Source organism: Carettochelys insculpta, chromosome 7, assembly GCF_033958435.1.
Source record: "Carettochelys insculpta isolate YL-2023 chromosome 7, ASM3395843v1, whole genome shotgun sequence".
In the NCBI taxonomy this organism is placed as follows: Eukaryota; Metazoa; Chordata; order Testudines; family Carettochelyidae; genus Carettochelys; species Carettochelys insculpta.
This window is the reverse complement of record NC_134143.1, coordinates 47,137,485-47,209,573: the sequence shown is the minus strand read 5'-3', so window position 1 is coordinate 47,209,573 and position 72,089 is coordinate 47,137,485. Positions and strand designations below refer to the sequence as shown.

The 72,089-nt window shown below is 41.9% G+C and overlaps 1 protein-coding gene across 2 annotated transcripts; it reads left to right on the top strand.

Annotated features, from left to right (window-relative positions):
- The first annotated feature begins 22,105 nt into the window (after nt 1–22,105).
- On the top strand, nt 22,106–68,735 carry PPP2R2D (protein phosphatase 2 regulatory subunit Bdelta). Of its 2 annotated transcripts, XM_075000442.1 has the most exons (10): nt 22,106–22,265; nt 22,577–22,669; nt 37,348–37,445; nt 44,153–44,318; nt 57,434–57,546; nt 61,144–61,321; nt 62,331–62,495; nt 64,064–64,233; nt 64,311–64,402; nt 66,595–68,735. In XM_075000442.1, the coding sequence occupies exons 1-10, from the start codon at nt 22,259–22,261 to the stop codon at nt 66,872–66,874; spliced, it is 1,362 nt and encodes a 453-aa protein (XP_074856543.1). In that variant the 5' UTR covers nt 22,106–22,258; the 3' UTR covers nt 66,875–68,735. The 2 variants fall into 2 exon arrangements, with proteins under 2 accessions (XP_074856543.1, XP_074856544.1); XM_075000443.1 differs by lacking the exons at nt 22,106–22,265; nt 22,577–22,669; nt 37,348–37,445 and adding an exon at nt 43,235–43,384.
- Nucleotides 68,736–72,089: the final 3,354 nt, after the last annotated feature.

Genomic DNA, 72,089 nt, shown 5'->3' with positions numbered 1-72,089 from the left:
ATGTGTGCCAAAAACATGGTTCACTGGGAAAAGAAAATGGACCCTTTACAACAGCTTCTGAAAGTGTGGGGCACGTCTCCTACAGAGGGAAAGGATGGATTTGTAAAAATTAAAATCCTTAACCACATAAAATGGTATTGAAGTGTAGGGGAGATATAATTAGCAGGAAGTGGGGGCTCAGTTTTGAAAGATTGACAATTAAATGCTTTAGAGCAAGAATTTAAAAGTAAACACTCCGAATCAAGGCCAAGCATGGGGAATTAGATCTAGTTAAATCACAGGCTGGGGCCAGCCATATGAGTGGATGATGTGGGCAACCACCTAGAGCAGGGGTCAGCAGCCTATCTGAGGTGGAGTGCCAGAATGAGACCTTTTGACTTCTGCGTACAGTTCGATTGCCGCTGACACTTTTAAAAGTGAATAGTAGTCCTATTTTCAACAACTTAATTAATAGATAAATTGAGACTCAGAGCTTTACCTTTTAGATGGTATCTGGTAGCATTAGCTGGTCTTTTGTAAATCTACAGGCAGCATGACTTTGAGCAAGTTCCCAGATGCATGGAGGAGGAGAGGTGTGCTCAGACCCCACACACCTCTTCTGCACCATTCTTTTCCACATTCCCCACCCACACTCTGCTCCTGCCCTCTCCTTCCCAGGTCCCTCACCTCCAAGACTCCTCACCCTAAAACCGCCCTTCCAGACCCCACACTCCAAACACTCCTACACCCTTCCTCCCACCTAGAGCCACACCCCCAGGCTGCTCTTGCACTCCACTCCTGCACAGATTGATCATCTCCAGCTAGCTTCTGCACCCTTCCTCCCACCCAGACCCATAGCCCTGGCTCCCCTACAGTCACGGACCATCAGTGAGGGTTTTGTCTCTGCGTCAGTGGCCCTCAACCCTTTTCCACACCTGCCTTAAACAGCCAAAGAAACAGTCTACCACCATTCTGCACTTGCTCAGCCTGTTGTTGAACATCTTCTTACTGCTGTCTGGGCTGCCTGTGCATGTCTTCATAAGCCATATGAACCAGGGATACGCTGGGTCTCAAAGGATAATTACTGGCATTTCAAAGTCTCCAATGGCAATTTTTTGGTCTGGGAAGAATATTCCATCTTGCAGCTGCAAGCTGCAGACTGGAGTTCCTAAAGATGCATGCATCATGCGTCTTTCCTGACAACCCTGTGTTGATGTCGGTGAAATGGCCCTTGTGATCCAGCAGAACTTGCAATACCATTCAGAAGCGCTCTTTGCAGTTTATATACTCTTTGACAAGATGGCCTGGTGCCAAGATGGGGCATGCATTCCATCTATTGCCCTACTTTAGTTAGAGAACCCCATTGTGCCAAAGCCATCCGCTATGCCCTGCACATTTCCTAGAGTCATTATTCTTCTTTGCAGAAATATATTGATTGCCCAGGGCCCAACCTGTAGGTTTTCCTACTCCAAATTAATTCCCAACAACTGCCTGGTAGCAGTCGGGAAGCGCAAGCTTCCCCAGATCTATTGCTGCTCGCTTCTCCACAGTCAGAACAGGTCTTACTCTGATACTGCTGCATTTCAGGGTCAGGGAAAGCAATTCACAAAGGCCCATGAAAGGGGCAGTAAGTCAGACTGTGTTTCCTTATTTATCTCTGTAATGGAGAAAATAACATTTAACAAACCTGAGATGAGAGATTATCTCTCATAAAGCTGTGTGACCTGCTGAGTATTTGTCCAGTTTTTACAAACAAAGGAAGTTTTAAATACCAAAGGGCAACTTCGCCATGAATAGTCATGAGATGGGTAGCACAAAATATAGAAAACCCTAATCTGTTTCAATGACAGTGTGACGTATTACAACATCAGAAAGGAACTATGTTTTAGCTCAGGGGTGGGAAGTCAGGGAGCCACTGACCTGTAGACAAATCAGTCATGGCCACAGAAGTGAAAGCATAAAGGAAAAAACAAATAAACAAAAACAAAGCTTCACTGATGTGGTACCCAACTGATTTGTTTACAGGGGGGTCTGATTGGGAGGGAAGGTGCTGAAGCAGGGAGGGGATGTGTGATCTGGGTGGAAGGGGAGTATAAGAGAGGGGTGGGATCTGGGTGGGACGGGATGTAGGAGCAGGCTGGCAGTGTGGGTGTAGGTGATAGGAAGGGTGCAAGAGTGTTTGGGGGGTGAGGTCTGGAAGGGAGGGGTCGGGGAGGATTCTGGAAGGAAGAGGCGGAAACGGTGCAGGTGGGGAGTCTGGGTAGGAGGGGGTGCAGTAGCAAGGTGATGGGTCTGGATGGGAGGGGTCAGGATGTGTCGGGAGGAAAGGGGTGATGGGGTCTGGTTGGGAGGGGGTGCAGAAACTGTCTGGAGGTGCGTGGTGTGGGTAATAGTGGTGCACTTACCTTTGCAGAACCCCCAGACACCCATGGTTCTGCACCCTATCTCTGCCACTCCCAGACACAGCCCTTTGCTGCTCTCATTGGCTAGAATTCCAGTCACTCAGCGCATCATTAGGAAACCTGTGGGCAGGCTCCCAAGCCTGCTGGTGCTTCCTCTCCTTTCTCCTGGCTAGAAGAACAGCAACTGGCAGAGGAGCCTGGAGCTGCTTCCTGCTCCTCAGCCCCTGACCCTCGGCAGAGCCTGCAATCTGGATCTTGCTCATGGCTTGCCTGATCCAGCCCACAAGCTCAGGACTCTGCACCCTCCACATGCCGTGGGTCGGATGCCATGGAGGGGAGCCCCGAGCCTCAGGATCCAGATCCAGACAAGCTTCTGTCCGGATCCTAACCACAAGCTGGGGGGCAGGGGGGGTTGAGCAGGTTTCAAAGTGTGAAATTCATATACAGGTTGAAATTATAACTCACAGACAGCTGAGGGCGCTATTTCTCCATAAATTAATTTTAGAAGCCAGCCAGCTTCTAAAAGACAGCCAGCCTAAATCTCCTACACCTTGTTAGAGATATAATTGTAGTGAATACAAGCTATTTTCTTCCATAACTATAAAAGAGCAGGTAACAGGTATGAAAGCTGATGGAACTCAGCAGAGGTGTGAGGTCCTGCCACCAAGAAGGCCTTTAAAAACCGGATGAGTCATTGCAGAACCAGAAAAAACTTTGTATTTCTCTCCACTCATGAAGAGGAGAGCTGCATGTCAACTAATCCTATCAGCTTGAACTCAAGGAGGAACAGAATAAAAATCCCTGACAAGAAGAAACTATCTCTGTGCTGCTTGGAGTTTGGGAGGGTAAAATTTCAAAGCCTGAAAGGGATCCCAAAGCCTCAAAGGGATCCCAAGCTGTTTAGTTTGGCTTAGCCCTAGAGGACATATAAGGAGCCCTGTCTGGACCAGTCATGCAGCTGCGTGCCATGTCAGTTTCGAAGTGCCAAGGCTGCCAGCATTCTAATGAGGCGCTGAATATGTATTTCAGCTCTTCATTAGTAAACTTCAAAATGGACCTTTGCATGGCCATTTCGAAGTTTTGGGCTAGTGTAGACGTAGCCATAGAGGTTACATATTACTGCAGTTACCACCATTTCTAGGCACCTAAGACTGCAACTGTGTGTGTATGTTTACCTTCTTTAATCTTGTAAATTACTTCCTTTTCTTAGTTAAAATATCTTTAGATAATTTATTACAGGTTTGGCTACAAGAGTTCTCTTTGGAGTGAGAGCTAAGGTGCAACTAACCAAGAGTAAGTGACCAATGCTTTGAGATTGGGAGTACTCTGAATATATTGGAAATGTTTGTGTAAGTAACCATCCATCACATATGCAAGCTTATCTGGCTCATAAGAAAGACAGAGTGCTCAAGGGGACTGTCTCAACTAACTTGGGGCTTGTGTCCTGTTTCCTAATAGTCTTCCCTGAGGCTGATATGCATACTCTCACCACCAGACAGATTGACAACAACATAATTTTAAAATGAAAAGGAAGCTCTCTGATTTGGGAAAGATTACCAGTATAGATTTTGCCTATGTCTACATTAGACATAGAAGTTGACTGCTGATATGCAATTTTAGCTATGGCAATTGTGTAGCTAAAATCAATTTATCCACAGTTGACGTCCATGTCTGTCCATTTGGCGGAAGGCCAACAGGAGCATTTCTCCCATTGCCCTTCCTTATTCCACGCCTTTCACAAGGAGTACAGAGGTTGATGTTGGCCCCTGGCAGCGTCATTTTGCATACGTGCAAAATGAAACCCCAGAAGGTTGACCCTAAGAGCGTCTATCTTCCGCTGTAGTGTGGCTCCAGCCTTTATGTAATAAAACTACATGGAGACCCTAAGAATAACACTATGTTGAATATTATTTCTGAAATGTAGTATTCATTATGTATGTATATGTATAAATATTTTCTTTAATGAATTTGAATTTTAACTTCTTTACAAATCAGAATGCAACATTTAACCAACTCCTCTATTAAAAACAAGACTTTCAATAAATTGTTCATAAAATAATCTAACAGGTTCTTTTGAGAGGGTGTAAAAAGTCAATTAGAGCTAGAGAGAGTTCTATTAAGGTAGCCCGCTGTACCTGGTGAGTGAGCCAACCCCCATTACTGATGAAACCCGGCTGGAGGCAAGAGGTTGGGTTAATTTAAAGATATGAAATTTCTGTTAGAAAGGGCTTTGGCTGGGCAGGCAGTTAGTTAAAGCTAGGAGTGAGGGAGCTGTTGATGAAAAGAATGCTGGTTGGCTGAGACAGAGATATGCTTTGCAGGGAGATGGAAGATACATGCTTCAAAGAAACATGGTTAATAGGAAAACTAGATTTCAGAATCCCAGGATATGAGATCTATAAGCAAGAAAATAAGTAGGAAGGAGTTTGTATAATTATTAAGAAAAACCTAAATTATCCTGAAATCGAGGTGAAAAAAATAAATGTATATAACTGAATGCTACTGAAATTCAATGCAAAATAAATCTGCATGTTTGTGAACATATACAATCCCTAGTGAAAACTGGAGATTAAGGATTTAACAGAGTTAAGTGAAGATACAAAAGGCTCATATAGTACAGTAAACTCTTTCATATCCATCAGATCTCTCAAACAACCAGCATTTTAATCATAAATAAATTTTAGTTAAGTTTTCCTGAAGTACAGTATAGTGAAAATAAATACAAATAAACATAGCAAATGCAGTGTAAGTTTACAGTGTACAATACTACTGTTGTTGGTAAATAAAGTATTCTGCATACATTTTTGTTTGTTTCTTAATATCTAATCTTGTTTTTCTTGTGTTATGCATTGCTAGGTATACCTCTCTGTATTTGAATACCCAGCAACCTCCCAGTCCTGGGGCTGCCAGATATGAAAGAGTTTACAGTATATGTGGAGACATAAACATCCATAAGTGTCTAGAACAACTAACTGGTGAAAGCAATTTTGTAATACTAAATGATTGTATACCCATCTAGGTTTAATGCTACTGATGGAAATCTTTCCTGTCCAGACCTGGGAATTGTGTCAATTAGTATAGCAAGCAAATGAATTAGCAAGTCAATAAAGAGGGGAGAATGGGAAGTGATCACTTAATAATATGTATAGTTAAGGCTATGATTTAGTTATGGAGGTTTTGGAAGTCACGGAATACAGGACTTCCAGAGACCTCTCTTACTTCCAGAGACCCCCATGACCAGGGACATCCTTAGGATTTTTAGGCCCCTCTGCAGTATTATTAAACTGGTGCCGCTATGTCCAACAGCAGCCTGGGGTGGGGAGGATGAATGATGATATTTTACAGATGTGATTTTACAATCTTCAGCAACACATCAATGAACTCTTTGAAAAGCAAATTTGAAATTAAGGTCCTTTAGACTAACACAGTAAATTCAGAAACAGACTATGTATCTGGGGTTGGCAAATGCTTCTTAAGTGACTTGATTACCACTTGAATGGCTGTTTTACAGGATAAATGTTCACTGATACCCACCTTCCCTGCCCTCTGGGGCACTCTGCCACTCTCTCCTGCTAAGCCAGAAGCTCTGGTCTCCCTCCAGCCAAGACAGAGTTGGGGTTACTGCCTCCTGGCAAAGCAACATAGACAGTGAACCAGCCCAGGTCTGGGAAGGCTCATCTATAAGGGTTCAGCAAACATACACCAGCTCCCAAAAGGGTCCAAAACCCTAAATAAAATCCAGCTTGCTCTGTGTAAAAGTTTTACACAGAGAAAGCTCATAAGGCCAGCCCTCTTTGTCAATGGTAGAAAGATATGGACAATAGTTGCTCCCCCCACTCCCAAGGGAATGCTTATTTACACTGGGTTTGATAATGAACAAAAGTATTTTATTGAGGATAAAAATTAAGATTTAAATGGTTGTAAGTGAAAAAAGTCATATCAAAATAAGTTACTTAATTACAATAAACAAAAAAGACAGCTAATCCTAATCCACTAAGAAACTCATTACAGGCAAATTCTTACCCCCAAGTAGTTGTTCAAAGTATCTCTTTCATGAGCTAAGCCACCTCCAAGCTTGGGCCTGATCCTTCCCCTGTTCAATCTTAGATGTTTCCAGCAGGCATTTTAGTTGCTAAATCAGGGGGGCTCCTGGCATCTCGTGACAGCGCATATGTTTTGCCCACATATCTTTCTAGGAACAACCACAGTTTGGGCTTACAGGACAAACAAGGCTATTCACAGGTCCTTGACTTGATCACCAGGCCATTAAGTTTACAGAGCATCAGTAATGGCCCCATTAGCACATTTAGAATTATAAACAGAGCCACACTTCATATTTCTATATTCACAGACAAGAATGATACATACACAGAAGTAGGATTCTGCAGATTGTAATTTTAAAATTGATACGTTACATTAAATATTTTGTTTAAAATGCCTTCGAAGGGCAGGTTAAGGGAGGGTTAAAGGCTGGGAGCAGTTTGGGGCCATGAGAGGGAGGGAGGGTTAAAACCTGGTGACGAGTTGGATCCATGGGGCAGGCGGGGAGGTTAAGGCTGTGGTGGGTTGGGCCCACAGGGGGGGTGGGTTCAGGCTGCTATGGGTTGGGGCCATGGAGCAGGCAGCGGGGTTCAGGCTGCAGCGAGTTGGGGCCGCAGGGAAGGCGGGGGATTCAGACTGCTGTGGGTTGGGCCCACAGGGGGGTTCAGGCTGAGGTGGGTTGGGTCTGCAGGGAGCAGGATAAGGCTCGTATTAGCGGGCGGACTTCACTCGTCTAGTGAACAAAGGTAGGTATAGGTGTCCCTCATTTTAACAAGTACTCATAAATAAAGTACTCATTTAATGAGGCATGAGTGTATTTATAGCCATAAGCCAATTTTCAGAAAGCATAGGGGTGGCCCTGTGACACTCCTGAGCTCACAGCCACCATGGGGGCTCCCAGAGCTGCAAATGGTGGGAGAACCCCTAAGCTCACAGCTGGAACAATGGGGCCTCACAAAACTCCCAGGTGTAGCAAGCAATGTGTATGGCAGGGGTACTCTGCAGATGTTAGGCCCCGCCACAGCTACCAGCAGGGGATCCTGAGCTCCAACACCTGACCCACAGTGGGGGCTCCCAGTGCTCCTGTCCACCATGCAGCTGCCCTGCTGCAGGCAGTGTGATGATCCAAAGATCCCCAGGTTAGCACAGATATGTTTAATAGAAGTTGTGGGCAGGTCATAGCTTCTGAGAATTTTCCTTTATTACTTACCATCTGTCCTGACTTTTAGTGAAAATATCTGTGACAAAATCTTAGCTCTGTGTATATCAAGGTAAAGGCAACATTGAGGAAGGGTCCCTCCCTCTCTTGGAAAATAACAAATGCAAACCAGGAACTATTTAGAAGCAAAGACAATTAAAATATTAGGTGAAGAATGTATAAGTGATTACTTGGAGGAATTTAGTAGCAATATAACTAATGGCACCATAGTTAACTATACCTATGCTATCAAGAAACCAAGTACCCTGACAGAATGAAGAGTGTATGAAAGTAATTAAGGAAAGGAACAACACATATGAGACCCAAAAAATATAATGAATAGTGTGGACTTCACAAAATATAAAATAAACAAGGCAAATATGTCAAAGGGCTATTTAAAAAGAAAACTGGAGACAGTATTACATGAAAATAAAAAAAAAAAAGATACTAAAACATGAACAGTATTTATGCCATTTAGGACAGTGATTCCCAACCTGGGGTCCGTGAAGATATTGCACAGGGTCTGTGGGAAAAAAAAAAGATAAATAAAATGATCATAGAAACCGGACTGGCTTTGATGGGGGTCCACAACCGATTTGTGGGGGGGTGATTAGGAGTCAGCACTAGTGATGAGGTTTGGAACCACTGGTTTAGGACAATGAATGAAATTCAGAGAATGAGCAGATCTATACCAGGCCTCACTGCAGAATGCCATTAAAGCTTTTACTCCTTTGAAGAAAAAGAAGAAGCCCTAGCAGAAATATTCCATGTAATTAATAATGGTGAAACTCAAAGTACAGAAACTCACATGAAGACAAAAAATAAAATAAACCAAAATGCTAAGGGGAATCATGAGACCTGGAAAAAGGTGGGAGGAAGATGGGGATATGATATCAAATGAAAATTTCTGTTTGAGAAAACTTCAAAAAGCCACATTTAAAAACAGAAATCCTGCCTGGGGAGATCAAATAGGGAGTGTGAAAAATCGGGATAGGGTATGGGGACTAATAGGTGCTTATATAAGAAAAAACCCTGAATGTTATGTCTTTCTCTATAAAAGTGGGACATCTGGTCACCATGATTCTGCAACAAGTGAGAACATCATATGTAACAAAATGCTAAAAAACCTGCATTAAGTGCATCTGACAGTACCGCTAGAACTGTATAATAGTACATGGGGAAAAGGTCCGCCACCAACACAGTGAAAACATACAGTTGGTAGTTCCAGTGTGGAAACCAGGTAAGCTGCAAACCAGCCCTGATGCATAGGGCAAAGCCATGGACAGAATGATTAGTGACAGGTTAACCATATATCTAGAGAGAATTTGTGTGCAAAATGGGTTAAGGAGAAGAAGGAATACAGATGAACACAGAATAAGGCTGCACCACTGTAGTATTTCAATGTAGACATTCAGTACAGTAATAAGAAAAATTCTCCTTTCACTGTAGTTAATCTACCAATGAGAGATGCAGTAATTTGGTTGATTTTTCACACTTCTCAAGCCGTGTCTACACGTGCACGCTACTTCGAAGTAGCGGCACTAACTTCGAAATAGCGCCCGTCACGGCTACATGTGCCGGGCGCTATTTCGAAGTTAACTTCGACGTTAGGCGGCGAGATGTCGAAGTCGCTAACCCCATGAGGGGATAGGAATAGCACCCTAGTTCGACGTTCAACGTCGAAGTAGGGACCGTGTAGTCGTTGCGCATTCCGCAACTTTGAAATAGCGGGGTCCGCCATGGCGGCAATCAGCTGAGGGGTTGAGAGATGCTCTCTCTCCAGCCCCTGCAGGGCTCTATGGTCACCGTGGGCAGCAGCCCTTAGCCCAGGACTTCTGGCTGCTGCTGTGGCAGCTGGGGATCCATGCTGCAGGCACAGGGTTTGCAACCAGTTGTCGGCTCTGTGTATCTTGTGTTGTTTAGTGCAACTGTGTCTGGGAGGGGCCCTTTAAGGGAGCGGTTTGCTGTTGAGTCTGCCCTGTGACCCTGTCTGCAGCTGTGCCTGGCACCCTTATTTCGATGTATGCTACTTTGGCGTGTAGACGTTCCCTCGCAGCGCCTATTTCGATGTGGTGCCGTGCAACGTCAAAGTTGAACATCGACGTTGCCAGCCCTGGAGGACGTGTAGACGTTACTCATCGAAATAGCCTATTTCGATGTTGCTACATCAAAATAAGCTGTTTCGATGTTGGCTTCACGTGTAGACGTAGCCTCAGTGACTTATCTGGAGCAGCCTCACTTTTTAGTGTAGACCTAGCCTGTGTGTACAATTAGAACCAGAAAAAATATTACAAATAAACTTTCCTAAATATTGAAAAAATATATGATAGAATCAGAGAGGTAGCTGTGTTAGTCTGTATCGTTGAGAAGAACAAGAAGTTCTGTGGCACACAAAGCGGGTCTTTACCCATGAAAGCTTATGCTCCAAAATACCTGTTAGTCTATAAGGTGCCACGGGACTTCTTGTTGTTCTATGTGATAAAATAGGTTTCATGGGCATAAAAAGGAGACTGTACTGGTGGAGAAAGATTTCTTAAGTAAGAGAACTATGCAGACTAGAGGAGGAAAAGCCTACTCTAATACATGTACAACCATAAATGGTACTCTACAGGGAAGTGGCATTAGCTTTTCCTTAATCAGTGCAATGATAAATGATCTCCTGAAAAGGATGAGTGCAGGAATAAGAATTTCCTTGTTTGCAGATCACTCTGCCGTATGGGCTAAACAGAAACCAGGCAACAGCTGCCAAGTAAATTAATGAACCACTTAGAAAAAGTGAGGAAGGGGGGAAAATGGGGTTCTAAATTTTCAAGTCTCAAAACTAAAGGGAAATTTAAAAAAGATGGTTTCACGATCTCTGTATAGACTGCAAATAGGAATCGATAAATGCTATAAATTTCTGTCTGTGACATTTGATTCCAAGCTAACATGGAGAATTGTGTAGATGACTATAAAGGCAAAATCAACCAACCTGCCTGAACCACCTGGGGCATAGATAAGTACGCAATGGCAATACTTTAGTGTCACTAACACTAAATCTGGAGTATAGATGGCATGTAGTTGGGTCAACATCAAAAATGAGCCTAAGGAAGCCAGACTCAATCCAAGTTTAGGCATAGTGCATTCCATGTGGTATCTTCATCATGACCCCTTTGAGTGTAATACAGATAGCTGCTGATGTAAAGCAAGTACTGCTAAGAATGAAATTACTGGACTTAACCTTTTGGGCAAATTGGGAAAATGCTGGGAATTTGGTGGGAGGCGGGGGCAGGGACAAAAATGCTTCATGTTAATAGGATTAAGGTATAGACAAAGGAACTAAGAGAAAGGAAAGACCTAAAAGAAATTAGCATATAAAGCTACAGAAAATGCATTATAGGTGGCAAATCACACACACACACACACACACACTGATGTAAATGTGAAACTACATAACAAAATTAAAATGGGAGCAGGAGACCAGAATGTATTAAATATGGCAAATTAATATGTGATAAGACAAACATTGCCAAATATTTACAGATGGCGCTACACACAAGAAAAGCAAGTGACAAGGGACAGCATTCTTCATCCCAACACTTCAGAATACAGAAACTCAGTAGACTATCAAATTTTATACCAAGCACTTCACATAGTCAAATTTTGTGAAGACAGACAAATGCTGTTTTGTGATATGATAAGTGGACAAGGCAAGAAAAAGTGGTGAATCTCTTAGCCATACAACCCAGTGTCAGCATTCATTCATTTTACATTCAGAGTGTTCTGTCAGCTCTCCCAGGTCTGAAGGAGGCAATCCAGACTGCCAGTTTCCTATGTTCTGGCCCTTTTGGCACTCAGCTAGTGATTCTGTACCTGGATATTTTCTCTTCGCTCCCTTTCCAAGTGTCTGTCTCCTGACACCCTGCCAAGCAACCCCTAGCCACTGAAAGTTCAATCTACCTCTTTACTCATTCATTCACCTTCTCATTCTCATATTTATTGGTGGTTAGGCCAGAAGCCACTGATGATATTATACTGCTCCATTCTCCTACCTTTTTCTGAAAAATATTATGAAACTTACTGGCAAATGGTTTCAAAAGCAGTATATAATATGGACACTTTTTCCTGTTCCTCATCACCAGCAGGAGATTCTTACCATGGCAGGGATTTACAGCTTTTTTATGCGGATGGTCCACAGCTCCCCCTCAGCCCTTTCCAGCACAGGCCAAACACAGACAGGAGGAAGAGCAGTCTTTGAAGAGCTACTTCCTTAACCTTGCCCCTTGGCACACTTCATAAAAGCTGTTGGTCTTTATCTTCATCAGTCAAACAAGTCATTTTCAAAAGGGTGTGCTGGTAAACTCTGAAATTTCTCCTAGATGATGATGCATCTCAAAACTTTGTCTTAAGAGTTTGTCCCAAGGTAGCACAGGAAGCCTGTTACTATAATACAATGCAGTGCCAGAAAAATCTGGCACACAATGCCTTTTATAAACAATGGGCCTTATTTATGCCTATTAATTTGATACTCAAAACTGGAGGTGCAGATGCACCTCAAAATATGTAATGAATAAATTGGCACAATTATATCAGTATTTGATTCAGTAGAGCCAAACCAAGCCCTGGCATAAAATGATTCCTGCTCACTTCATAGCTGAATTGGACCCATTATTTCTTCATTAGAATGTAAGACTTTACATGTTTAAGTATCTTTCTGCATAGTATCTTTTCTGTGTAATTTGAGAACATAATTTTTGTTGAAAGAGCAAACGTTTTCAAAGTGACTGAAGGGTGATTTTCTGTACACTAATAAGCTGACATCATACTGTAGGACAAGGAACATTAGCCAGCATGCCTGCTTCTGGCTCTGAGTGAATCCGGAGTTTCATTCATTTTGTCTCACGTGGCCAGTTTGCCAGACTCATCTTTTTTGAAATACAATTGCTTCTCACCTTCACTAAATGATTTCACTTTTTTTTTTCTGAGTCTGAATTCCAGAGTAGATTTACATCCATACAGCCACTTCTGCTGCTTTTAAATGTTCATTTCGGGAGCAGTGGCTAAAGGAAAAGTAGCAGGGGAAGAAATTTTGCATCCCTGTCATAGGATGTTCTGGGAAGTCAAGAATTAACCTGTTCCTGCACTTGAACCAACTGTAGCATTATGTAAAGCATTTCTTTCCTGCAACAGGAAAATGTGGATGTCATCCAAAAATTTATTCCCTACAGCTGAAATCATCATATAAATGTGCACACTGAATATAAAAAATTACATTGCCTTGAAATGCAGTCACAGGATTAAAATAAAGGATGTTGACTTCACTTTGTGGTCAACTAAAAATTTACTCCAGGAGGCTGTTGCTCAAAATTTAAGGCTGAATTTTTTTCAGGGATTTTAGCTAGTGATCCCTGTAAGCTGAGCACTTGGGAGGCCACCCAGGAGAGAGTCAGGTGCCACCAAGATGACTGGCAGAGCATCCACAGCCACCCACAGTGGGTAGCATGTGTTTCTATTGGGGGTGCACATAACAAAATTTATTCTACCCAGGGATGGGAAATATTACAAGGAAATCTGTTTTAACCCTTTCAAGTGGAAGCTTAGCTCAGACAAAAAACAAGGAAAATGAAAAAAATGAACATATCTGTTTAGAGGCCAAGGTAAACTTATTATTTCATGAGGTAGCCCTTGTTTACTGCACGCAAACCATAAAAGTTCCGGCAAACAAGAGAAATAATTAGGCTGCAGTCTGTCTTTCTGTCATTAAAAAAATTCCCTTCACTAAAGGCCTTTTGCAGACTTCTCTTGTGTCCTATTTAAAAAGTGTTTATATTCAAGCACACAAATATTTTGTTTACATAGACGGCAGAATGCTGCAACAGTTTCTGAAACAAAAAAACTTCAGATTTTGAAGAATTCCTCCCTCCCCCAAAAAAAAAAACTTGTTTCACTGTTGTTTTTAAACATCCATTTTAGTGTCATATACAGGTAAAAAAGCCCTGAAATATGAGTGGTATCATGCTATATTTTCCTAAGTTATAAATCACAGATAGTAACAGTCTTCTTGGTTTTAGAGTACGAGTAAATTATCAGGAACCACACCTAAGTAAAAAAATGACTCACAACTTAGCTGTGACAAGTTTATAACATTTCTTCTGCCCTGGAAAAGACACAAGTTGCATTTAGAACATAGGTAGGGCCGGGCAAACCCAGAAATGTTTGCAATTTTTCCAACATTACAATTAGACTTCGCAGAATGAAGCAGCTGTAAGCTGGGTGGGGATGTAACAGTGACATTTAGCAAAGTATCACAAATCTTATTACAATAATTATGAGTAATTCACTATTATGTCTCTCATCTGTCTTGTAAGAGAATTGTGAAATCAAGCTCATTTTTACGTCAATCATGAAAGCATCAAGGGTATGAGCAATTCACTTCAAACTAAAGACTACCCTTCTGTGGCATCCTTATGATGAAATGTCATAGACAGATGCTCTTCAGATACCAACTGCATGTTAAAATTACATCACAGACATTCTTGCTCCTGTAGGTCTTAAAATGGCATGATGGGTAATCCCTTTCAATATGGTGAATTACAGATGGGGACATGTCCAGGGTCCTACCCCCAAACACAAAGGAAAGTTTTCTTTAGGAATCAGAACTTTAAATTCAGGGAGTCTGGATTTTATAGCATTAATTATAAGACTTAAGTGCCAAAATGGAAAAATGACTTTCTATTAAAAAGTTAATGAATGTTTTCTCTCTACTTCAAGAGGAAAGGTAATACTGTGTAAGTCTACACTTCTAAAAAAACAAATCCACCTGCGGAAGCAAATCTCGGATCCTGGGTCACCTCACTGCAGTTCACGCTGTAAGTCTAAATATAGCAGCATAGACATTCGTGCTTGGGCTGGAGGCTGGGCTCTAACACCCATCACCCTTGCATAGCACCAGAGATCAGACTCCAGCATGAGAGCAGGAATAGCTAGTGTTATTTTTAACTTCATAGTGTGAGCCTTGCAAGCCCAAAACAATTCTTAGACACTCTGCAGCAGGTGCTTTTTGTTTTCTTTGAAGTGAAGACATACGCTATGTTCACTGGGGAATTCTTGCTTGCTGTTCCCACTAAATATAAAAAGTATGTAGTACCTTTACACTAGTGACTGATTAGAACAGTGCTGTATACTGCCTCTGTAGCACACTGACAGAGGTTAATTATGGCTGGAGCAAAGCAAAGAACCACTTAACAATAAATGAAGTAAGTTTCAGTGAACCAAGGGAAATTTAACTTGATTTGAGAATTGATGTGATATATGTCTGAAATTCTAGTTATGATGCAATCAGTATGCCTCATCTGAACTGGATCTGTGCGTGTCCTGGATGATGAAACTGGGACATTTATTAGAAGACAAGTCAGAGCAAATAGCTGGCAAACCCTCAACAAGGTGTGGTCAATTCTCTGCTAAAGAAAACAACCTTGGGTTCCAGAATCTTTCCCGCCTGCCTTACAGTCTCAAACTTTGCCCATCTCGAAAAGAGTTGAGAAGATGTTAGGACAACTTTCAACAAGTCATATCGAGAAGTTTCAAGGATATCATTACGAGGAAAATAACCATATCTGAGGACTAATATATAAACTATAAACTAATATATAAACTATAGTTCTCTTCAGTTTAAGTGGAACTTCTAAGAACAGGAGCCCATTTGTCTCCTTTGCAGAGAGGTAAGGCTTATCTGACGCAGTTACAAATTATTGCCTCAGTTGTCAGTAAAAACCCCAGAATACTTTAAGAAATGCAGAAAGAAATATTGAAAAGTGTGAGGTACTGTACCCAAATAGGTCTCATTGGCCATGTCTACAGTAGCCCCAAACTTTGAAATGGCCATGCAAATGGCCATTTTGAAGTTTACTAATGAAGCACTGAAATACATATTCAGCGTCTCATTAGCATGCAGGCGGCTGCGGCACTTTGAAATTGACGTGGCTCGCCGCCGCGGGGCTCATCCAGACGGGGCTCCTTTTCGAAAGGACCCCGCCTACTTCAAAGTCCCCTTATTCCCATCTGCTCACAGGAATAAGGGGACTTCGAAGTAGGCGGGGTCCTTTCGAAAAGGAGCCCCGTCGGGACGAGCCGTGAGGCAGCGAGGCGCATCAATTTCGAAGTGCCGTGGCCGCCTGCATGCTAATGAGGAGCTGAATATGTATTTCAGCGCTTCATTAGTAAACTTCAAAATGGCCATTTACATAGCCATTTCGAAGTTTGGGGCTAGTATAGACACGGCCATTAGGTCATTGATCACATCCAGCGCATGTAAGATGCTTGAGGAACTTGGAACCACCTGCCCCCACCACCTGAAGTCAGAATAGATAGGAACAGGGGAGAAGAGGGCCTGGAATCATGTCTGTGAAGTCATCTACCATTAATCTCATGCTTTTAATACTTTTTGGAAGGACATCTAGTTTGCAGTATGGTGACAGACACTGTCAAAGGACAGCCTGTAGAAGGAGAGGACTTTCCAAGCTGATAGAAATTCAAGCTTGACCCCATTAATCTTGAGGCAAACACATTGGGCTTGTCTACACTACCTCCCTACTTCCAAGGGAGGATGGTGAGTAGGGTGTTAGGGGATTATTAATGAAGTGCTGTGCTGCATATGCAGCACTTCATTAAGCCAAATCTCTCCTGTGGCAACTCTGAAGTGTTAAACTTCCAAATGCCGGCTCGCATGTAGCCATGGCTATCCCCCCAGTACTTCGAAGTGCCTGAGCAAGTATCGGCAGGTTAGCTGCGGCTTCACGTGAGCTGGCACTTCAAAGTTTAACACTTCAGAGTTGCCATGGGGGAGAATTAGCTTAATGAAGTGCTGCACATGCAGCGCAGCACTTCATTAATATTCTCCCGACACCCTACTTAGCATCTTCCCTTCGAAGTACGGAGGTCGTGTAGACAAGCCCATTATTGCAGTGAGATCTGTGATCTTCTAATTTACTACAATCTCCAGGAAGGTGCCATGAAAATGGAGCAAGAATTGCAACCTTTAATCACCAATTAAATATAGAAGTTGGTATGATCCTCCTGAGCTATTGCATCACCAAGAAAAGCCAATGCCTCTGCTCTCCAAAGGAAGTACAAAGGAAAGAGGATGCCCAGATTCTACAGGCCACGCCAGCCCAACCAGCATGAGATACTAAACAGCACCATATCCCCTGAACTCATTCTGACTTTCATGCTCCAAAGACTATGAAAGCTAGAGAATCTTTTCACCTAACAACCGTTTTTCTTGTATTTTGTGATTATGAGAATTTTTAATCACTGCATTCCTGATTTTCCCTCTAACATTTTTAAGATGTGTAGAAATGAATGTTAAGTAATCGAAAGACTGAGGGGACCCGTCCAAACTGGCAATGCATGATTCGAAACCAGCATTTTTGAATGGCTGAGGCTGCCATTATGCTAATGAGGCATTGCATATTAATGGCAGCACCTCATTAGTATCTGCCGACCTCACTCATTATCATAACCCTTCCAAAAGGAAGGGGATAGTGTAGACACAGCTACTTAGTTTAGTGAAAGGTATAATAATTAGTCTTTTGCTGGAAGTTTAATTTTAATGAAAAAATAACATACATAACTCTTTTGTTTTCTTTACTTTTAAAATTATAACTAAGTTCATGAATATGGAGGGCAAAGGCAATTTAAATGAGAAATTTCTGAGCTATGGTTCTGCCCTTAAATTAATACTTATGTACCATATATCACCCAATTAGACTTCAGACAGGATATGGTACTACCTTTGGTGGTTGAGAATCTCCCTAGCATATTAGAAAAGGAAAGATACACTGTGTGACACTTGCAGACATTTCAGTGGCCTTTGACATTACTGATCACAGGGTGTTACTCAGATCATGACAGGACCTGGCATAGGTAGACAGAAAAATCTGCTCATTCTCTTCAGAGCAATCCCACACTATTTTTTGGGGCAACTACTCTCAGCTAGGATTGAGCCTGGGGCCTGCACTATATCTTTTCTGTTCAGCATCTACAGTAAGCACCTTCTCCAGTATTCGTTAAACTGAAACTCTCAGTTAATTGGCACTAGCCCCTGCCGGCTCCGCCCCAGGTTCACCCTATGCTGCTGGGGTTCCCTGGCCCAGCCAAGTCCAGGCCTGGACCTGCTGGCAGGTCTCCATCACCTGCTGGTTCCTGGTGTTGTCTTAACCACAGGTAACTTAATCGCTCTCCTCTAAGTGTACAAAGGCCACACTCTCTAAAGGTTAGTGTTAAGACACCTCCAACCCTGTGCCCTCTGGTTTTCGCCCTGTGGTGCCTAGCCCCTTATACTGGACATTCACAGTAGTCACGCATTCGCTGCTTCCAAAGGAAGAATATACCACAACTATCCAGTCACACTGCAAATCACCACTCCACTTAACATACAGCAGGGAGATAGGTTTATTCTGAAAACAAGTAAAAGTTTATTTGATAAAGTACAGCACTTGAGTACAAGAAACAAATAGTTATACATAAAATAAAACCATACCATCCATTACAGAACCCAGAGTTCGATATTAAAGTACCTTATTAAGTAAGAGAGCACCAAACCCTTCTAGCATTTTACAGCCACACTGGACTGTGACCCTCCATTCCTTTTTAGTTCACCCTGGGATACACCCCAACAACCTCTGACTTTACAGGATCCTTATTGCTGTGTGTTACCTCCTGTGTACGCCTGCTCTTGAAGATTTCTGAATTTCTTGATTAACACTTGGCTCAGTATGTAACTAGGCATCCATTGCGAGACATACAATGTTCAATATATGTTGAATAGTGACAGAGAGATAGCTGTGTTAGTCTGTGATCTATCAAAACAAAAAAAGCAGTCACGCAGCACTTTAAAGACAAACAACATAATTTATTATTCTTCAGATCTGAAGAAGTGGGTCTGTTCCACGAAAGCTCATCACCTCATAAATTATTTTGTTAAAGTGCTACAAGACTGCTTTTTTGTTTTAATGTCCAATACATACATGGCCAAACAGACAGGAAAGTGTCTGTTACCACCTTCTTGAAAGGAACCCATCCAAAACATGTCTGCTATAAATGGATGAGACTTACCGGTTACAATTACCTCATATGGGGTAGAGCAGCCCCCAGCTTGCTGTGGGCAGGGGGTTGCTGTAGCCCTACAGTGCCACTGCATGTGGGGGAGCTCCAGCCATGCCAGAGTAGTGGCATGCAGTAGTGGCATGTAGTGGCCCAAGAGGGCTGAGGGGCAGCTGGGGAGGCCACTCCAGCCCAGCGGTCTTGCTGGAATCAGAGCTACTTCACCCATACAGAGAATTCTTGTCCACAGAGGCCCAGGACACACTGCAGAGCAGGGGCGCTGTGGCTCTGCTGGAGTAGTCCCCATCCACAGCTGCCATGGGTGCACTGTGGAGCAGGGGCACTCCAGCTGGGCCAGAGCAGTCCCTGTCTGCAGTGTGCCCATAGCAGTCTCTGGCATGCCAGGAGCAGGGGTGCCTCTGTCCTCCCCAGCTAGTTAACTGGTTAATCCTCAAATTTAACCAGTTAACCAATTAAATGGGATAGTACATTGGTAACATGCACATCCTGCTCCTAAGAAGTATTTGCTAGTTTCATACTTGTTTAAAAACATGTTAATATAAATGTGTATTGAAATATAAATGTGAATTGAAATGATAGTACATCAGTTTCACATTTATAATGTCAGTATGACTGTCAGAACAAAATGGAGATTTGGGACCCTAGAAGATAAATCTAAGGCCCACATTCTGCAGGAAGATATGCTTGGGTTGACTCCTGCATTCATGCAAAACCCACAGTAGCACCTCTAAAGATTAGCTTTCAAGATTGGGGTCCACATTATTACTTCATATTGTATCATTCGAGGATGAACTTTTAAAAAATAACTTTTTAGAACATGAAATTGTACTGTTAGAAATAAATAATATGCAAATTCTGGATTTATTAATGACTAAAAGATTTTGATGGGGTGCTAATACATACTGACATCATTATTCTTTTTAAATGAATGATTTAGGGCATTTTCCCATGAAAGTACCATTTGTGTATAAAGTTGTATAAAATAAACTCTTTGTATGACTCACACTATAGATTAGTTGTGCAAAGCATGAGCTAGAAAAACTTAAAAGTGTACTTTTCACAGAGTCAGGTTTTGAATGGATGTGGAAACTGAATTGTCCTAATTGACAGAACAGAAGTTTGCAGATGGCATGGTATATAATGTGCATACACGTAAACAAATGACTTTGGGTCATACATTTTGTGAGCATTAAATTTATCAAGGGAAAAAATTACCTGTGAAGAAAAGTGAACAGAAAACTATTGTATATTAAAGGGAATCCTATTCCAAGTAGGAAATGAGAGCAATACATACTCCAAATATGGGAGGCTTGAAGAATAGATTGGACAAACAGCTATTAGGGATGGTACAGGTTTGCTTGGTCCTACTACAGAGCAGTGGGGCTGAACTTGATGACTCTATAATCCTTCCAATCCTGCATTTCTATACTATTTACTTCCATCCCCAAAATGGCACAGTTTAACAAAGGATTGTAAATTAACTCTGAATTCTCCTTCCTTTTTTGGATTTAAATCAGGGTCTTAGACTATAAACATATAAGGTTGTTTAAAGAAAGGAAAAAGTGCAAGGGTAAGGAATGAAGACAATGGTATAACTGGTTAACATGTCAATGGTATTAGCTCAGATGACTAAAATAAAAAGGCTCAAGAAAGAGATGCCTACTATGAAAGGAAGCAGGGGGGATTTAAAAGCAAAAATATGTCTGGCATAACAAGTGGAAGTCGGTTTAAAAATATACTCAGAATCCATATATCTTACCAACATTGTCACAACATTTGATGGGCTTTGATTTTGTTGATTATGGTTTTGTTTAACATAACTGCATAAGCTGGTATGGGGAAAGGAAACACCAGCACGTATCTGCTCATTCTGTCCTGATTTATCTCCCAGGATAACGTTGGGCAACTATTCTCAGCTGTGCAACCACCAGGGCTCAGTGTTGTCAATGCTGGCTCAGAGTACCCAAATATGTGCAGATGATGTTGGCATAACCTTCCCAGCTCTAATCCTTTTGCCTCTCATCTGCATAACAAGTTGGGCGTCTCTCTCTTTCAATGCCTCTGAATTTGGCCTTCATTAGCTTATCAAGCATGAGCTGACCTGCGAAACTGCGAAACAGGGTTAGTGAATGTCATGTAATAAAAAATACATCAACCTTTTCAACCCACCTGCTCCTCTCTTGTTTTGGGGTACAACTTCTCTGCCTTTTTGGTTTCAACCAGAAAGGCGTGTTCTCCCGACCTGGAGTCGGGGTGCTTAATTTTTAATGCAAGTGGTATGGGGATCAAGCAACAAACATTCTTACATTCATAACCCGCACGTGCTTGGAGTGACAAGAATTATGCACTGGCTGTTACCTCCTCCCCTAATATCTCCCCATTAGACTCTGACAAAGGCTCACATCCCTGTCTGATCTGACTTGTTTTTTCCTCTTTTGATAAGTGCTGTTGATACTGTACCATTTCCACCTTGCTGAATAGACCCTGTCAGCTCTGGCCCTCCCTCTTCCTGGGACCCCACTCCTTAAATACCCCTCCTGAAACCACCCCCCCCACTCATGCATCTGATGAAGCGGGTCTTTGCCCATGAAAGCTTATGCTCCAAAACATCTGTTAGTCTATAGGTGCCACAAGACTTCTTGTTGTTCTCGAAGCTACAGACTAAGACAGCTACCTCTCTGACTCCTCCCCTCCCATCACTCCAGCCCCAGAGTGAAATATGGAGATATACCTGGCTCATAGAACTAGAACAGACCTTCACAGGTCATTGAGTCTAGTCCCCGGCACTCACAGCAGGACCCACCACCAAACCTGACAGATTTTTTTTAAATGTATTTGTGTCCTAGATCCATAAATGGCCCCCTCAAGGTTTGGGCTCACAACCCTGAGTTTTGCAGGCTATTGCTCAAACCACCGAACTATCCCTCCCCTAAGGGAAGCTACTAGTCTGTCTTCTCTCTGGTTCAAGACCGCCTCTCAACCATCTGCTTGTCCAAGTTCAGCTGTATCGTTGAGCCAAGCTGCCCCCCACCCCGCTGGGTCCCTGCGAGCCAGCAGCAGCAGGCCACCCCTCTGGGCGCACCCACTTCAGCCTGGCCCCGCCCCGCCGCTGCGCCAAGGTGGCCAGATAGAAAGCCCAGAGAACGGGTCGGGGTGTGGTGGAGGGGAGCAATGGGCCCTTATTTCAGAAAGTCCCGGCCACTGTCCATGGGGACATGTGGTCACTCTGGGCCTGCGCCCTCTGAGTCCAGCCACACCCCCGCGAGCGCCTCGCGCAGCCCACACCGTCACTGCTCAGGCCTGGCCCCGCCTCCCTCCTTCACCGCCCGGCGCTCCCAGCGCCCCCGCACGCAGGGAGGCAGACGGATGACGTCACCGGATCAGGCCGACCGGCAATGGGCGCCATTTTGAAACCCCCAAACCTCCAGCGGCTGCAGCTGTGTGCGGCTGCGGCTGCTCTGACCCGGTCCCGGCTGGCGCCTCCCCGTCGTGGGCACCGTAGCCCGCCACCCCCGCCCCACACACCGCGCGCGACATGGCAGGTGAGAGAGACGCAGGCGGTGTCGTGGCCGTCAGCCGGGCAGGCCCGCGCCTGGGGCCGGCCTAGGGTAGGGGCCGGGCGGAGGGCGCTGTGTCTGCCGAACCGGGGCGGGTAGCGAGGGAGGCCTAACAGCGCATGGGAGGCCGAGCTTGGCCGCATGTGAGTCTGCGAGAGGGGGCCGGAAAGGTTGGGTGGGGGTCGAGACGGGCCGACCACTGAGGAGCGTAGCCGGCGCTGGGCTGTGGGTCACGCCGGCCTCTTGAGGGTTAGGCGCCCAGTGCCTCCCGTCCTTATCGCGCTCTGTCTCCGCAGGGGTGGCCGGAGGTGGCGGAGGAGCAGGTGGGAACGACTTCCAGTGGTGCTTCTCCCAGGTGAAGGGAGCTATCGATGAGGACGTAGCAGAAGGTAAGCGAGAGGTCGGGCGCTGCGGCTCTCGCTTGAGGAGGAATCGCCCTGTCATAAGGGGGTCCCCGTGGCTCCCAGTCCCGCATTCCCGTTAATCCACCCCTGCCCACGATTTAGACCCGTACGCCCACACCTCTTTTTGTCTAGAGTGCCCGCCTCGAGCAGAGAGGTGCTTGCTGCAGTTCTCCTGCCCCGCTGTGAATCCCAGAGGATGGGGTGTGTGTAGGGGGGTACGATGACTAAGCTACTGCCTGTGCTTTTCAGAACTGCTTCCTCTGAACAGATAGCGTGACAGAGAAGGTAGCCGCCTCCTCTTCTCATTTATAATCGCCAGGGAGATGGGATATTGACAGGCTTTTTTTTTTTTTTTTTTTTAAAAAAAGTAGTCAGGTATGTCAACCCTCTGTCTTACTCAGAGACGCCTCGTTAGGCATTAATTTCAGAAGCCACGTTCAAAATTTCCCTGGTGAAAGATTTTATTTATTCCTGCTGGCATTTGAAAGCTATAAATGAAGACATTTAGATTGGAAATCCGTACTTTTTTAAGCACCATTTGAGTACGTTAGGCTTGTCTCCTTTTGGGTTGCGTGTGTTTAAAATGAAAAACATTTTTAATTTAGTCCATCCCTTATAAATAGGCAAGTTTGATGTATATAGTGTTAGTACATGTGTATCAAAGGTTATAGTCTGTTTTTTAAATGATTGCCATGTTCAGATTGTCCCAGTTTTAAACATATGCTTCTAAAGAGGATGTCATAGGGCTGCATACCTTTTGTTTGTGTTGTTTTGGTTTCTGGTGTGATGCTGTTTAATTTAAAATTTTGTGCTGAGTGGTGTGAGATATAATAAGGTTATTATGTGTAATACTCACATATTTGAATTTCTACATGAACTGTAAAACAAACCCACAAGCTTTAGCTACTTACATGCATTATTTTTGGTTCTAGAGTTACTTTTGAATGTATTTTGCTTGTGCCTCGTTTGTTTCTTCCATGTTGTTTTCCACTGGAAAAAATGAGGAAGTTTTAGTTTTCATGTTTTGTTTTGGAGTTACAGCGTGGTATCTAAAATATCTTGAATGGGAAGAGACGCAGTTTATTAGAACAGATAACATTCAGAAAAGAGATGGGAGTATATGTTGGCTGGTTTTCTATCCTTGTAACACACTCTAAAGTTTTTAATTTTTTAGTATTTTTGTATAAACTAATTAATAGTTTTGCATGCATTCCTGAAACAGTCTTTATTTCTTTAAACCTGTTGTCAGTGTAGAAGCTTAAAATGCCATCCATGCTTCTATTTTAAGAAACAGGTTACTTTTGGCAAAATTTTACTATGGTAAAATTACCTTCTAGTTCCCGATGGTTGCCAACATATTTGTATATCTCTCTCTGAATAGCCAGTAAGTTTTACTATCTTAGTCAGTGATTTTGTAACATCAGAATTCAGTGTCGAAGAAACATGTATTATTAGAGATCCAGGAAGCACTTGCAAGTTGGAAAGTCTTATGCTCCATTCTTTGGTATAGTTGGGAATAGGAAAAACTATATAGCTATAACTTACGAAACTTTAACAACATATTTTCCAATGATAAGCATAATTTTTTTTTAAAGTGCAGTAGCAATTAAATCAGCAAGACTTATGCCTAAGTGAAAACAAAAACACCTGCTATGGCCTCATTCATGTTAATATAAAATAATACATTAAATCTGGTGGAGATTGTGGGCAGAAAGTCCACCTAAAGAACAGCCTCTAGTAGTGCAGGGTTCATGTAACTGCTGGCCCATGCAATCTGAAAGTAGACTATACTTTCATTAAAGAGGATGCAGCCATGGTTACTAGACAATATGCTGATTCAGGTTATTTCTAAACAAGCCACAAGTAGGTCCTCCTATTTAACTCATCATCTCCATACTAAAATTGGACTTCCATGGTGGATTTTACAGAGGAGGGTGGTGGTGGTTGCTGCCATATGAGTGAATCCATTGGCCTGGGAAGTGACATCCATGCTCTCTACTCAGTCCCATTCTTTCCAGTGTGCTTTTTTGCCCGATATTTGGAAAAGTTTCCCAGTGTGACATTTTGGCCCTTAGTGTTCCTTTTCACCCTTTTAAGCAATTTGTTTGTACTTTGTTTTCATGATAAAATTTGAGTAAACTGAAGACATTAGTTGTATATTTCATTTCTAAGTGTTTTGGATAATGTCATAAATAACTTGTATACGAAAAGCATGGACTTCAGATGAGGGCTTTTGGTAGTTCAGTATCATTCATTTTAAAATTCAGTTTTAAAATGAGATATGCCAATGTGTCAAAAGATAAATATTGATTTTTCTCTGAGATGTGAAAATATTTTGTGAAATGAGGTGGAGAGGCTGTAAATAAAATACCATAATAGTATGAAAGTTGGAGCATGAACATATTGCATAAAAAGGAGTTCTGTACAATTGGAATTTGTGAAATCACAATAAACTGCTACTTCATTTTTATATTGCATGTTTATCTGAATGTTTTACCTTATTCCAATGGTACCATGCTTTTAATTTTCCTTAAATAGCTAATGTACAAATAATATTCTAAAATCTTAATATTGTTGCTAGTAAAAATGAGAAACCAGTGTTTTCTCTCATTTACAACAAGAATTTTATGAGTAACTTTATTTTTTTCTAGTACAAATCAAAATCCTGTGGATTAATGTGCTTCTGATGCTGCTTAATGCTTTACCTTATACTGGACCAGCAAATAGTCCCATTCATATTAAAGCACATGTGTTTTTCAGGATTGAGACTTAAGTTATATTTTTCATTTGCTACACTTGAAATAACATTTGTCGGGGTTCTTTCTCTCACCATATGTCTTTAAACAGGAATATTTATAAACCAATTAAAACAAAAATTGGTCTTCCTAGGCCTTCATTGAGTTCTGCTAGTGTGCATGTCTTTGTCCTGGAAGTCTGCATCTTTAGGGTGTGTCTACACAGCAAAGTTATTGCGGAGTAACGGTCGTTGTTCCAAAATAACTTTGGATGCCTTTACAGAGCAAAAATGCTGTTTTAAAATTTTCAAAATATTCAATGGTTTATTTCAAGTTATATAAACCTCATTCTGTGAGGAATAGCGCCCATTTCAGACTAGGGGATGTATAGTCAGGAAATAGGGGCTGTTTTAAAATAAGCTTTAGTGCTTCCAGGGGCTCTAATCCAAAATAGGCTCTGTTGTATGTGTGGAAGCTCTGTTTGAAAATAGTTGAGTGCTATTTCGATACACTTAGTGTGTACATGCGCTATTTCAAAATAAACATTTCTGGAAAATCTCTTCCAAATAGCTCATTTCGAAAAAATGCTGATGTGTAGACAGTCACTGAGCATTGCAGTTCTTGTTCCTAGGGATTAGGTCTTGATTACCAGATGATTGTGTCTAATATCAGTCTTTTCTAACCTGTCCATACAAACTGATTTGATGGGCATTATCAACTTGAAATATAGTTATGTTACAGATATTATACAAAACGGCTCTCTTGTGGTTTTTGTGGTCTTACATGTACATTATTTAAAATATCTTAATCTTCTTTAGGGGTGGGAGAGAGGAGATGACTGGGTGGAGAAAGCTCAGTCTACAAAGAAATCTGCAAATGACAGTACACAAAGTGCTGTCAAATACATAAATGCAGATTTTTTTATGTAAACTTATTACTCATGTTGAGTTTGGAACCATTGAGGGAGTTGAAAGTATGCTGTTGGTTTTAAAGTTAGGGATATTTCTTTAATGTGCAAGATCATGTTTGGCATCGGTTTCTGGTGTGATGCTGTTTAATTTAAAATTTTATGCTGAGTTGTGTGAGAGAGAATATATTAAGATTATTATGTGTAATAAGATAAGTTGTACCTGTAACATCCATTTTCATAATTTAACTGTGCTGAAACAGGTTTTATAAATTTACAGTAAATCACTTTTGCTGAGATTGATGGAATTTGTTTTAATACATATGACTTTAAACAAATGGAAGTGCATTCTTTCAAGATATCATTGATGGCTCAAAACTGGTCATATAAAATGATCTATATGCCATAAATTTACTGTTTGAGGTTGCAGTTTTCAAAATAAGACTATTTGAGAACAGCTGATGATTGGTAGTGGATATAGTAGTTGAATAGTAACTGAAACATTTCGTATTAAGTATAACAAAGATATACTTCTTAAGTAGATTACTTAAATTTCAGTTGTTGTTTCTTTATTTGCAGGGAAATGTTTTGCCTACAGTGTCCATATTGATAAACCTAAATTTCAGACACACAGAGTTTTCTTCTTCATCAGCCACCATGGTTCGGTGCCCATTGGTGTCTAGTGCCTCTCTGTTTCCTTTCATCTTTCCCTGACCAGTGTGAAGCAGCTTAATTTCTGTAGACTAGCTCTGCAGCAGTCTACTATATAGCTAACTTATCGACCCAACCCCGATTGCTCAGTTGGTTTTGCGGTCCTTGTTTATCTGGGCGACATCCGAGCTGGCATCTTTTGTCAGTTAGTCATACTGGCATGAGATTTCATTCATATTGTTGTTTTATGATCAGCACATCATCATTCATCTGATCAGCCCTCCCCCTTTATCCCAGGCTTGGGACTGGCATGGAACCCCTAGAGGCTTCATGGCAGATTTCAAAGAGAAAATAGTCAGATCAATTAATTGCAGATCTAACCCGTGCTCTAGGCTTCCCTTCCCATCCAGCCTCTTACTGTGTGGTCGCAAGGTTTGGAGAGGTTGGCATGGAGCTGCAGGGAGAACTGGGGGGAGGCTGAAAGTATACACTAACCTATCAGCACAAGGAGGCAGGGGAAGGAAAGAGCACACAGTCAGAACCAACTGCCACTGTAAGGAATGCAGTGTCTACACAAATGCTAGGTTGCTCTAACTACATTGACATAAGCAATCTGCCTCTCATGGAGATTGAATTACTGTGTTGGTATAATGCACTGATTGCTTCAGAGGAAGCAACATTGTAGTGTGGATGCTGACATAATTAGGTTGACAAAGGCAGTTTACGTCAACCAAATTCTGCCATATGCACCAAGCATTAGTTAATTTCAAATTTGGTTGTGGAGTACTATGGATAACTTTAAAATCGGTCTGGCTGTCATTACAGACCTTCCTGTTTTAATTTTGGGGTGACAAGTCAGGGAGCTGCCTAAATGTTATGAGGAACCTAAGATCCTTATCAGACTTATATCTTGAGGGTTTTTTTAGGCTTCTCAAGATTAACATAAATTGTAAATGTTTCTCCCATGTTGGTATTTGAACCTATGCTAAAACTGCTGACTTCTGTAATCAGGTACTCACTAGATATTTTGCTAGTTGTACTCAAAATGTTTTTCTAACAGTGTGACTACTATATTTCAGAAGTACTATTTTTAAGATTTTATATAGCCTGATATTCTAAATTTTAAGCCTTATTTGGATTTTGATGCATCTTGATCCTTACTTGAAATAAAGGAATGAGTTTTTAGCCTGGTCCCACAACTGACTGTGTGTTGGTGTCATGAATTCTAGCAAGTGCTCCATTTTAGCCACTTAGGAGGATAGTTCTGAGGGAAATCCAACCCCTTGTGTGCTGGATCTCTGGGGGGTATCTAGTTCCTGCAGGCTGAGTGGAATCTAGCCATTGCCTTAATCTTGGGGTCCCTGCATAAACTTTCTGTCTGTCATATACTCCTCTTTCCTTTTGAGTTTTGTAACTCAATGCCTAGTCACTTAGTCCCTCTCAGCATGGCAGTGACCCTTCAGACTTCCTGTTATTTAAACTCATATCTTTCCCAGAACTCCACCCATAAAAAGGTTTTGGTTTATGTCTAACGCTGTGGCACACAAGTCATGAAGTGTACCCACATACCAGAATTCCCTCTTAATTTTTTCCTTTTGTCATGAATGAGTGCAGGGAAGGAGTTAATCTTTCCTCATTAAGTTGAGTACAGGTGAGCCACTGGAAGTGAAATAGCTTTGTTTAAACTGAGAACAATTGCAGCTTTTTTCGGGGGTGGGTTCTGTGGACCTGCAGAGAGGAGGACTGGCGGGGGAGGAGAGAAGATGTCTCCCAGGCATTCAGAAATATGCTGTCACAAAATGAGCCATAGAGGTGTGAGTAAAAGGGACATATTTAGTTGTGATCAGGTTATGGTTATTTTGAATTCAGTTGGACTGAATGCTGTGTTTTTTCTCTCATGTTCCTGTTTGGCTTGATGTGTTTTTCACCTGTAACTTTGAAGTTGAATCCCAGAGAGATAGTTTTTCTCTGTGTGCAACCTCATGATTTATTTTCTCTTGTTTTTGTGAATAAATCATTTTTTAAGCAGTCTGATACCTGAGCTTGAGAAAGATCTGTGTATGTGCCTTCAGCCACATAGCTATCAAATTACAGCTTGCTGGTCTCAAGCCCTCTGTGGAGGGGAGAATGGGATTAGAGTTTGCCCCACAGGGGGCATTCCCCAGTGTGCCTGCCTGTGTTAAAGAGGTCTCCAAGGACTGGGATGGTGGCAGCTCTACCTTCTTGAGTGCAGGGGATCTGTGGCTTTGGAAAGCTTTCAAGTAAAGCCTGTGTATAGGCAAAGGGTTTTTTAAAGATTTTACAGGACTCCACTTCTTGTATTGAGAGTGGCGAACGATCCCTGACACCATCCCTGGGTGGAATAAATATTGTTGTGTGCTAAGGCATGTGTGGATGCACACCACCGATAAAAATACATGCTGCCCAATGGATGGCTTTGGGTGCTCTGATAATCAGCTGGGTGGTACCTGAATTTCTCCTGGGTGGCCATCCAAGTGTTCAGTTTACAGGGAACACATACACTTTGTATAGCATAACATTTTTATTTTCTTTTATCCTTAATCGTGCGAGTACAGGGTAGTACAAAATAAACATCCTAAATTCAGTGTTCCTCAATAGCTCACCTTTCCCTTGGGAGTTCTTGGGATATCATCTGTATTCCTTCAAGACAGGCAGGCATGGTCCTCTGGCACTTTATCTGTCGTCTACCTTGAGCAGTCTCCCTCTTCTTAATCTAATCAAGATGTCTCTCCTTCCCTCTGTTCTCTTTGTGAATTTATGTATAGAATCTGGTGGGGCCATGTGCTCTTTTTTTGTTCTGCTTCTGGTAATTTAAGGTTACATTACAAAGCTGTTGCTGCTAGTGTTCTCTGTAATCTTCGTGCACTTGTTCGGTCACTTGAGAAGTTCAAATGCCACTCAGCTGTGAGCTCTCTGCTTATGTGGTAGGTTTGTGTTTCTCCTGGTGGTGCATATTCACACATACCTCAAGGCACACACAAGTGTAATCTGTACATGGATGGAAAAGATTAGTGGGAATGTTGGTTTCTTCCCTTCTTCGCTTCTCCATAAAGAGGAGGAAGTGTTCAGGTAGAACAGTGTTTCTCAACCTTTGTTGTTTTTTTTTTAAAGTGCCCTTCCCCCCTTTTTTTAATTAAGTACCCCCAGACTTTTCTCATGTGTACCTTAGGGTATACCACTGGTTGGAAACCATGGTCCTAAGACCTCAGCTTACCTTGAAACAAGTGCTATTCAATTTTCCAGATTATTGAACCCTTTTCAGGGGTTAGAGTTGTTTGTATACCACCAATTTACACCTCACTTAAAAGCTAATTACAAAAACATGCAAAGTATCACAGACTGCTATTGGAAACTTGCTGACTTTCTAACATCTTATTATCAAATAAATGAACTGGAATAGAAATACAGTAAACTCTTTTATATCTGGCACCCCTGGAACTGGGAGGTTGCTGGATATTCAGATGTGCTGGATGATGAAGAGGTGTCCTCCCCCATTCCCTGACATGGTTCAGTGCCTGCCTCCAGGGGACTCTAATACTTCTCTTCAGCTCATCTCCCTTCTAGCCCCGCTCTACTGGACCAAGTGGGTGCAAGGACAGGTATACTGCTTAAGAGTCTCATATGAAATTAGAATTCTCAACTGTCTACTCAGAAAAGCTTTAGTCCTGATTTGTGCTGCTGGATGGACACAAAAGCAGACTTAAAGAGGGCTATGAATATTTGCTCGGCCCCTTCTTCTTCACCTTCTGACAGGTGGCAGCTCCCTTCCACTCAGAGCTCGGCCGGTGTGGCAGCTCCATCACCAGCTGCAACACTGGGCTGCCCACCTCCTTCTCTCAGGTGGCCCGTGGCAGAGCCTTGCTGCTCTTGCTGTCATTGGTCCTGCCCTGCGTGGTGGGACTCTTCCCCCTCCCCAATGTTAACATGCTGCTCTCCAGCCACATCCAGCTCCCAGGGGGACAATACTTCATGTGCTGTCTGTCCTGAAAACAGGCAGTTCATATTAGCTGGAAACTTGCCAATGGAAGCTTCTAGGATTGGGGACAGCATGAGACATCTCTCCCCAGTGATCTCAGGGTTCGCAGAGGCACACTTGGCCCTGCAGCAGACTTTTATGAGTGCCAGGACTTTTTGTTGCACCCTATGTGCTTCAGGGCCCAAGGATGGAGATGTTGATTGGCTTTTGTTCAGTCTCTGTAAGTTTAAAACAGATGATGACCCTGCAGTTGCATCCTTTTTAGTGATGTGTGAATGCTGAAAGCTAGTGCCCTTTGTCTCCCAACTCCACTGCTATAAAGCAAAAATACTTGGTTATTACCTTGAAAAGACTGGCAGAGAGAGGTCTAGTAAAGACGATGGGTCACATGGACTTGTTTATATAGCAAATTTGACCATTTATACAAATATACTATAATTATCGAAGTGGATATTTTCATTCCAAAATAAATTCCTTTTCTTCAGTGTAACTTGTGTTGTTCTGGGAAGGGTTTACTCTAAACAGAAAAAAATACACTTTTCTACTGGACTAATTATGTCCACACTAGAACATCATATAACTATATTTGGCATGATTAAAAATCCTTCCTGTGTCAACAAACAACTTGTATTAGCCTCTGTACCAGCTGGATTTTGCAATAATTAAGTGTTCATTTAAACAGTTTTACCAGAAGTACAATTTAAGTGAATTTAATGGCCTTTTAGTACTTAGAGATTATTGACACAGTTCCAGGGGTTAGCAAATGTCCAGAGAATATAGTTGAGTTCCTTTCGAAAATGTAAGTTTGCATACAGGTTGCCTAATCCTGTATATTTACCTTTTTCTGCTTCTTGCTCCCTAGTGTGCCTCAACTTCTGTGGCAGTGGTCCCCAAATTGTGAGGTGTGCCCCCTTATGGGGCACACAGGAACGTTTGGGGGGGGGGAAATGGGCCAACCATCATAGGCGGATGGGGTGGGAGTGCCACCTAGTCCTGCTCCTCTTGCAGCACTTCTATAACTCTGGCCCCGGCTCCACTGTGGCCTCGGTGCTGCACCATGCCCAGTCCAGCCTGAGCCCAGCCCATGGTTCTGCTCCTAGTCCTGCCTTCAGACCTCTCTGCTCCTGGCCCAGCTTCAGATTTCTTACTCTGGCCGTCCCTTCTTCCCTGGGAGCTCCATGCTCACTCCCAGGTGGGGCGAGGACAGGAGTAATGGGGGTATGACCAGGAAAAATTTGGAGATTACTATTCTGTGGGTTAGAGTGGCAGGTTATGGAGAAGGTGAAAGTGAAGTTATTTTCCTCTTCATAGTTGAACTTCAGGAACTGCTGTTCTTTCCTTCTGTGCTGTTGATTATGTTCTCAGTACTTTAACAGTAAATATGGCAGTGTCTAGGCCAAAACAGTTATGCAGACCAAAGGAAACCGGCAAAAATGACCTTAATAAGGGAAGCAGTTTGTGACGTTAACTATGGAGAAGCTATTCTTGCTCTTCTGTATCGTAGCACACCACTGACATGTTGAAAATTCTCATTGTTTCTGTGGAGAACAGGCATCTCAGTACTCAGGGTACCTACTGTGAATTTTAACACTCTTCTGCACACATTAATAAGTGTTTTGAGTTATTGAGCAAGTCTTCCATTCACTGCCTTATAAAGATGGTCATTTAAAATGACCTAACTTCAGGACAGGCCAAGTATGGCTTGCTCGCCAAATTTGGCCTGAGAGCTTCCTCAGACACGGAGCAGCCAGCTGCTGCTTTCAGCTTCCTGCTCTGTGTAGCTCTCTGCTCCAAATGCCAAGAGGAAGGGGGAAGCTTCGAGGGTTGCACCCACCCTCTTTCAAAATACCTCAGCTTCCATTGGCCAGTTTAGTTTCCAGCCAGCAGGAGCTCAGACTTTGCTGAGAAGTGGGAGCAGCTCTTGAAGCCTCTCCCTCCCCTGTGGTGTGGTGAATCAGAGAGGTACAGGGAGCAAGCCTCAGCTTTAATTGGCTGAGCCTGCATCAGGCAGAGCGCCTGCCACCAGATTGCTGGCTGGGAGCCACCTAAGTAAGTCTCTCAGCTAACGCCTGTCTCTGATGTCCCAGCTCCCCACCCCTAACCCTCTGCCCCCCTCACAGACTCTGCACTCCATTTATCTCACCCAGGCCACAACCCAGACCAGAGCACCCACTTCTGCATCCCAGACCCCCTACCCCAACTTTGTGCACCCCAGTCCCTTACCCCAACCTCCATTCTGCACTCATCCTCCATCCCAGACCATCCACCCACTCCATTAATGGAAATGTGTGGCCATTGACAATTTTCCAGATTCTTGGAGTGGCTCCCCATCAAAAATTATTGCCCACCCTGACCTAACATCACATCAGAAGGGAAGAGACCTATCTGCTGTGACTGAAGGAAGTAAACTCCAGGATAATAAAGTGGCCTTAAGAATAGGAGCTGACAACTTTGAAGCTGTATCACATGTCCCAGGGCATTTTAGTCTCCTTTCTCCCTAAACTATTATATTAAAAGAAGCAAAGCTGCACAGTAGGCTTGCAGAAAGTAAGTTATATCAGTAAAACTACTTTCGGCAAGAATGTACAAGTTGAATCTCTCTAATCTGGCACATTCAGGACCTGACTGGTGCCAGATGAGAGAATTTGTTGGCCTTTGGGGGGTCAGTATTGTCTAGCAGCATTACCAACATTTCCTCTGCGTACTAGGCTCTTAGAAGACATATAGGGGTAGCTTACAGCTAAATAACAGCACAGAGTACTGAGAGCCGTGACTGTAAACAAACTTTTTGGGACTGCAGGAATCTTGACCCTTGATTGTGGTTGTCTGGCTAATTAAAATCATGCCAGCATACGGATGTTGCTGGATGAGAGAGTTCCAGATTAGAGAGGTTAAACCTGTATGTTTTCAGATCTGTTCTATCACAGTAAGAAAGTAGCAAATCATTGCCAGGTTAACAACAGTTCGTTATAGAGCCATATAAATCCAAAAGACCTGCCCTCTTTCGTAATTTACAAGTGTACTTGCCGAGGCTTATAATTGCTTCCTGGGCAGAGTGAATCTGGGCCACTGTCAGGGAAACATGGGGTAGAAAGCTGGACAAACCTTCAGAAATATTTTCAAGTAGTGCATAATTGATCTTGTAACTTTCGGTGGGTGTACCACTCCCAACACTATCGCTTCATGGTATGATGGTCCTGGAGATCTGTTCTTTCCCTTTCATGCTACTTGTTCTTTCCTCACTTTTCTGGGAAATTTTGGTACTGGTTACTTCCCTTTTGTCAAGATATATTGCCTGATACATTCATTCTTGTCAAGATATATCTTGCTTTATATATTCCTGAAAAAAACTATCTTTGTCATCAATAGATCAGTAGTTCTGAATAGCTGTTGTTTACCAAATTTTCTTGACCGCTTACCTCAAAGAAGCCAAAGCATGCTTACATGTAGTTAACTATAACATTCCTTTTCCTAATTCTTGTGACTTGCTAATGTTGTGTTTTAAAATATATAGCGCTAAAATAATTAAAACTTCTTCAGTGGACTTAAATTTAAGGAAGTTCTACATTTTGGAAAACAAACAAAAGCGTTCTAGAGCATATTCCTAGGGTAACAGGATAGAGAAGCAGAATTTAAGGCTACAGTACCTTGAAAGATCAACACATCCATGGTTGATCTTCAGGGCTTTGATTTTGTGCATGTGTGAAATCAAGCGCTCCGGACACAGTTGACCCCCGTACTCCTTGTGAGACATGAGGAGTAAGGAAGGTCGAAGGGAGAAACTCTCTCGTCAACTCTCCTGATAAGACAGACAAGTGACCCGAGCATAGACACATTGATTTTTAGCAATGTCAATTGCGTATCTGTGGTTGACTTCTACATCTAGTATAGATATAGTCTGTCAGGGGTCTGCAACTGAAATAGCTTGACGAGACATTTTTTTTCAAATTCATTTACAAAATCAGTCCTTCCCAGAGCTGCGATGCATATGAATACTGGTCAGTCCTTAATAAATAACATCAAACTGTGCTTTTTATCACCTCTATTTAAGGACGGCACAAACAGTTATTGGTACCAGTTAGTTGTTACCCCCATGTCCAAGCTTTAACTCCCACATCCCACAAAACTGTCCCCCCTCCCGCCAGCCCTATGATTAACGCTTCTGGGCCCCAACTTTCTCCCCCACCCCGAGGCTTAACTCTCTTCAGTGTGCGCAGTTCTGCAGTGGCCATAGCTACCACCTCCCCTGACTGCTTCCTGCTGTCTCCTCCTCGGCATGGTTGTGCAGCTCTGACACAAGCATACTCAGCCACCCTGCCTCCATCTCTCCTCCCAGCTTAGACTTTTGCTCACATGGGACAGCTTCCTGCCCAGTTGCCTTTCTCTTCCGGGCTCTCTGCTGCAGCTCACTGCTGAGCTGCTCTGGCTGCCACCACCACTTAAGCAGGGGGGAAAAAAAAAATGAAAAAAATGAAGTTGACTCGAGTGGTTTGTTTGTTTTAAGTTTGTTTAAGCTGGGCAGCTCCTGGATCCACAAGAGGAGTCAGTGGCAGAAGCTCTAGATGCCGCAAGTTGCACCTTAAAGAGCCACATGCGGCTCCAGACTTGCAGGTTGCTGACCTCTGGCCTAAGTAATGTATTCCCAACTCAAAGTTGCAATGCTGGCTCCACCATGCTCTGTGCAGTTCCCTATATTCCACTGTTGTGGTGTTGTCCTGGAACCATCTTGTGTACTCTTCTGCACCCCATTTGGCATCCTTCTCCAAAAGTTACTTTTCTGGCAAGGTAGAGCATAGAGGTATATGCCGTCAGCAATTTACAATGTGTCTTTCAGCAGCCACATCCAAAAGTAATCCTACTGGCTGCACTCCTACTTTTCCAGTACCAACAGAAAGAAAGGATTTTGCCACTGGGAAAGTCTGTTTTTTTTTTAGTCCTCAAAAGTCAAATCAAACAGCTGCTGTGGTTGCATGATGCTTTAAATGCCTTTTTTACCTTGTTTACACCTGCCACCTGTGAACTTTGTCACTTATTCCACTACCCCACTTTTTTAGTTAACCTGTTTTATTATGCCACCTCTGCTTACCTGCCTCTCCAGATCCAACATATCTTAAGTACACCAGCATGTTTTTTGAGTGCGGTCTAAAATCCAGACTGCATAGTTCAGTGGACAGAGCACTGCCCTGGGAGTCAGCAGCAAAGTGGGTTCAAGTGCTGTCTCTGCCACTAACCTCCTATGTGAGCTTTCCTAATTTACTTCAGCAGTTTGTACCTCTGTTTTCCTGCCATCCTTTTTGCTAACTAAAATTTTTAAGTATTTGGGACAGGGACTGTATCTTATTTGTACAGTGCCTAGCATAATGGGAACCCAATCTCAGTGTTGCTGTAATGCAAATAGTAAATAATAGACTTTTGTTCAGCAAATGGCATCAGCTACTGAGTCATTAAGCAAAATCAGTTTCTGAAGAACACCTATATAATTGCTTCCCAAGGATTCAGTAATGCCAATTTCTCCTTTTTATTTCACGTTTATTAAGCAAATGAGTAAGTGAGCACTCTGGTATTTGGAATTGGACAATAAAATATCTAATTAGACTGTGACATGCATTGTCCCAAAATATCACTGAGAAATGTTAAAATATTCAAAATAGGATTAGGTATTTATTTGCATATTAAGAATTTCCAAAATTGTTGAAATATCCTAATTTTTTTTAAAGCTGGAGTTATAAATCTCACATTTCAGTTTGTAACCACTAATGCCAAATTGCAGAATCCTAATGAGGCACTGGAATGAATATGCATGAATATTCATTTCAGTGCCTCATTAGTATTCCGTGATTTGGGCATTAGCATGGCCATTTCCAAGTTTTGGCCAAGTGTAGACATAGCCTAAGAGGTATTTTCCACCTATGCTGATCTCTTTCTGAGAGGGCAGATTATCTCATACCTGCTTCCCAGGGGTCCCAGGGCTTGAGATCCAGTTCAAGCCCAAATACCTACTCTTCAGTTTTATAGCCTCACAGCCTGAGCCCCATAAGCCATTGTCAGTTGACACACTCGCAGTTGGCCTGTACCAGTTGGCACAGGCATACCATTGTCAGCTTAGCATTCTAGCTTGTTCTGTTCAACATAAAGCATATTGTTGCCACTTTGCAAATACACAACGGTAAGATATAAAACTATGATATACATGCTCAAATTGTATTGGTTTTATTTTTGGACGTTAACACTGGAAGTTACATAGGATTGTATGGGTGTCACTACTAAACTGAAATATTTCTCTTTTACAATAGAATATTGTTTCTACATCTTGAAACTTCTCAGCTTGTTTTACATATTATAATGCTATTTTGTTTTTATTTTATGTTTACAGCTGATATTATTTCAACAGTTGAATTTAATTACTCTGGAGATCTTCTTGCAACAGGAGACAAGGGTGGCAGAGTGGTTATATTTCAAAGGGAACAAGAGGTCAGTAACTTCAGAAACAATGAAGTATGCCCACTGAAGCTGATGTTGTTTTTCATTAATTACATGCATTGTACACTTTTTCATATCACCAACTTCAAGTGTTCCCATATTGTTTCTAGTTCACAATATTTAGAAAATTTGAAGTTGTCCGAATCTATCTATTGAACTCAGTACTGTATTTTATCTTGTACAGCCACAATTATTCTGCAGATTGTCGTGTGAGCTGCTGTTGAACCCAAAGCTCAGGAACAGGGTAACTTAAAAGATAAATTATAGTCTCTTTTAGAAATACTTTAACTGTCTTCCAAAAGAACGTATGGGCAGCTCAGCTGCAAAGAGAGAAGCAGAATGGTTCTTGAAAATTGAAGCATTAGCAGCTTGCTGTGTTCTAAGAGAAGCAGACTCAAAGATAGCAGAGGCTGCAGCTTCCCAACAGTGTGAGACAACCTGGCAAGGTAGAGCACAGAGGAGACGGCCTCCAGAAATTATTTGGCAGATAATGTCCCTTAGGAGGCAGGCACCTGTTCAATATTTCCTGTTACTCAGAGTGGGCTAGCATGTTAGTATACACTTAATATTTGCATATTGTTTGTATCATAAACTTCACAATAGAAAGGGGGGGACCCAGAAAAATTCTGCATCCTTGGCCTTAATAAATAGGGACACAACTAAGTACAAGATGGCATGGATTTTTTAGTATGCTAACACACATTTCAAGAAACCATTCAAAGGGAAGCAGCTGTTTAATAGCTCTGCAGTCATGGAACAAAAAAGGTGGTGGGGGGGATTCTTAAAGTGGTTGCTCATGTGCATTCTACAGTAGGTGTGCATGCTTTCCATGTGCATAGTTGCCCAGAGTGTTTTCTCTTAACAGCACCCATAGGGCAGCACTGTTGGTGACCCCTGGAGTGGTGCTTCCGTGGCCTAGTATAATGGGCGCTCAGCACTTTCCCCTACTCTCCGTGCTTGCTACCAGTGAGGGTGTGCAGAATTGCCTTTGCACCAACTAACCATTGTAGTCCTTTGTTCCTACAATATCTGTTCACTTGCAGGGGCCTCACATTACTCTTCCCTCAGGTCAGGTCTCTAGTTCTCAGTTGGACCTTAACTTGGTCCTAGCCAGGCTCATGAGGCTACCCATTGAGCTTTTGGCCACATGTTCCTGGTCCTGTCTCTCATGGAAAGTGGCCTTCCTTGTGGCTTATGGGTTTCTGAGCTTCAAGGCTTTACTCTCTGATCTGCTGTCTATGACCTTCCATAAGACCAAGGTTCAGTTCCAGCAACACACAGTATTCTTCCCCAAGCTGTTGTCTGCTTTTCATATGAGTCAGGACATCTTCCTGAGAGTTTTCTATCCCGAGTCTCTCACACGCAGCAAGGAGAGGCACCTTCCTTCACATGTTGGATTGAGGAGAGCCTTTTACATAGGCCAGATTAAGACATTCCAGAGATCGACCCATCTGATTGTCTCAATGGCTGAGCAGATGAAGAGCCAGCTTGTCTCCATGCAGAAGATTTCAAACTTGATCACCATGTATCCTCACCTGCTGTGATTTAGTGGGGGTCTCCTGCTGCTGACTGGGGGGCCCCATTCAAGTAAGCCTCTTCAGTGGTGTTCCTGACTCATGTCCTGATCAAGGACATCTGTTGGGCAGCTACATGGTTGTCAGTATACACATTCTCTGTGCACAATGCCATCATCACACTGACTAGGGATGACATGGGTTGACAGGGGTGCGCCTCAACCTATTTGTACATGAACTGATATGCGTCCAAGGTGGCGCTGCTTGGGGGAATCACTTTGCAGTCACTCAAAGAAAAGACAGTTACCTGTTTCTGTAACTGGTCGTGTTTGAGATTTGTTGCTCATGTCCGCATCCCACCCTCCCTTCCCCACTGTTGGGATCCTTCAGCAAGAAGGAACTGGTGGTGGGAGAAGTGCACAGCACCCTTTCATACCACACTATGAAATTGCTACTCAGTGTTCCCAGTGCTTGGGCATCCGCCCTGGAGAAAGTCAGGTGCAGTCCAGCTGATTAGCAGAGCATGCACAAGCACATGTTTCTTCTAGTGGTGTACATCCCCATATGCCTTAGTGAACATGACAAAATTTATTCTGCCCGTCGATGGAAAAATCACAGGGAATCCTAGTCCTACTGCCCTGTAAGTACTGCTAAAGAAGGGGGTAGAAAAACTTCCAGTGATGGAAATGGACATGAGCAGCACATCTTGTAGAACATCCAGTTACGGAAACCAGTAACTGTCTTTTAGTAGATTACAAAATATTATGAGGGCTTTTTACACTTGAAATGCGACAGATGCATTGCTGTAGCCCTTCAGTATAGAAACTACCTATGTTGATTGAGATGGGGTGTTTTGCCCCAGCATAGGTAATCCACCTGTCTGATTTAAGCTCCCAGGCTCCTCTCTTGAAGGCATTGTGCAGGTTTTGGTTGAAGATGAGGACTGAGGTTTGATATGGAGTGAACTCAAAAATAAGAAAAAAATACTATATAACCATGGGCAAACACTTCACTTGGCCCTCATCTGCAAGGGAAACATGCGCAAAACCTTCAAAAGTCTCGTCTTTGGGCTTGAATTCATAAGTTACATATACACTAAGAACTGCAGACTTAATAAAAACATGAGATTTATTTATTTACTAGAAGGTTTACGCCGTGTTGCTTGGGTCCCTAATGAATTTGTTGTTTTGTTTCATTTAAATCATTGCTCTGGATTGGGTTGCTGTTGAGAGGTTCAGTATGCAGTCTGTCCCAGGGAGAAAACTACGCCAGCCCTCTTTCTCACCTGTGATAACGCCCCTCCATGGGTGCTGCAGCTCCACTAGACACAGCCATGGGAAGGGTGCATGTCTCCCAGCTGAGGCAGGTCCTGATTCATCGTTCCCCTCCACTAGCAGCCAGAGTGAGGAATGCAGAAAATTCTGCACTTTCCTCTGGCTCCCTGATGAAGGGGAACAGCCAGCAATGCCCCCATACAAATAATGTGGAGAGGGAGAGAAACTGCAGCTCCCCCTCCTTCCCTAAAGGGCACTTGGGGGGTGGGAGGCTCAGGACTATGGCAGTCCCAGATGCGGAAGGAGGAAGGGAATGCCCCCAGCCCCTGTCACTTACCTGATGATACTGTCTCCTTTCTGTATGGTTTTATGATAAACAGTCCCATTCCAGACACATCCCATTTTCCTGGTCACCAAACCCTTAGCTTGCTTTAAGTGATAAGAGGAAGCAGTATACAGAATTCGGTGATCCTAGATCTTATCATTTAGGAGGAATTCTTGAGCAGATGGACAGAGAGGAGGACAAACTGTAAAATATATAATAGATTACAACAGTCTATAAGCCACTTTTACTTCCTGGGTTGGGTTTTTTTCCTCCCCCTTCCCCCCCCCCCCCCCCCCCGTCTTAGAAATGCAGAGGTTAACTGGCGACTTTATATGGTCTCTTACAATATGTGTTAACTACATAGGCTAAACCATCTGTTCCACCACTGCAGTTAGCTGCAACAATCTGAGTATCTTTCCCAGATCTGAAGAGGAACTCTCTGTGGCTGAAAAGTTTCTTTCACCAACAGAAGTTAGTCCAGTAAAAGAAACCTATGTTCTAACCAATCTGGGTGGTAGTCCCTTGCTTCCCAGCTCTTATAATATGACAATCTGAACTGCAGTACCTGTAAGCCTTTTTCCTCTAGGGGCCTGTGACTAGTATCTAATTAAAGTAACTCTAGAACTGCTTTTCAGAACAAAGGATTGTTTGTTTACGCAAACACATACAGTGCTGAGAGAAAAAAGAGGTTAAAAGTCCTATGCTTGGTTCTCACTTTGCTCTTTGTTACAAATGTCTCAAATTCTGTGGGTTTTAGCTGTGCACACTTTTACACGTCTGAACTTTTTAGCTACGCTTCATCTGTTGGAGTTCTTCAAGAAATAGTATTCTTTCTCTTTTAGAGGTCTTACCTACTAATAAATGGAAAAAGAACACAACTTAAAAATTTTATGTTTTGTGTGGTTTAATTCAACTTCAGGATACTGGTACATGCTGGAAAATGTTAGCTAGTGGTTTTACCACCTTAGATGTTTTAACATTTTTAGAAGTCCCTATGTTGCTAGAGATAGCAGGCTTATAACTGGTGAACTTTAGATGTTGCTGGAACCCATCCTTGATGACTAGCTGGATGGATGACACAAATACAAGTATAGAGGTATCAAATAGCCAGGTACCTGAAGCCATTTCATCAGCAAGTAAACCTACAAGCTTTGGCAACTTTAGTTCAGCCTTTTAAAGATTTTAATTCAGCTTTTTGTAGATGATCACAAACTGTCTTATTTTTGGTTCTGCTGACCTGATCTTGTTTTACTCCCATTCTTGCCTCCCCTTGGGTCTTTATCTGGTCCTTGGTTCTCCACAGTGGCTCCTTATTCCTCTGCAGTTTAGTCATGCTGCTGCTACTTCTAGGCATCAGCAATGGGAATGTTTAGAAGACACTTCCTGCTTTTAATTCTGATGTCTGGCACCACAAAAGTCAAGTGACTGCAGGGAAATCCTGCATAACCCAAACTCTAGCCCACAGGCGTTTCAAACTGTAGGGTGGGACTCCAAAGTAGGTTGCCACTTCATTTTAATGTGTTCAGTAGAGTTGGTGTTCGACTTGCTGGGGCCCAAGGCTGAAGCCAAAGCCCCACTGTGAGACTCATGTTTTAGCTGCAGTTCTAGGCAGTGTGGCTTGGGTTACAGGCCCTCTACTTGGGGCTGAAGCACTTGCCTCCCTTCTTCCCCACCTGTGATGCTGTGGCTCGAGCTTTGGCCTTCCTGCGTGGGGTGGTGGGGCTCAGGAGGGCTCAAGCTTCAGACCCTGCTCTTGGAGTCATGTAGTAAATTTTGTTGTCAGTGGGAGGTTTTAGAGCAATGAAGTTTGAGAATGCTTGGGCTAGAGGATGCCTAGTACAGACAAGATTTGAAGAACTTAAGTCTCTGCTGGGCAGCTGCAAACAGTTTTCAGAGCCTTATTATTAGTCTAGGTTTGGGTGGGTTTTTAAAGGCATGTACTGAATAATAAAGTTAACTCAGTTCCAGGTTTCAAGTTGTTCCAAAGTGTGAAGTAGCTAGAGTTTGTCAGCAAAAGAGTTAAAAGAATTTTAACATGAGGAAGAAATTTTTTCCCTATTCTCATTCACAAAAATGGCTGAATTATTGAAGATGGGAATTATTTTAATAGTAAAACAACCCAGATATAGAAACTTGCCATGGAAAATTTCAGCCCACACATTTGAAGTTTGACAGTTATAGATACCGTTATAATGGAGTGTTGGTCAAGTTTAACTATAGTCTTCGCTACCTGTTCTATCACAAATAACTAGCAGTCCTGTAGCGCCTTAAAGACTAACAAATTTATTAGGTAATGAACTTTTGAGGGTGAGACCAACAGGGGACTGCTACTTTTTAGTGAAGCTACAGGCTAAGCTGGCTACCCCACTGTACTATCAATGATAATTGTTAATGCGCTATAGTAGGCATGGAGCTAACTTTCACAGGAGCGGTCTTTCTGTGTCTTTCTTGATGACTATCCACTGCAATTTTTTTAAATTGAAACTAGTGTATTACTTTATTGTTAATATATAGAAGCTTTTAAAATTCTAGGATAGTTCCCAAACAAGGAATTACCTGACACCTCACCAGCTAATTTCATATTCTGATTGTGTTTCAGGGTGTTCTGTTGTTAGCATAGGGAAGCATCTTCACAAGAGCATGATGATGAGTGGAGAATGGATGTCATAGTGGCCTAAAACAAACTAGAAACCAACTTGACATCATCTTGAATTGTGCATAGTATCTTTACCTTCCATTGAGATGATGGAAGTTGAAGATGTGCACTACATTGGATTGGACATCTTTGCTTCACTGTTAGGGCTTTGCCATATATTGGTAAGGGGAGATGACCATTTTTAGGTCACTTTTTAATGCAAACCTACATTAATGTTAGTTTGTGTATTTAATAAAATAGTAATTTAATTTTGACTCATGAATAACAAAGAAAAGAAGAAACATTTACACAGTATTTATTGTAAACCTTTGTTTCTCTGCAGATTTCTTAATTCAAGACCAGCCACAGATCTGCTTCCTTGCTGTCTGGTGCACCACATGCTCTCTGTTGCGGACATACCAGCCACAGACCCCTACTGTGGACTGGAGCTCCCCCATAGTGGTAAGAGTCCACTGTCTTCCAATATGCGCAGTTTTGTAGAGTTTGTAATATATTACAACAAGGTATATAAATAATGCATTTAAAAAACTTTACAAAACCACACATCTTGTGAGGAATGGGGTCTTTTCTTAACACATTTGAAGTGCAGTGAAATTCTGTGTCTAAACATTGCCAGCAGAGAGCGTACTGGTGCATCAAACACAGCAGGACTGGATTTTGCGATTTCTAAAGTTAAACAAAAATGGAAGTTTTTTAAATCAAACGTACAATTTGTTTTAAAAGACCAGATATACAAAACTTCATTCTAATGGATCTTGGCTGGTTCATCTTATCATTGCCCATTTTTGCTCAATTCCTAGTTCACGTTTATTTTTTGATTGATAATTGGCTGATTTTCATCTTAAAGTGTGTATAAACTGTTGGTATTTTCTAGGTACACACATAAAGAAGTTCTAGTTAATTAATAAAAATGTTATGCTTCCTTGCAGAATAAAAGCCGTCCTCATTCTCGGGGAGAGTATAACGTTTACAGTACCTTTCAGAGTCACGAACCTGAGTTTGATTACTTGAAAAGTCTAGAAATCGAGGAAAAAATTAATAAAATTAGGTGGCTACCACAACAGAATGCTGCTCATTTCCTGCTATCTACAAATGGTAAGGGGATTTCATCATGTACTTTGATTTTGTAAAACTGCAAGATCTTCTGATACTTCCAGCTACATTTTTTGACCATACATCCATTTTTTATTACTTTCATACAGCAAAATAGTATCCTTTTTCATAATTTTAATTCTATGCAAGATGTTCTTGTTCTGAACATATGGTATCAGATCTATGAAATCTTGCCAATACAAGTAACTATGCATTAGCTGTCTTAGGGGAATATGGGAAGACATCCTTCCCAACCCACTGAACATGCCATTGGGTGTAATATGCAGGCTGATATAATAGCCTTCTCTGCCTGTTGTTCAGTTTGCCTGACTGAAGACTATGTGAAGAAGCTCTGTGCTTTGTCTTTTTGTCACACACAGCTATATTGCAAAAGGCAAGAAGGTTTAAGTCTCCCTTGTGTTGCTTTGATTCTGGCACTATCCGGTAGCAGGAGCATTGTTCAGAGAAACTTAATCCAAACCTATATAAAAGATGCAATATTATTTCTGCTGGTTCCCACAATGTGGTATGTTTCCTGAGCATCCAAGCATGGTCTTGCTTGGAGTAAGCTTACAAACTAAAAAGAACAGCTGTATTAGAGAAATACATTTGTATTTCCATTATGTAAGTGGCCGTGATATGTAGGTGTTGTACAAAAAAATTGAGTCTCAGTATAAATATTTCAGATTTATGTATGGTTTTACCAAAACTACCTGTTCTGGATTGCAGTCCCATTGTTCTGAGCACCATAGTATTACTGTTCATTTTTAATATTCTATTAATAGGTAAGGGCTTTTTTTTTTTTGCATGTTGTTGCTCCGATATGATTTCCTAAAAATGTCAGTTGGCAAGTCAGAAGAGCCGCAGGTTGAGCCTCTCTAGTCAGGCCTTCTCTGTAGACAATTGACCTCCCTTTGGTTTGGCAAATTTTCTGGTTCGGCACTGGTCAGGTCATAAGACTGCTGGACTAGAGATGTTCACACTGTAGTATAAACATGAAATCTAACCATTTTTAAAAAAAGAATTAGTAATAGTTTCAAGTACTACATGTGACTCAGATTGCCTGCCAATTTTTGTTTTGCAAATGCTTTTTCCTAATGGTAACTTTCTCCCACATTCCGATGTGAAGGATGACCACAGAGGGGAAACTATATGAGCAAGCAGTAAAACTGAGTACAAAAGCATCAGATACTGAACATCAAAATTATTTGTCTGTTCTTTCAACTAATATAACCTTATGATTATCTCTGATTAACAGATTTAAGAAAAAGAGGCAAATGTGATGTAAGTTTTGTGAGCCTTAAAACAATATTATAATGTGAGTAGTATTTCATATGGAATAGTGCAGAATACTATTTCACTGGTGTTCTTTATCATAAAATAGCTTTAAAAGATCTGGCCCAACCACTTTAATGCCTCTGGAAACCCACATTTTATTATACATTTAACTGTTAATGCAGTTTCTCGTTATTTGCTCGTGATGTGCTTGCCACTGTGTAGGAATTAAAGGAAAGCCATTTGCTTACTGAGAAGGCTGGAAGGTACTAGGTATAGGCTGAAAAAGAAAATGATACTGATTAGCATTTGGGACTAAGGCTCATTCTGCCTTGTCTCCCATATAGAATTCACTTTTTTTCAATAATGTTAACAAACAGTTTCCCCCAGATAGCTATCAATTCTACAAATACAGGTTTTGGTTATTCTAAATTGAATTACACAATTTATGAACTGGAAAGCGGTTTCAGTTGATATATCTGTTACAGATGCTATAAAAAGTTACTTTCAGTTTATCCAGTTATTTTGTAATTTAAATTTTACAGATGATGTACTTTGTTCTTTACTGAATAGAAATTTATTGACTTTCTGACAGCCAAGCCATATCTTTGTCCTCTTGAAGTTAGTCCCTTTGCCAGTAACACAACCCACCTCCTTACAGAATGTTTGTCGTCTTATCCAGCATTTGAGAATGAGATCACCCATCTTTTATGGAAGTGTCAGTAAAAATTATCATCACAGAGTGAAAGTGTTGAACTTCTGAATAGAGTCACCTCCTGTTAAGTTAAAAATACTTTTTTGTTTCCTGACATTGACTTCTGTTTAAAATAGGCTGCTTTGCTAAATCACTTCAGTATACCTTTGTCCAGAAATGAATTCTCTGTTCTCCTAACAGTGTGTTTTCAATTCTTCTGTAATCTAATCTCATTGCAACACAAATTTGAGTCTCATCCCATAATTTCAGGACTCCCCCTGCTGTAAAAAAGAGGGGAGGGTGATTGACCTCCACCATGAGAACCCATAACCTCTATAACGTTTTACAAGGGTTTGTCCATTGTTCCTTGGTCAGCTGTTAAACAGAACACCAGGAATATCAACTGTGAAACACTGCTGAACAGTTTCCTTCACATTTTAACACTATATGTCAATCTCCTGTTTGTTTTATGAAAATACTGCATATACCACCCTTCTGAAAAAAAGGCTTATACACATGGATAGATCACACTTTTTGTATAGCTTTAAAATATGAAGGAAGTCTCAATCATCAGAAGATCACTAATTCAACTGTAGAATTCTTTGTTAGCTTGATGGGGAGTAACAAAAACAAACTATAGAATGCAAATATATCATGCAGGCTACCTTTTACTCTGTATTCTTGTGTGCATATTTTCTTGAGGAGAAATTTTTTTCAACCATTCCTCTTGAGTTGGAGGAGTACATTTTTTTTGAATAGCAAATGAAAATACAGGTTGAGCCTCTCTAGTCAGGCACTCTCTCATCTGACAACAGCTGTAATCCATCATGATTTTAGTTAGCGGATGACCACTTATCATGGGTGTGGCTATGTTTCGCCTGGTCTGATAAAGTTTGTTTACAGCCACTAGGCCTGGTTTGCAGTGGTCTGTGCTCTTATTTAGCTGTAATTTACCTCTAAATGTCTTCTAAGAGCCCAGTAAGAAGTGGAAATGTTGGTAATGCTGCTAGAGGATGTTGATTTACTGTAATCCAGCAAATTCTCTCATTCAGAACTGGTCAGATCCCGAGGGTGCCATACTACAGAGGTTCAGCCTGTAACAGGCTTCCTCAGAGATCTTTCTTCTTCTACAGGGAATTGGATGACTCCTCTTTCTCTGCTGTTTTCTTGTCTTGGCAGATAGAAAAAGGCTAGATTTCATCTTTGACATCTGGTATTTTTTTCTTTTCCCCTGCACCGTGTTATGTCAGAATTAGCTAGGATAAAATTTGAATGTTCTTCCTTACATTCAGAGGCCTGGCCTACAGTAGGGGATAAAATTGAATTTAAGGGTCCTAGGTCAATTTTGTAAACAGACAGTCTTCATCACTCCATAGGTCGATTTTTAAGGGACTCTTAAGTTTGACTTTTGTACTGTCAATTTTACCAGGAATAACACCAAAAATCAATTTTTTGATGTTGACTTATGCAAGTGCAGACAGCAAGGTTATTAACAATTGATTTTTATTAGCCTCTGAAACTATCCCACCAGGTCCCTCAGTGTGTCCTCTGGTCACTGCTTCACCTCTGTTCTCCGAGTGAGCAGGAAGTAGGTGACAGGAAGCAGGCGCAGCCCTCCTCGAGCTGCCATGTGCTTGGTGGGTTGGCCCCTGCCCTGCACACCATGTGGTTGATGGTCTGGTCCCTGCCCTGCACACTATATGGCTGCCTGGCTATGTGGACTGTGCTTCCAAACAGCGCCATGCCTTGTCCTGCGCAGAGTTTGAGCTCTTGAGAGGTCTTATTCTTGTTCCTTTCCAGGGCTAGCAGGAAATACTACAGTCACCATGATAAGCTGTAAAGAGGGGATTTCCTACAGCATTTAACAATGTACATTTTACGGGGCTGCCCCTCCCAAGCTGCCGTGGTGCTTCAGGGCTAGATCCCATTACCCTGCCACATGGCTGGTGGACTGCATGCACCATGCTTGCAAATCTGGGTTTTTGTGCTTGAGAGGGCTTTTTCCCTGCACAGGATTTAGCAGGAGGAGATGAGAAGCTTGTTTTCTGTGCTTCACATTTTGCAGGGCTGCCCTCTGCTCTCCCCCCCGCCACTCCCCCCTCCCCCCAAAAAAAGCCATGTGGCTTTTTAAGTGGTCCTAGCTGGAACTGTGCTTCACAGCATCTGCCCCTGCCCTGTTCTTCATTGCATTGTTTCTAAAGAGTGTTGTTTTCCATCCCTTCTTAAAAAGGAGCCCGAACCCAACAGGTTCGTTGGTTAAAGACAGTTTCTTATGCTCTCCCTGCAGAGCCACACTTCCTGCCCAAAGTGTGTGGCTCAGAGGAGGGTTTCCTGTGAAGGAACAGAGCTTGTGGGCGCTCTCTTCCTTCCTTCTCCCACACGTGCAGTTCTAGGACTTCTTTACCAGAAGAGGCAAGGGAATCCCTGCTCTTTGCAGGCTAATTGCTGAGTGGGGCCAACAAGCAGTCTCAAGAGTTCATCTTTCCTCAGCTGTTGCTCTTCTAATACTTCCTTAGGTTTTCCTTATCTTCTCTTTAGTCTTGGATTCATCGTGATTCTTGGGGCTTGAGCCACTACTACTTCTGACGGGGTACTGGCAACTTCCAGCACTCTAGCTACCGACGCCCTCCCAGAGCGGGAAGAGAATACATCATTGTATCTTTCTTTGTGAAGATAGTGGTCTGTGTTGTGCCTTCCAGCACTGTAACCACTAGACACCAAAGCCCTCTGAGACTGCATACTTAGTCTTTCCTTCTCTTCTATTTAGTCTTGGATTCATAGTGAGCCTTGGTGCTTGAGCCACTTCTACTTCTGAAGTTCTCCTTGCCTCATGTTGGAGTGAATTCAACTTTATTCCAAAATGTAGACATACCCAGATTCTCTTCCAGGTAAAGTGTGTTCCTTCTCCTTTAGTGAAGAGAGATGATCTTGTGAGAAGTGCCTATCCATTTAGTCAAGTATCAGAGGGGTAGCCGTGTTAGTCTGGATCTGTAGCAGCAACGAAGGGTCCTGTGGCACCTTATAGACTAACAGAAAAGTTTAGAGCATGAGCTTTCGTGAGTTAACTCACTTCTTCAGATGTGCATCAGACCAGCATCTGAAGAAGTGAGTTAACTCACGAAAGCTCATGCTCTATCCATTTAGTGTGTACCAACAGACACAAGTGCACCCAGCTTGTGTCTTCATAGTGTTATTAATTGTGCATCTTCCCTCAAGAGTCAGAACCTCCACTTAGCCCAGAATCCCACTAGTATCTGGATTCTCCTGTGAGCGTGGCAGGTATAGAATGAACACATGCGTTCTTGGACGAGAACTTTTAAAATAAAAATTGGTGACACTAAGTCACAAGATACACTTGCATTACTACTCCTTGGTGGTCCTCAAACTATTTTTGCCAGAGCTTTCAAATTGTCCTATATGGAAAAACACTCAGCCTCATATTTGGACAGTTTATTTCATGTAGATGACATGCTAGTCTCACTAAGTCCAGGGTTTAATTCTTTGTCTGAACCAGCAGACCAAAGTGCTTGTGACCTTAATAAGGTAGTTTGCCCTACGCAGTGCCTTTTTTAATCTTCCTGTACAACCCCACTCATGGGCTCAGGGTGATATTTTTTCTTTGAGTGCTGTCCCTGGGGGTGCTCCGTGGTAAGTGTTGGGCTCTCCCAGTCCCACAGCACAGAGACTTTTCCTGAGCAATATTGAATGAGGCTGCGTATGCACTAACCCAGTGCATGCTGTTTGCACCACTAGGGATAATGTGTGCATCCTCACTTTCTTCTCAGTTGCTTCATTGCCGCACTTGGTTGCAAATGGAGCGTGGCTTTCTCCTCCCTTCACACCTGTAGACAGGAAATAGGTTATAGTTAACTAGTTATTGGCTATTGTACAGCGTTTTGAGCTATTTAAAAAAAGAGAGAGAGGAAAAAAGGAGAGAGAGAAAGAAGAATGAGAAGGAGGGACTTCCCTCTTTTGGTTAGCTTCATTCTGCTAGTATCTAGTACACTGACATGCCCAGATTGGGGAGGAGGAAAAAAGACTGTAAAGAAGAACACAGAGATGTTCTGACTCTAGAAGTTTAACTGCCAGCATGAGGAAGAAGAGGGAGCTGAGATTTAAATGCTCTTGTTCAATAAAGCCTCCAGCTGCTCCCTGAGCTGCTGTGATTGGGCAGCATCCCTTCTCAGGGATGCTCTTCCTTCTGCACCAGGGAACCCAGACACATTCAAAACCATCCCTTGCATGCTCCCTGCTCAGAGGAGCATGGGGGACAAACTGAGCACTTTGGGCACGCAAGCTAAGTCCAAGCCCACTTCTAATGTGAAAGCTGAAAGCTGCTCCTCTGGAAAAGGGGCTTCAGCATCCGCAGCGCTGGCTACGCCTGAAGTGGCGCTGCAGCTGTCATGGGCACTAGCAGACCCAGTGGTGGCTGCCGTGCTGAGTCCGCACTCAATACCAGTTGAGACACAACCATTAACAGTGCCAGAGAAATGTGCTGTGCCGCGCCTCAACCCCATGCCGGGGGAACAGACCGCATTCAACATTCCTTCAAACCCTAAAGCTGCCTCAGGCTCCACACATAAAAGCCGCATTCTGCATAGAGCCATGCCAGCTTCCACCTCAGTGGGACCAATAGCACTGCAGACTGGTGTGCTGCCTTTGTCATGAGCTTGGGGCAGTGGCTGCCCTGCTGAATGCTCATGCAGCACCAACCCCATGGGTGCCATTCCCGTTACCAGAGCAGTACACAGTCTGTCTCAAGACTGAGAGATCAATTGCAGCAGCCTCATACCTCACCAGCACCACAGAAAACGAGAGCAAGGTCGTAGCTGTTTCACGGGACCACAGCCTGTCCCCGCCATTAGATCACCAGCACCTGCTTGTCATTTTTCATCCCATATACCACACTGTCATCATGTGAGGGGCAGTCGTCATTCTCTTTATAGGGCATTGAGGTTTCACCAGTTGCCTCTCCCTCGTTGCACAGATACCTACCGATCTCATTCTCCTCCTGTACACATTAAGGAGAACAGATACTGTGAACACAGAAGCATTCTCTCCTTGCCACGTTCATCACCAGGTGCAACCCACATCTCTAATTGCTGCCCGGATTACCTTAACCAGTACTAGAGCAAGCGCCTTCATAAGTCCTTTTATTTCAGATTAGGGTCTCATTGGTTTCCCTGCCATTGCTGTGATCCTGTTCATGACCGCTCTAGAATATCTCCTGTGCTGACACAGTGCCAACCATCTCCCATTGTATCAGTCTCCACTCATAACAACAAAGGGACAGATCTACATGATACTCAGAGGTCAGATGATCTTAAGTCATAGCCATCTCCAGATTCGCACATGATTAAATCTTCAATCTCCCAGTCCAAACCAATCAACCCCATGGAACATCTTTCCCTGATGACCTAAAAGAGTTACAAGAGCTCTTTAAGAGGGTAGCTAGTAGCCAAGACATCACAGTATCAGAAATGCCAGGGAAGCAATACAAACTTTAAAAAAAAAAAAAAAAAAATCTACAACCCCCTACTTCTGCTAAAGTAGCTTTGCCTTGTGACAAAGCTGTAATGGAGGTGGAAGATGAAGTCTGGCAGAATCCAACCACAACTACACCTGCGAATAAGCGGGCCAATAGAAATTATTTTGCCCCACAAAGGGCATGGATTTCCTATTTCAAAATCTACAGCCAGATTCTCCTGTGATAGATGCAGCTAACTGGACAAAAAAGCCACAGTATAAAAACAGTCTCCTTCATGAGGACCACAGGTGTTGAGAATTGTTTGGGGAAAGCTGTGCTTACCTCCACACGCCGAGTACATATAGTCTGTATAGCAGTTAGTTTAAGTTTAAGCCATCGCTTGCATGCTCCCTGCTAAGAGGATCATGGGTGACAAACTGGGCACTTTGGGTGCCCAAGCGAAGTCCAAGTTTGGTTTAAGTTTGTATGCAATTACCTGGTTAGATATGGCCAACACACCTGCAAGAACTAGAACTATACAGCCACAGTCATGAGAAGAATCATGGCTGTAAGCACCAGACATTTCTAAAGACCTGCAGGTAAAGGTGGAGGATTTGATAAGATCAGACTTCTTGCAGCACATACTGATGATTTTTTTTTGCATCCCAGCAAAGATACACACATTACTTTGTGCACTTGGAGATATTCACTGCTCCATTCCAGAAAAGGAAGTACACCCCATATTACAGAGTTAAAGATCAATATTTCCCACACAACCTTAGAGGCCATATCAACACAACACTAATAGACCATGAAATCAGAGACATAGAACCCTGGATAATCACTCAGCAACATCACTTGCCTCTAAGCAGCAGTTTTAAAAATTTGGTCAAGCACTTGTGGAACTGTCCACATCCTCCAGTGCACCAGGATTCTTAATTCTTCCTCTACCACCTATGTCACTTCTTCCACCAATGGATGCTAACAACAACAAACAGATGGGTTTTAGACATCATCAGTCAGGGATATGCTGTCTCTGTACTCTCTATTCCTCCAACACCTTCCCTACCTGTACCTCTTCAGGGACCCTTCCCACGAGACCTTACTGTGTCTTGAAGTACTGCACTTCTTACAAATTAAAGCCATAGAACAATTTCCAAAACAACGTGAGAACGGATTGTATTCAAACTACTTTATAACAGAGAAGAAAATGGAAGGTTGGAGACCCATCCCAGAGCTATAGTGGTTGAGCACTTCTCTTCGCTATTTAGCTTTTCAGAATGACCACGCTATCTTCTATAATCCCAGTACTGACAAAGGGAACTGGTTTGCAGCCCTCGATCTTCAAGATGCCTACTTCCGTGTCACCATTCACCCTGCTCACAGGCATTTCCTGTTCTTTGGCCTCATGTCAAAGCATTATCAATAGAGTCTTCCCTTTCAGGCTTTCAGCTGCCCCCAAGGTATTCATCAAGGTTCTGGCACCAGTGACTGCGCTCCTCAGCACCATATTCCCATATTTCAACGACTGTCTCCTTTTAGAGGCCCTTCACAAGACTCTGCAAGAGCCATGGTTTAATCCCTGAGGCAGCTACTACAATCTCTAGGTTTCCTCATCAACATTGTGAAACCAATCCTGGAACCAACACGTGTATTGACTTCATAAGAGCTTGACTCGACTCAACACCACAGGAATGGTGTGTTTTAGTAAGGTTTGCATTTCGCTGCCCTCAACCAGGTCACCAAATTACAACAGAGGGGTCACCGCTTGGCTGGGGAATGCATTGCCAGGAATGCAATACTCAAGGTCGATGGACCAAGGACGAGCAGAGACTATACATCATCCCTATCAAGCTATGTGCTGCTTTCAGTGCTTCCAAGCACTTTCTTCCGCACCAAGACAAGACTGTCCAAATCCTTACGTACAATGCCATGACATTTTATATCAATTGTTAGAGAGGGGCTCAGTCACAATTGCTGTGTACAGAGGCCATAAAATTAAGGAAATGGTGTATTCCGCACAGTATTGTCCTCATGGCGTCATAGCCGCTGTACATGAACAATACACTTGCAGACTCCCTTGGTTGCCATTTCTTCTTAGACTATGAGTGGGAGCCCCACCACAAAGTGATCCTACACTTCTTTCAGAGAAGGGGTCACCCAGATATGGATCTTTTCCAACACCAGAAAACTCCAAGTGCAGGTGATAATTTTTCGAGAGCAGGTGCAGGTCACAGATCTCTGGGGGATTCCTTTTTCTTCTCTTGGAATACTTACCTCCTGTATGCCTTTCCACCCATTCCTCTGATTTCCAGAGACCTCAGGAAAATCCAGATAGATGAAGCATGAATTATCCTCACTGTCCCAGCATTGCGCAGACAGATTGCCTTTACTCCTTCACCTGTCTCATTGTCCTCCTTACCTGCTTCCCAGCTGTCCATACCTGCTCTCCCAGAACAACTGCATGGTTCACCCCAGTCCACATACCCTCCATCTTATGGCTTGGTTCCTCCATGGATTCCAGAGCATGCACACTACTGCACCCAGCAAGTGAGAGATATGTTTTTACAGAGCAAACGAGAAACAACTCAAAAACTTAACTTTCCAAGTGGAACCGCTTCTTGTCCTGGTGGTCTGAAAGGGACATATGACCCACAAAAGCCCTGCAGCATATGATCCTCGATTGCATCCTTTACCTAAAGGATGCTTGTCCATCTCTGTCTTCTCTCCAAATCCACCTTTCAGCAATCACAACCTTCCGTCCCCCTGTAGAAGGCCTTCTCAGTGTTCACTCACCTGATTGTAAAGAGATTCTGGAAAGGGCTGCAAAACATCATGCCTCTTCGCAGACCTGTACTCCCCAGATTGAGACTTGGAACTAACCCTTCACACACTCGTGGAACCACCATTCCAGTCAATGGCTACATGTTCTCTGTCCATGTTAACAATGAAAACTTTGTTTTTAATGGCGATAACATCAGCTCGAAGGATGAGCGAGAAAGAAGCCTTGACTGACTCTCCACCGTATACAGCCTTCCACAAAGACAAACTTGTGTTATGGCCACATCTGGCATTTCTACCAAAAGTGGGTTGCCAATTCCATATTAACAAACCTGTAATCCTACCCACCTTTTACCCTGAACCACATATATTCAGTGTGGAGGCTAAACTGTACACTCTGGATATCAGAAGGGTGATATCCTCCCACATAGAACGTGATCATTCACCACATCAAAGAGATTATTCTTATCCATAGCAGAAAGATTGAAGAGATTGCCTCTGTCAGCTCAACACATATTGACTCATCTATATGCATACTGCACTGCTATTTTATCCAAAACAAACCATTGCCAACTTTCTGATGGCACAGTCCACAAGATCGGTAGCAACATCCAAGACCTTTCTAAATGAAGTACCCCTACAGGACATTTGTTGTGCAGCCACATGGTCCTCTAATCACATGTTCATGACACAGTATGCATTACAGTCCCATACAGACAGAAATATGATAGTAGGTCAGGCAGTGTGTGATGGGGTTCTGGGGTCCCCCAAGCTCTGCATCCTGTCCGCAGGCAGGAGACTCTCTCACTCAGCAGGAGAACAGCGGGTTTATTATCCGACAGGACACAGCATCGTAGAGAGGAGTCAGTACAGCAGGAAGAGACAGCCAGTCCCATCCATGTTGAGGAGAGGAGGCCCCGAGGGGCCCCCAGAGCTGGGGCCTGGCCCCCTCCTTTGCCTCGCTCTCCCTCAGCCCAGACTAACCGCTTCCAACTCCCAGTTCCAATTCAAACCCCTCAGGCTCCACCTCCTCCTTTGTCTGCAGTACAAAGGTGTTACCTGGTCATCAAGGTTACCCTCAGCAGGAGCCTCACACCCTATGTGAGCCGCTCACACACACACAGGTATCCCCCACTCCATCACATCGTGCTATACACAGTAAATGCACCGAATCAAAACCTAAAGTAGGGTGTTACTGCTGTACAATCATCTACCATGGAGCACTCATAAGGACAGTACTCAAGGAAGAAAGAAGTTACTCACCTAGTGCAGTAAAGATGGTTCTTTGAGATGTGTATTCCCTGTGGGTGCTCCACATCCCTCCCTCCCTCCCTCCCCTCTACTTGGTGCAGTAGAAATAGTTAGGGCATCAATAAAGCAACTGAGGAGAGAGTGAAGCTGCACGCACTACTTCTAGTGGCGCGAACAGCATGTGCTGGATTAGCACATGCACAGCCCCATTCAATATTGCTCAGGAAAAGTCTCTGTGTTATGGTGCTCGGCGAGCCCAACACCAATTGTGGGGCACCCAAAGGGGAACACATCTCAAAGAACCTTCGTTACTGCACAAATACCCCTCTGAAACCACCCCCACCATGCATCTGATGAAGTGGGTCTTTGCCCCCAAAAGCTTATGCTCCAGTATATCTGTTAGTCTGTACGGTGCCACAAGGTGCTATAAGGAGGCTTCTTGTTGTGCACAAGGTAAGTAACTTCTTTTCTAACTTTGGCCTGTGAGGCTGATTTGTTCATCCTTCTGTAGTGGAAAATGAGCATTTCTGTCTTAATAGTTCAACATCCTTATGTCCACAAGAATCAAGGGGATTGGTGACCCTGAAGGAGAATAGAATTCTTTCATGGCTAGGATTTCCAGGAGAATATAATTGAATTTAGCTTGCAGTTCACTTGCCTTTTTCAGAATGGTTCAAAGGACTATTCTCCAGTTCCAAAACTTTGAAAGAGTGGTTGTTTAGCCTTCTGTAATGTGGTCTCATAGTTGTTGTGTGGATTTTTGTGGGATGGAGGGATAAGGCTGGGGGGAAGAGGCTACTGCTTTCAGGGCCATTTGAGTGGGAAATGGCTTCATATGACACATTCGTCGTTTAGGAACGCATTTATGTCCCCTTGAATTATAAATCCACCTTGCTTTCTGTAGTCCACAAGTTGGAGTCTAGCATTTCAGGGAATGGCCAAGAAAACTCTTTTCTGGAAGTTGAAAATTAAAGTTAAAAGAAATCCTAGATATGTTAAAGAATGGAAATACCCCGTTAGCTCACCCACACAAACTTAATTTTTATCCTATAGTGAAACCATAAGGAGGAAGAATATGGAAAAAAATGTAATATATATCTGGACTTCATCTAATTCAGGATATGAGATACTAAAATACCTTTATTTTCTGCTCTCACCACAAGACAGAAGTGAGGTATTAGGGCCTTAGCTGTACATTTCCATATGGTAACATATCTGAATTTATTTTCGTTTTGATTCCAGACTTAGTTTATTTTTCTTGTTGGGGTATAATGGCAAACTTCCTGCATACCTCTCTACATTGCTAATAGATATGTATTCTCAACTTCAACACCACTCAATTTATATTTTGGTTGAAAATTTTATAAATTATATAACTAGTGAACATAGGTAACTTTAAGGACAGTTCTGAATGGTTTCATGAGCAGCTTGTACAAAGTAGAATATTTTTAGTATGGAGTGTTTGTATATTTAAACTGGTTTTTTTTTTTTTCTTTACTGTGGTAGCGTTCAGAGGCCTCTTTGTAGGAAACCCAGATGAAGAAACAGTCCCTGCCCTGGAGAGTTTATAGTTTGGCAATAACTTTATAATAATTGAATTGGCTTTAATTGTGTAATTTCAATTTCAAGAATGTGAATTTTTCTTTTTAGATAAAACTATTAAATTATGGAAAATAAGTGAAAGGGATAAAAGAGCTGAAGGTTATAACTTGAAAGATGAAGATGGACGACTTCGGGATCCATTTAGAATCACAGCACTAAGAGTATGGTTTTGTTTTGGTTTTTTTTTGTGAACTAGTTGTCTGCATTTTGAATATACAACTTTACATGTGTACATTTAAGAAGAGGTTTTACTCATTTATAAAGTCTTTTATTGCAGTTTGCACAACGTGGAGTCAAAACTATACTGGGTATTTCAGGATCTTACAAAACATGCAAAAGTAGTTTTGAATGTTACTGAAGTTTTCATTAATTCTTGGGCCCATAAAGCACTACATAGATGCTTTGGGAAGAATAAAGACTGGACTGCTTCAGGCACAAATATTTTATTATGGCCTTCTCAGTGACACCTTGGAACATGTGCATCCTGTCGTAAATATAAATAGAGATTGTAAAGTCTGTTTAAAGCAATACATAAAATGTTCATGAGGTGCATCATTTCATTCAAATAATTTCTAGAAGACGTTAAAATTGGGAGAAGAATGTTTGACTTATCAGTTTTTAAAATTACAGATTCTTTAAACTCTCTTTAAATCTAGACAAATGTTATCACTTCTCATTATCTCCCTAATAGCATGTTATTTTAGTGACCCATCTTGCAACATTTGTGTGGATTCATAAATTTGCACTTAAAGGTAGGGTAGTTATCTTTAACATTGGTGGAAAATTAATTTTAAATAATTTTTTTAATTATATTGGTCAACTGACTTGTTAATTAAAACAAACTTAGGTTTGGCCATGTTCATCATCTAGGTCTAAATTTAATGATTTTAAGCATGCATTGCAAGAATCTTTGGATGTTGTGTTTGAGTGGAGTGTTCTAAAATTTGAAAATCATCAAGTAGTATTTTCCTATTGGTTTTGAATTAGTGCTTGTAGATTTACTGGCTTTAATATGTAGAGTAATGTTATTGATTGCATTTTTTCATATCATCTTCATGAACTAAAAACTGGATCCTCTCCTAATCCTGACTTGCACTTTGTTAAAATATAAAGCCACTGCAGGAGGAATATGATTGGATGCTGTGTCAAGAGAAATCATGATACAGTAGAATCTCTGTTAAACGCCTTTGGAATGGAGATCCATAAATCTGAGTAAAACCTAGTGGTTTTTCTTTCAAAATGAACATTGACTTGATTCAACATTGAAATGTTACTATGCAAAAACAAAATGCTGCTTTTAATATCTTAAGTGAAACAAGCACAGAAACAGTTTCCATTGTCAACTTCAACTTTCCTGTTATTTTTAGTAGTTCACCTTTAACACATCATTTGCTCTTTGTTTTTATTTTGTTTGGTTTCTGCTGCTGCCTGATTGCATATTTCTGCTTCCAAATGAGGTGTGTGGTTGACCAGTCAGGGTTCATAATTGTTTGTGTTCTTAACTGAGGCCCTACTGTACTTTAAAAATTCTTTGAAAGCAGAAACTAGTCTTTCTACTTTGGGTAATTTTTATTGCTACTGTAGCTACTAATGTATAATATTAGCAAAACCAATCACAAACCAATCAACTTGCAATAATAGGTCAAGTCACTTTTCCAAAGCAAGATAGTATACGTAGGTAACATTTTTCGTAGTGTCTTGTGAGTAGTAAAAACTACTTGCATAACACAATCTTTTTATTTGAGATTTGGTAACATTTGCACTTTGATTATGAAAACATAAATCATCCAGAAATGGTACAGGTGGTATCTTAATAAGTTCACCAGATGCTAGTTCAGTTTCAAATTCTAGTCTCATTGAGTGAATTTTACTTCACCCTTTCTTATTCATTTGAAAAGAAATTTAATGGTTCACCTGCATAAAACTTAAATAACTAGATGTTGGGAATGTATCTATGTCAATGTGGTACATTGTGCCTTCCCTTTCAAACAGCAGCTCCTGCAGAATTGCCCTTGTAGTTGCTCCTGGACACTTGGGCTTTTAGGCCTACTGGATTTATTTGAAGCAAATACTGATGTATGAAACTAGCACAGACTGTGTCCACACTGGCAGGTTCTTTCAGAAAATCATGCCCTTTTATGAAAGAACACATGGAACGTCCACAAACAAAGTGCACTCTTTTGATCCAAAATCAGAAGAACACGTCTCTTTTTTCAGAAGCCCTCTTCTGCTCCTGGATCAGGAAGAGAGCCTCCTTTTGAAAGCTTCTTTCAAAAAAAAGCATGTGTAGACACTCCCCAGGCCCTTCTTTCAAAAAAGCAGTCCTCATGGCACCAGATTTTTTTGATCCCTGGCCCATTCTTTCAAAAGCTTGGGGGCTGGGGGGTGCGCTCTATTAAAAGAAGATTGTTCTTTTGAGACGCTTTTTTGTGTGTGGACGCACTCTTTCAAAAGAAGGTTTTTCACAAGAGATCTTCTGAAAGAACTTCTTTTGAAAGATTGCTGTAATGTAGACGCAGCCAGAGATAGTTGAAGCCCTCTGTGTGGCTCATGTGTCCACTGTTCCTGTGTACAGAGACACAGCCAGGAGCGAATGGTGCAGAGTTTTGCATCATGGAGAATTTCACACTTAACTGCATTAATTGCAATTTAGATTTTGCTTAACCTTCCCCTAATTACACTAATTCTGGTGTTCCTGGATTTTGATTTGTTAGTTAATAACTCATATACGCTGAGATCCTATTTTTAATCCATTTTACCCAGCACTCTTTGTCCTTTGCATTTTTTCTCATGTTTTTACCTTTAAATGTTAAAATGTGACTGATTATTCACAGCAAGAGGGATATTTTTGATAACAAAAAAGGTATGTGGCAGCCCCAGAAACCTCTTTATCTAATATTGATTTAATTTTCTTTTCTTAGCTTTTCACTGGGTATATTAAATGTAATTTGTCAACAGTTTAATAAAAAGAGCATCCAATTGTTATGAGTACATGGTCAAGTAGCTGATTTTTAGAGGAGAAATAGTGGCTATATAAAGAGTTATCAGATACTTAGAGTTAATAATCTTAGATCCTTTTTTGTTTAGGTTTTTTCCTTCATTTTTAGTTCTTATAAGAAACTACAGAATATATATTTTTCAGGTATACGTCAGTTTAAAATTTAGTATCTTCAGATGGGTACACGTTTTCATACAGAACAGTCTCTTGATGCGGAAGTATGGGAGAGCCTTACATAGTTGAAAGGCGGAAAATCAGTCCAAGATTTGTCCAGTGACTTGTGCAGTGGAAAGTGTCACAAAACTGACTATTGTCTACAGAAGTTACTGTTGAAAGAGATGTTCTGAAATAAATTCTGTCAATAGATTGCATCTGCACATAAAAGCAGATCACTTTTTTTTATCCACTCCATAGACAAAAGTGCCCTCTGGAGTGGCTACGTGACTGTTTTTCATTGACAGTTTCTGTGGACAAAACACATTTTGTGTGTAGATGTGCCGAGATTTGTCGACAAAACTGCAGTTTTGTGTGCAAAAGTATCTAGTGTAGCTGTAGCTGAAGTGAAATGTCTTCCAATAAAGAGAGAGACTCTGGCTGTTATATAAATTATTTTACATAATAGAAAATATCTTACAGTAGTTAATTTAATTCATATTTAATGTAAACTTTTGAATCACACATTAGCTTTTTTATCTTTATAGTGAATTTTTCCCTGCATATAAAAACTGACTTTTCTTATGTCTGATCTTCCCCTTCATAGGTGCCAATATTGAAACCCATGGACCTAATGGTAGAAGCAAGTCCCCGAAGGATATTTGCAAATGCGCACACGTATCACATAAACTCTATTTCAGTAAATAGTGATCATGAAACATACCTTTCTGCAGATGACCTAAGAATTAACCTATGGCATTTAGAAATCACAGATAGAAGTTTTAGTATCCTTTCCAGTATGAATTCTATGACTATATATATGTACTTCTGTGTTTTGACTTTACTAGGAAAGTGTTTTACATATATATCCATCCACTATTATTAAAAATAAGCACCCTGAATACTTTCCTTTAACTCCAGTCACATAACTAAACACTAATTCCAATGCACTATTTCACAATGAAACATGTTTGACATTAAAAGCTGGAAGTAGGGATATATGTAGAGTTTAGATAGTTTAATTTTGCAGAGCAGAAAGTGAAGGGGAATTGAAAAGCTGGGACCATATTAAGTGTGAGAATCAGTCTTCCATCGAACTTGCTGATAATATATTGAAAACAAAAATTTCCATTGTGCCAGAGTTCTGTTTCCGGTTGTATTCAGTGCCACCAGTCTTATATTTATCTTGAGTAAAAGCTTAGAATTTTGCACATGGATATGCTTTACAGACAATATTGAAAGTGCCTCTTTTTTGCTATAGCTCTGTGGTGTCCAACATGCTATCCACTATCAGCATATGGGTATTTGACTGGTTGAGTGTGACTAGTTGGCTTTCAGAATAATGTGGCTAGTTTGCTATACTACTGTAACTAGTATAGTGGCTACTGTCAGAACTGGTTGGACACCCCAGCGTATAGTTAAAGGCCTGTCTATCTCAGGCCAAAATGATCCATGGTAAGTGAGAGAGATTTTTGAGAAGTAACATGAGTGTTCTGAATAAAAGCAAAGACTTGAGAAATATAAAAAAATAAAGTTTGAGTTGTAAGATCCTGCAAAAAATTTCCACACAAATATTTAGTTGATAATACTGGGTACAGATGCTAGGAATTACCCAGGATTATTTTTGTTATTCACGTCATTTTACAATGAATAAATGGCCCCGTAGCAGAAGGGGGAAGCTCACCTTGTGCTTCTAAAATTATACCAGAACCATAAGTCATAGTTTTTGGAAATTGTATTTTATAAACAATAAAATGTAAAATGCTGTTTGCACCTTTACCAGTGCACTTTCAGACATTGTAGATATTAAGCCTGCTAACATGGAGGAACTGACAGAAGTTATTACTGCCGCAGAGTTTCACCCGCATCATTGTAATGTCTTTGTCTACAGTAGTAGCAAAGGAACTATTCGCCTCTGTGATATGCGTTCTTCTGCCCTCTGCGATAGACATTCAAAATGTAAGTAACTTGAATATATCTTTTTGCTTTATACCCTTGCTTATTATACATATTTTTCTGGAGAATGTGAAGGTATCCAACTTACGTAAACTTTAAATGTCAAATTCTGCCTATTGGTAAAGAACTTACAAAGGTAAGGGGTCGTAGTTTTGTAGAATAGAACATTTTAATTGTCTTGTTCTAGGCCATCACCAAGCAGAAGTGTAGCATGAGACAATTGACGATGTGACTCAAGTGCTTTTGGCACCAGTGAGACCTGTCTTCTGTCCAGACTCAGTCTTGGTGCTTCTCAAAGGTATCTGCTTAACAAGTGCCAGTTCAGGGCAGTTTATTGACATCTACCTTTGTGCATTAGGAACTGGGCTGAGGCTGCCAGAACCCATTTCATTTGTGACCGTTTATAGCTGTTGGAATAATTTTTTTTTCATAATGATCTGTGCTGCATTTGAAGCCAGTTCCCACAGGTGAAAGGCCAGTGTTTTTGAACCCCTGAGCCACACAGCCTCATGTAAGCGAGGGAGGCTTTTATGTTTCCACTGTGTGGGATATAGCCCATCTTTACACGCAGTCTGGTTCTTGTTGTATTACAGTAGTAATGATTTAGTCAGTCGCTATGTCCTGGGGTTGATCTAAATAGCATTAATATTTCCAGGTAAGCACATATACTATAGCAAAGATGAGGGGGTTTTTAAATCCGGAAGAGAAATACTTAAATGTTTGTGGCAAGTGTGATATGATCCATTTCCATTTTAGTCAATTTAGTTTATATAATTAGAAATGTCAGTGGCCAGCTTAACTTGTAGCATTTCTGTTTAATTTCCTGTACTCCACCAAGTATACCATAGTCTGCAGTGTTTTTATACAAGGTTTATAAGAACGAACTTTAGTATTTCCTTGGTGTCAAATGGTTTGTATTGTCATTGATGTGCAGGATTAAGAGTACACGACTTTCAATCTAAGTAGCATGCTTCAAGAAAGCACGTGAAGATCCCAGTTGTAATTTCTGTGTAAATACAGATTTGCTCTTTCAGTAGACTTTGTGTGGTGCACTTTATATTCACTTGCAAATAAAACATGTACCCTACAGCGCCACTAAAGGTTATAAGCTAGCTAAGATGTAGAAGTGTACCCTGGAGATGCTGACTCTGTCTTATCATCTAACATTGAAATATTTTTAGCTGTATTTTGATAGTTATAGAATAATCAGCACTTCCAGTAGGAACACAATGACTTTTGTATTTAAGTTTGTATTTTACTTGTTAGTTCCTCTCTCTTAATGGTCATTCCCAAATTGCAAGCATCTGGATATTTCCTAATGGGAGAACCCATTGGACCTTAGAACCTAGTGATTCTGGCTACTGGAACGTAGTGCCTTTTTAAAGAAAGGTCTGCTTTAAAAAAAAGAGAGAGAGCGAGCTATGATTGTATTTTTCTTTTTTTTTTTTTTTTTAAATGGGAGATGTTTAGTATTCTGGACCATGATTTTGAAATATGTATTACTGAATACCTTTTGGATTTGTAAAATTTGGTGTATTGGATGCATTTTTACTTTACATCTTAACTTACAGTTTTTGAAGAGCCTGAAGATCCCAGCAGCAGATCATTCTTTTCAGAAATTATTTCTTCAATATCTGATGTAAAATTCAGTCACAGTGGCCGATACATGATGACAAGGGATTATCTTTCGGTTAAAGTGTGGGATCTCAATATGGAAAACAGGCCTGTAGAGACATATCAGGTAAAGTGTTCATATTTTTAAATTTTAAAATATTTTCTGTTTTTAGATCTGTCTAATACTTCCTTAAATGTTTTAAGGTTCATGAATATCTTCGAAGCAAGCTTTGTTCTCTGTATGAAAATGACTGCATCTTTGACAAGTTTGAATGCTGCTGGAATGGTTCTGATAGGTAAGATAAACTTGTGAAATAAAGTTAATATCAGAATTTTAATCCCCATTCCTGAAAACACTTAAACACGTGCTTATGCCTAGTATGTGAATGGTCCTTTTGAATCAATACATTTTGCAAGATCTGGATGTTAAATTGTTTCTTTTGCATCCTCTGATAGGTTAGAGGCAATATAAACTTTTTCAGTGAACCCAGTTTTAGTATGAATTATTGCTGCATTTGCATACAACTGTTTTTTTATTTTGATGTTAAAACTATCCTGAAACCATTTTTTTCCAATTTTTTAATTTAAACAAGACCATAAAAGTTTGGATTTTCAAATTTTTGGAGAAAAATTTTGTTCAATTTTATTTCCAACCTTTCTGTTTTTCTGTCCTTCCATTTTGTCAAAGTTAAATACCTAAAAACAGAAGTAGCAGTATATCTTCAGGCCTTTGTTTTATGATCCATGGAATGTTCAAAATTTTAAATAAAAAGTAATATACAAAAATGTAGTTTGAAGCTGTGCTGTGATAAATTGTTGATATTATATTTTGGCCTGCTGGTTTGGTGTTTACCATAGAATATATTGAATATAAATTCAGTACGGGTATGTCGAAAACAGTATCCAAACATCCTACAAAAGTGTTTTTGGCCAGGACCTGCCAAATATCAAAGAACAGAAGAATTGCAGTGAGGTATAAATAGGAACATGCTCTCAGTGGGAAGCAGAAAATGTAGGGAAACCAATTAAAGTAAGACTCTGAAATAACAGCTCATTCCAGGTTTCTGGAGAAGCCATACCTATGTAAAACACCATCATGGGATGGCAGGACTTTTAAATAAAATAGACATGCATATAGACTTGAATTCAAATCCTTCCACCTGACCCCACTCCCAATGCTTCATTTCTGTTGCAAAATTTGTGTTAGTTTGAAGAAGATTGTTCAACATAGACCTTTAGTCAAGATTCCTGAATGGAAGAACATGATGCCAAAACACAGGGGGGCCTGCAGAGTAGAAATAGTTGATGGGGTACTGTAGCCCAAGATGCCAATCAAGGAGAGAGAGCATTCCAAAATTGTAAAGGAATGATGCCTAACACCTGAAGGGGGTGCAGTCAGATAAGAAAGGGGAGAGAGGTGCAACTTCATATGTAATCATGACAAAGACCATATGATTTGGATCATAGCAAGTATCTCTTAGATCCATTGTAACCCTACCATGGTTGTATCTAGTTCCAAAAAGTAGTGTCATTGTTTGTTACTGCTAATACAAGAGTTAAATATCTTTCAACGGAGTTGGTCATTTTGTAAATTTGGAGGCAGATTACCTGCATTACCTTTTTTGATTTCTCCCAGTCCAGACCACTATCATAGGTTTAGAATGTTGTATATAAACAAACCAGGGATGTAATTAAGGCACTGATCTCCTTTTTACACAACTTATGTGGCACTGTTTCCACCCCAGAGAAGTTCTCAATTTCTCGACTATTATCCAATCAGTATAATTCCTTATGTTTTCTGTATTGTCAGTTTATTTTTACACTTATTAAATTTTCCCAGTGATGTAGATATTTGTATTAATCTTTATAATTTGCTCTCATTGGGGCAGTAGCTATAAGGGTATTCAGGAACTGGCTCCAGGAGGCAATTTTGAAATACATAGCCAAATGTTAGCAGTTCAGAAGAGCTGCCCTATATTCCTGATACTGTTAGCTGAAATTGGGTGGTTGCTCAGGGACTACTTTCCCCCGGCTGCTTCCATTGCTGTAGGGTGAGGGTGTCAGGGTAGTGCTAGACTAGGAATAGGAGTAGTTCATCTGTAAATTGTGAGAATCAGGGTGCTCCTGCTTCACTGAACACTTTCTCTTGCTCTTCAGGAGGGCTAGAGCAGTGTAATTAGAGCTAGCTCAGGGCATCAATGTTTTGTGTGTTTCAGAGAATAGCAAGGGTGTGGGAAGTGAGAGCTGAAGAGAAGGCAGTAATGTGAAGGTGCTGCATGAAATAAATGATGTGGGAAGGTGGACCAAAGGAGCAGCAGTGAGGAAGGATATAAAGCAAGGGAGAGGAATATAGTGCCAGTTTTAAACTTGAGTTCTGGCAGTCATTCATTCTGTGCACAGAAATAGTAAATTAGAGGAACTGCAGTGGAATAATGTTTTACGGTCTCTAGTAATTCAAGTAAAATATTTCCCTTCTGGTTTTAAACAGTGCTATCATGACTGGCTCCTACAACAATTTCTTTAGGATGTTTGATCGTAACACACGACGGGATATTACATTAGAAGCGTCAAGAGAAAGTAGCAAACCTCGTGCTATGTTAAAGCCACGCAAAGTGTGTACAGGTGGTAAGAGAAAGAAAGATGAGATCAGTGTTGACAGTCTGGACTTCAACAAGAAGATACTTCATACAGCATGGCACCCCACAGAGAACATCATTGCAGTCGCTGCCACCAATAACTTGTATATATTCCAGGACAAAATTAACTAAAGATGGTTTATTTGAGGACAGTCGTCATCTTGCATAGCTAAACTCAGTTTTTTCTGTAAAAGAGAAGGCCTTGTTGTCCTACCAGTAAAGAACATTGATGCACTTACTTCCCTTTATATATAAAGGAGAGAAACTTGCCTGGTTTTGAGTTCATGGTTTAGTTCTGCCTTCAGTGAGGGTGGGGGATGTGAGCTGCAATTTTCAACAAGAAAAAGTCCAGTAGAAGCAGAATTGATGGACAGTGCTCAATCAGGGGTAGTATTCAAATGTATTTATTTAAGTCTGAGCCTTCCTTTCCAGTTTATAGACCAAAAAATTAACACCTGAGAAGAAAACTTGTCATACAAATGTAATTTCTGTCTCTCGCACTCTTTCTCTGCTGTAATATTTGGGCCTTTCAAAACATATAATGTGCTTTATGCCTGTAAACATTCCTCCTCCGGCCTTTTATCTAGGCTTAGGTGTTTTTATCTCCGAGCACTTAGGTAGGTGGAGTGGGACTTGTAGGCAGGTTTCAGTGTATATTTACTCACCAACTGTATCTATAATCACACCTTCGGGTGTAAACCACTTAATAAAAATAACAAACTATAAAAAGTGTTTTTAAATCTGAAAGTATGCATTGTCTTTTTATTTTTTTATTGCATGTATTGAAATTGTGGAAAAAATAATTCTGATGGGAAGATTTAACAAGTTTGTCCCAGAACACTGAACTTTGACCAGCAGATCTGAACAGTTTCATGTAGCATGAAATATTTCAGACTCTAAAATTAGTTTCCAGAAAACTTTCATTAGTTGGCTATGTTGGTTTTCTATAAAACTACATCATACCTTATGCAAAAAATGAGATTGAAAAGTTTGGTATAACGTTATCTAGAGCCGTAATAAAAAGAGACCAACTTGCACAGAAGGAAAACATAACTTAAAATATTCAACAAAATTGCTGCTTTGAAAATTAAAAATCCAGTATAATAGATGCCTCTGAAATATTTGACGTAGACACATACTTTATGTGCTTTACTTTTTTTTAGCTGTTTAGTACTTTTGAAAAAAAAGTACTTGATTTTAAACATTAAAAATGTTATATGTATATTGAATTTCACATTGGAATTAAAAAAAACTTACTATGCTAAACAGCACAGGATAAATGTTAACATTTTATGAGCTGTTGACGCCATGAGATCAGGCTATATGGAGGCTATGTACTGATGTGAAGTGGTTTTGGTAATGTCTGTTCCATTTGACTAGAGAGAGTAACTTAATTTTTGGTAATCTTTTTTTTTCAAAAGGGCCTGAAACTCATCCTTCAGTTTTTCACCCAGAACTAGTGCACGTTATAAAGTTGTACCTGAAATAACTGCGGACACATTTTAATAGCATCAAGTTAACTAGATATGTAAGGGCTATAAAATGTGCCTGCAAAATCAGAGGTGTCTTCTAAAAATTAGACCCTTTGAGCTTCCCTGATGAAATAGAGAAGTGTGGTTTACACTCCATTTTTAATAAAAATGAAGGTGTATTATGATTACTAAATCAGATATGGATATGCAAGAGATAAATGTCTTTCCCTACCCTCTCAATTAATGTCCAGAGTGCCACTCTTGTTCACAATAAGCTAGTAAATACAGCTAACTTTTTGGGGTTCTACAAATAAAGTTTAAATAAAAATCTTATACTGTATATTGGTTGTGACACTATTTGCAAATCTTGAAATGTAGAACTAGGTCATTTAAGCATTAGATTTGACCTCGTTCTTAAAATACATAATAGAGCTAATACAATGGGATTGTATATACTTGTTCAGTTATTTTGACCAAAAAGTTTAATAAATTTTAAATGTTTACCTGAACTTGCTGTGTATTTTGACAACTTTTCCTTTTCTTTTGCTTCTGAAATTGAAATTCTAGCTGAGTTTCTCTGATATTCAGTGTGTACCTCCATATTAAATATGCTGCTTAAGGAAGGGAAATGACTAAGTTTGTTTAGCAAAAGCCTATGCACTTCATTTGCACCGGAGTAGTACCCTTAATTTTCCACTGAGTGAAGTTAAATATGTGTAAGGACTTCTCTACACTTAAAACATTACAGTGGCACAACTGTGCTGTTGTAGTGCTTCAGTGTAGACATTATCTGTGCTGACATGAGGCGTTTTCCCATCAGTGTAGGTAATCCACTTCCCTGAAAGGAGAAAGCTACTTTGACAGAAGAATTCTTCCATTTGATCTTGTATTGTTTACACGGAGATATAGGTTTGCTTGACATGGTTTAGGTGTGGATTTCTCATAGCACTGACCAGTGTACTTAAACCAACCTCATTTTCTAGTACAGATTGGGCTTAAATGTTTGTAAAGTCAGATCCTTAGTTTAGAAGGACATCTCGCTGTACTGCATAACTGTAAAATAGTGTTTCTTCTTCGAGTGGTCCCTGTGGGTGCTCCACAATAGGTGTCGGGCTCGCCCGGCGCCGCAGTTTGGAAATCTTCCAGCAGTTTCTCCTGGATCGCGCATGCGCCGGTGCGCACCCCCGGCCGCGTGCACGATCCGGTCCCCGCCAGTTCCTTCTCAACCACCATCGGCTGCAGACGGAATCCACTCAGGCTAAGGCCAGAGTCAGATTACTTAGTGGTTTTGTTCCACGTGCAATTTGTTGTTTTTGGCTATTTAAAAAAAAAAAAAAGAGAGAGAAGGCAAAGACAAAGAGAATATCAGGAAAGAAAAAAAAAAAAAAGGGAAAGAGGAGCGGAGAAGAGAAGAGCGGACGTGAAGGCCATTTAGGGCGCCCGCTGCTGCAGGCCGGTGATCACTATTTGGGGTGGAAAGGCACGGATTAAGTGCTAAGTACCCTATTAACAATAAAGGACTCACCGCAATGGCCTCTTCAGGTTTTACAAAGCGGGAGTCATGCCGTGAAGCAATGTTGGCCTCTGTGGGGCATAGCGAAGGCATCCGATGCCTGGGGGAATTACAGGCTACCTTGCCGGAGAAGCCTCACCCAGAACAGCCCGCTGGGTTGCATAAGAGGAAGGCAGTTTTTCTCTGACCCCCTCAGTGCAGCAACGGAGGAAACTCTCCCTGGCTCGATCCATGCTGTGCGTTTGCAGCGAGCAGGACGAGCGGAGCGCACAGCCACCAGCCGCATACTCAGGCAAGCGGCAGCTCACGTGGCAGAGGCTGAGCCTCCGGTTATACAACAACCGGCACGCGCAGCGCCTAGAGCATCAGCCAGGCAAGCGCCGGAACCGGCGGCACTGCCACAGGCGGCACAGACCCCCGCGGCACCAGCGGTGCAGGGGCGCCAGGCACGGACCCTGCAGGCACCGGAGGGGGATACCCGCACGGCACCGCAGCTGACAGTGCCAAGCGCGGCGCTGACAGCGGGGCCGAGATCCCCAGCACAGGAGGGGGCGGTGCCAGCCCCGCAGCAGAGGTGCAAGGCAGCATCAAAAACCCGGCACCGCAGTCCATCTCTGGACAGGGCTGCGCTGCTGTTAGCACCAAGCCCTCCCCCTGTGATACACACACCACACTGAAGGCCTGTGTCTCCACCGGCCCATCCAAGAAAAAAAAACAAAACAAAAAAACCTCCTTCTCCGTTCCTCCAACCAATGCCACCATTTCTGGGATTGGATCCCCTGGAGTACTATCACAAGCCAGTTTCACCTCTATCTGTGTTGTCGCGGAGGTCTCGCTCTCCCAGACATCGGGGGTACACACCCCGTGAGTGGTCCAGGTCTCCATCCCCGGACCCTTGCCCATGCTGCCATGGTCGTCCTTATCATGCTGGACACAGACAAACTACAGGCCTACACCCAGGGCAGGTCCCCCCCGGCCGCTCAATACCCCCGTGGGCACTCCCGATCGGGGACGGAAACACAGTTGTCTCAAGGGGAGTTAATTTTAGAACCCCGAGACTTTCCTTCACAATCCTCCAGCGAGCAAGTGTATCATCGACCGCAGGAACCCGAGGGTTCGAGGGAGGTTTACCTTAGTGGTTCCTCCTCATCCTCCCTAGATGAGGCCGTGGCCCCCGGGGATGTCTCTTCCCCGGATGACCTTAAACAGTTTCAGGAGCTGTTTAAAAGGGTGGCTTTTCATGCAAGACTTTCAAACGGCAGAGGTGCAGGAGAAACATCACAAACTCCTGAAAAATTTGAGACCCCCGGCTTCATCCAAAATTGCTATTCCGCTGGACGAAGCCATTCTGGAGTCAGCCATTACTATATGGCAGACTCCGGCCTCTGTTCCGCCTATGAACAAGAGAGCGGATAAGAAGTACTTCGTCCCAGCAAAGGGCATGGAGTTCCTCTTCGGTCACCCACAATCAAATTCTTTGGTGGTTGGGTCGTCCCAGCACAGGTCAAAGGCTTCTCAGTACAAATCGCGGGATCGGACAAAGATGCTAAGAAGCTAGAGCTGTTTGGCAGGAAGGTATATTCCTCTCCTATCCTGCTATTGAGAATGGCAAATTACGGGCACACCTAGCAAACCATAATTTTGATAATTACTCCGGGCTTACTCCCCTCATGGATCCACTTCCGGAAGATAAAAAGCTGGTGTTAAAGGCGATTGTTCAAGAGGGCTACGCAGCATCGCGGACGGGAGTCCAGATTGCCCTGGATGTGGTGGACATGGTGGCACGTTCAACAGCTACAACAGTGGTCATGCGTAAGAGAATCCTGGCCCCAGACGTCGGGTATCTCGAGGGAACTACAGGCGAAGATCGTGGACCTTCCCTTTGATACACAAAAGCTGTTTGCAGACTCAACCGACTCGGTCCCTCACTCCAGTAAGGACTCGAGAGCTACACTTAGAACCTCGGGCATTTATGCTCCCCCATACAGGAGGGAAAAATTTTATCTTCAGCAAAGACGCTACGCTTACAACCACAGCGTGCTCAATATCAATGGGGCTACGGCTAAGGGCGCTATCAATAGTGGCAACAGTACAGAACTCCTAGGCAACGTTCTCAACAAAGCCGTACGCCCTCAGGTCAGGCCCAAAGGCAACAAGTTTGATGGGTATGTCGGGGGCTGTATTATCAATACCCTCGCTCAATGCCACTCCCATCTCATGTTCCATCATCGCCTCAGACCGTTCCACTCCCAATGGGAAAAGATCACCACAGACATATGGGTGCTGGAGATCATAGCCACGGGTTACGCGATCCCCTCCCAGTCGCTTCCACCAACAAAGTCTCCCACTAGGCCTCACCTCA

Excerpts from the sequence above, each read along its gene's own strand:
- PPP2R2D (XM_075000442.1), top strand. Across the intron at positions 37,446-44,152 it reads TATTTCAAAGGGAACAAGAG|AATAAAAGCCGTCCTCATTC; the intron begins GTCAGTAACTTC and ends GCTTCCTTGCAG. Across the intron at positions 62,496-64,063 it reads CTGCGATAGACATTCAAAAT|TTTTTGAAGAGCCTGAAGAT; the intron begins GTAAGTAACTTG and ends CTTAACTTACAG.